The sequence below is a fragment of the Papaver somniferum genome, chromosome 8 (genome assembly GCF_003573695.1).
Source record: "Papaver somniferum cultivar HN1 chromosome 8, ASM357369v1, whole genome shotgun sequence".
NCBI classification, from domain to species: Eukaryota; Viridiplantae; Streptophyta; class Magnoliopsida; order Ranunculales; family Papaveraceae; genus Papaver; species Papaver somniferum.
In genome coordinates this window covers 136,983,501-137,055,589 of record NC_039365.1, presented here as the reverse complement: position 1 = coordinate 137,055,589, position 72,089 = coordinate 136,983,501, and the positions used below count along the sequence as shown (strand labels likewise).

Below are 72,089 nucleotides of genomic sequence, written 5' to 3'. Positions count from 1 at the left end.
GTGTGTGTATGTATGTATGTATGTATGTATGTATGTATAGGTATAGTGATGCATCCCACAAAAGGATATTGTGCATCACTATATTGCTCCCTAAACCGCTTTCTTCGTTGCTTAAAATCAATCTTCTGAAATCATAAAATGAAAGATTACGGGTGACCTTCAATAAGCGAGTTCTGTGATGCTTTTTTCAGGCTTCCTAAATTTCAGTATTAGCAATATGGTTGACTACGTATAAATAACTTAAGATGATCTTCTAAGATAATGACCATTTTTTGGTGTCAACTGCATATAATCATTATTTGACTCTGCATGAAGAATTTAAGATAAACAAATACTCACTTGAAACCATGAAAAGGTTATAAATATGAAGAGATGTAATTTCAAGGTTTATATGATAGAAAGAATTAGAAGAATAACAAATATAATCTAGAAACTTCAATCTATTTGATAGCAACATGTACACGACTCTAATCCAATCAAGAGTATGAACTCTCCAATAACAATAACAATACAGTTAAGAGATGACATTTACCGACCAAGTTAAGGGAATGAAAATGGAACCGTCATGTTCTTCGTCATTTGTGTTCACTCCATGTAAATCCTATGATTTTGGATTGAAAAAGTCAAAGTTTAATTGAACAATTCCCTGTATTTTATACTACATCAAATGAAGCATTAAACGCAGTTTTTCCCTGTTAAAATGTAGTGTCGACGGGCGTAGTATGTCGATATCAAATAATAAATTTAGGTTGTTGGTGATACTTTCTCATAATATTCTTGGTTGTCTGGGCACCTGGGAATGTTGTCGGTGATTACTCTAAATGTCGGAAGGTATTGCTTTTAGCATGTATATCATGGTATTACCTAATATATTAAATTTTTGGTTATTAATCCTTCATATAGTCTAAAAATAAAAAATATTGTGTAAAAAATAGAAATTAAATGGTATGGTATGGTATTAAAAAAAAACTAGCATAAGAATAAAAATGAACAGATAGATATCTGATCAGTATCATTTGACTGCAAACGAGAAACCAAAATCGAGATAACAAAAATAAATATTAATTAAAAGAACCAAAGAGAAATTAAATTGCATAAATTATTAATGAAAAGAACCAAGGAGAAATTAAAGAACGCGCGATTGGGGGATATGGAAACTAATTGGGGGATATAGCTACATGACAAAATAGGGATCCAAATATCAAATCTGGGTCACCCCTTATGTAATTATTTTTTTAATTCCTAATATAGCCCTCACTAATCAGGTTTAGTGGTTAATAATAATTAGTAAAATCTTAAGTATTTGGGGGATAGATTAGTGTGTATTTATTTGAATTTGTGTTTGAGGTGAGAGTAGAAGGAGGGGGGAAAATTGTGAGGGAATTTTTTTTGTGAAAATGGAGGATGATTGTGAAGAGAGAATTGCAGCTGCTGAATCTCTAGCTCAACTACAACAACAATCATATCTTCAATCTTCGGCTAATGACAACAACTCACAATTGGAATTATATGATGAACCAATACCCTTGGATCATGATTTTTGTGAGCATGAAGTGTTTTTTGAAGAACCAACCCAAGAATGTAAACAAGTACAACATACAAGCATCCCCAACACACAGGTAATGCTGCTAAGAGGTCGAAAATTTGATTTTTTTTTGTTGAAGCTTGGTGTCGGCATACTCATAGTATGAATACCACGCCGGAACCCCCATACCCGGCAAGGTATTCATACTATTTGCATGCCGGCACCAAATATCCCCCATTTTGAAACAACTGCCGGCGTGGTCTTCAACCAAAAAATACATGCCGGCACGCAGTAAACTGTTTACCTACCACCGTATATTCCATGGAATATTTTAACCGGCATGGTTCTCTTCTAACTTTTCCATGCCGGTACCACAAGAAAAACATCCAGGAGTTAAAAGAATTTTGGACATATATACCAGCGTGGTATATAAATTATCGAGCACGCCGGTACAACTTGTCGGCTTGGTTTTCAATTTATCGAGCATGTCGGCGGTTTGCTCCGGCTTCAATCCTTGTGTATCGAGCATGCCGGTATACAATGCCGGTACTGTTTAAAATTAGGTTCTTTTTTCAACTTTAGTTCCGGAATGCCGGAACATTATTATAGAATGTCGGCATTGGTTTCCGACTTTGGTTATTTTGGCGGAACTGTCGTCTAGCATGCCGAAAATAGTACCCAGCATAGTAATTTAATTTATTTTTTTTGAACTAATTCAATTTTCTTTTCATTCATTCCTTAGATTGTGCCATACATTGATCCAATAAATTCCAAACCGCTTGGTCCGGATAGTCTGAATACTATAAAATGCCTCCGGTATGTTACCAAACAATACTTTTCACCTAGTTTTTAGAACTTTATGTGGGGATTTATTGTGATGAACCTTATAATCTTCCATTGTTGTCCTCATGTAGGGAATAAAATCCCCAAAGGAAGCAATTGCTTGGGCAAAAGAGACGGCTCTTAAACACATGTGTGTGTTGGTGAGGAATACCCAACGTTCAGATAATCGTTTTGAGATGGTTTGCGAGAGAAGTGGTCAATACAAGAATAAGGATAGCCATAAGAGAAAGGGTTATGTATATCCAAAGAAGACTAATATGGTATACAAGACTCGTACGAGGAAGGATAATTTCCCCTTTAAGCTTGTATTCTATCTAAGAGACAAAGAAAAGAAATGGGATTGTACGGTGTGGTTTGGTCGTCATAACCACCGGGATCCGAAAGATTTTGTTGGTCACTCCCTAGTTGCGAAGCTAAAACCTCATGAATTCGAGGATGTAAAGGTAATGACCAAAGCATGTATCAAACCAAGAGTGATTCTCAGAGGCTTCAAGGAAAAGGATGATCAGAACTTTTCTTCCCTAAGTACAATTTATAACGCACAAGCAACCATTATAAGGGTGGAATGGGAAGGGAGGACCGTTATGCAAGAATTTGAGAAGATAGTTTGGGATCACAACTACACACGTATCATTAAAAGAGGATCGGAACCCCTTCAAATATTCATTGTGCATCCTTTGCTTTCACAATTGGCTCATACATGTTGTGGTGTCCTTATGATGGATTGCACCTATAAGACAAACAAATACAACATGTCGTTGTTCAACATCGTAGGGAAAAAATCTGACAAGGTATCATTCACATTGGCTTAGTGTTTAATGGAAAACGAGAGGGATCACAATTATCATTGGGCATTATGACAATTGAAATTATTGTTCCCGAAAAATCAATTTCCGAGGGTCATCATAACCGATCAAGATGCCGCACTAATGAATATTATATCCGACATATTTCCGGATGCACAAAATTTCCTATGTACATATCATATAGGTCAAAATGTGATAAAACATTGTCGTGCTTTGTTTGAACCCTCTACGGCGGATATTAAGAAGAGAATGGTTGCTCAACTAGAGGAATATGTTTGCAAGAAGAAACTATCACCCGAAGAACAAGAAGATGAAAGAGGAAAGATTAAAGAGCTAGTGGACAAAGAACACGATGAAAATCACAAAAAAGTGGTTGGAATTTCTAAAGGATTAGGAGAAAGTTTATTGGTCTCTTACCGAGGATATATATGAAAAGAGATTGAACATATTTATTTCCAAATATAACGAAGTGTATCCAAGTGTTGTCTCATATTGTCGGGATAAATTGTTGGATAAGTTCAAGGAAAAATTTGTGCGTGCGTGGACAAATCGGTATAGACAATACGGGAATGAAGCAACTAGTATAGAGGAGTCTTCTCATGGGATATTTAAAGATCTCATCCAGTCCGGCCAAGGAAACGTGGTTACGGTCACCGAGGCAATGAAGCAATACTTTAAGGATGATATCGATAGGATCAAGAGGCCTTTGAGAAAAGCTCAATGGAAAGGATGACATCACATTTTTGATATGGTAATTTTCTCCAAGGAATAGAATTCAACGTCTCGCATTGGGCAATAAAACATATGATTAGAGAAATGGAAAAAGATATAAATTACGGCAAACTGGGTGATGTGTGTATTTGTCCCGACATGTCTTCGTTGGGGCTTCCGTGTCGTCATATGCTTGTGAAGTGTGAAGAAGTTATACCTATTGAGTTTATTGATCCGTTTTGGAAGCAACTATCTTTCGATCCTCCCCCTTTGGAAGCTCCCGGACAATCACCATGGGACACAAAGGAAGCCAAGGAATTCTATGAAGCTTACTCACGTGGAAACTCGGCTAGCCGACAAGTATTTTTGAGCAAACTAAGGCTAATTACACGCCCATGGATAGCACAAAGTGAAGATCCAAGAAAGGGAGATCCGCCCGGTAGACCACAAACTAAAATGTCAAGGAGAAAACAAAGAAAAGAATTGAAAGCAATGAGTCAACGCGAATGTGAAGACGAGGCAAGTAAGAAACGAGACCTAACCGGATGTGAGCTTTCGGAAGCAAGGTTCGCGGAAGCGCCGGTTCCAAAGAAAATGGGTAGGCCAAGGAAGGAACCGCCATCAAGTCAACAAAAAACGTGGAATTTCGTATCCACGCCACAAGCCGATAAAGTGATGGTTCCAAAGAAAAGGGGTAGGCCGAAGAAGTTACAGCTATCAAGTGAAGAACAAATGACGGATTCCGTATCAACACCACAAGTCGATGAAGTGCCGGTTCCAAAGAAAAGGGGTAGGCCGACGAAGGTACCCGCATCGATGGAACAAGAACAACAAGCCGAGGAAGCGGATGCCACGCATAGAGTCGAGGTTACAAAGAAAAGGGGTAGGCCTAGGAAGGTACCAACAATGATTGAACAATGGGAGCATTCCGAAGTCTCTTTTAAAAAGAAAAGGGGTAGGCCCAGGAAGTACGGACCCCCATAACATACTGAAGACATTGTAAATGTAGAGATTGCAAAGGATGGATTGGATATACTTGAGATAAAAGTTGGTAATATGAAGATTTTTAAGGATTCCAAAACAGGTAAGACTTATAGACATTATCATACCAAAATAGAGTCTTGTGTACAACAACTTCCCGAGGTTATTCGCGAGTACATCCTATATACGGATGATATCGATTGAGATGGAAATTGTGGCTATCATGCCGTGACCAAACAATTAGGAATCTTTGAGACGGCGGTTAGTAAAGGGATGACACCAATGCCGATACGCTAGAAAAAGGATGATCGAACAACTTATGAAAAAGAAGAGTTGTTATGAACAATTGGTAGATGATGACGAAGGGTTTGATAGTTTGCATGCTCGAGTGTTAGGGACAGAGCACGAGATGAAGTTCCTTCCTACTGAATATTGGATGAAAATGCCGGTTTGTGGGCATCTTGTGGCGGATACATTTAACTGTGTTGTTCATTATTTTTCCCCCACCGAACAAACAACTTATACGCCAAAGTGGCAAAAGTGCGAATGATCTCTTAAGAAGAGAAGAGTTATCTTGGCGTTCGTGAATGGGAATCGTTTCATTATTCTGAAGCTAAAGGATAATTGTCCATTGCCACCGGTTTGTCCGTTGACTAAAAACAAGGATATAGTCCCCAATCACTCGGAGGAATGGATGAAATTGTATGAGGAGAACCACCAACTGTGGGATGCGTTGAAGCTATCAATTAACCCGGAGAAGGGAGAAATTCCTATTCATAAATTAGAAAGTGATGAAGAGTAATTTGAAATGTGTGGTTCACTGCTACGCAATCTTTTGTTTTTTTGGAAGTTTGAATTGTAATCATTAAACCATATGCTATGGACATGCCGGCATAATTTAGTTCAAACTTTACAATGCAGGGACTTGATCCCGGCTTAGAAAGTCTTTTTTATTTTATGCCGGAAAAGCACCATAAGTACACAGAGATATCCGGTTTAGTGTCGGCGTTGAAATTAACTTCCTAATAATGCCGGAATTATACACATACCATTTATGTTTGAGGAAAAGAAAGAGTACCGGCATTGTCTAGAAAAGCGAATCCATGCCGGAATTCTAAATTCCTTTCATCCGGAAAAGAAATCAGTATACCGGCATTGTTGTTACAATTTCGACCATGCCGGTTCTGAAAAAAAACATAAAAATTGCAATGTTTGATGTAGATTAACCAATATAATATGTTCTAAGAAAAAAACAAATGAAATCAACATCTCCAAAGTTTAGCAAGACACACAAAATAATATAAGCAAAGACTAGATTGTTTAACAAACCATATGTAAAGTTAAGATGTTCCAAACCGAAAACAAATGAAACAAAGATGTTTAAAGTTTAGAAAGACACACAAGCAAACATAAACCGACAGTAGATTGTTCAAAGACATAACTAATACTATAAAAGAAACATTAACAAACATCTTAGATCACTCGGTTCTTGGCTTCTTGTGAACCCTCTTCTTCGTTTCCTTCCACAAGTCCTTTGCATCTGGATCTTCAATTTTGTCTATCTTTTCCTCGACTGTCTTCATTTCTGCCGGGATCAGCACCTCTCCTTTCTTGTTCTTGCATTTAAACCAGTTTCCCAATTTTCCTAGCCGCGAACGCTATTGTCATATTTCTCTATTAGTATGTTACCTTTTATAATTTTATAGATATACATTCAAATAATAGGAAGTGAACCAGAATTACGTACCAACAACGTGAGGGTCTTTTGAAGTACGGGTACAGTAAGTTGTTCATGAGTTGTGGAGGGAGGTTCTGCTTGTGGAAGCACTGTTTCGGTGGCCGGGCGTACAATATAAGGATGGGAGTACCTCGAAAGACCTCTGAGGAAGCTTGGTTTCGACTCGTAATCGTTTTCCGCCAATTCCCAACCAACCCTATCCAGCACTAATGGTTGTTCTTCCCTTTCATTCCAATGTTCAAGTAGAGGAGTTGGTTTGTAAACTACCAGTGTATGTTGTTCATTTGATAGGCATTGAAGAAAGTCATGAGAGAATTTTGCATCAGATTTACCCGTAAGTTTTTATGTTAGTACCCAAGTTGGCGCATCATGATAGACACATTTTTGTGTCTAAATTGTCCTCAATTTTCTGTATTGTTGGTACTCGATTTTGTACTTATTATGGTGTTTTCTGTGTTTGTAGGTATTTTTGAGAAATAAATATTTTTGGAAAAATCGGCTCGAAAAGTTGATAAAAGGCCCCCCGGAGGACAATCGCTATTCAGACCCCCATTTTGGATAAGGGGAGTCCAGTTGATAAGGGGCACACTCTTTATTGTTCACAGTTCAGCTGCTAAAGGGACCCCTAGTATGGATAAAGGGGCACCCATTCTCTTCGTTTGAAAAGTGAAAAATTGGCGGGAAACAATTCTTTTCACCTGCATAACTTATGAGATTTTATGGGAACGATTATGCACGAGATTCTCGTGAATCTGTTCGTTGGTATTGGTTGGATATGACATGTTTCGGTCAAACAGGAATGGTAGACTAATTTGAATCGATAAAAATGGAGGAGGAAAGCACGTGGAGAATAAAACAGGGGTGAAGATATCTCGGGTTTACTATATTCTTCTCCGTGCTATTTGGGAGATGGTGTGTGTCTGAAGCTTCTGTAACACCATCTAATACGTGTATTAGTTGATTTTGGAAAATTTTAAACACAACAGACGCGTGAACGATCAACAAAAGGAAATAATCCCGTGAAAATACGTTTTATTCATTATGGAGATATTTGGAGTTATGGTGAGGATTTCTTGTGCCTGAGAAGTACAAAAAGGTTGTTGTGGTTCATAGAAGGGTTACGGAGTGATTGGGGAGAGACCAGAGCAAAGAAACGTGAGTTTGAGAGAATTGCTGCTGCTGCCATTGAAGAACATACGAAGAACATAAGACCACAAGGAGCAGTCGTAATTGCTACAGTGATTGCGACACATATTTGACAGTCGTACAAGCTACAGTGACAACGACAATTTTCCTTTTATCGTTCTCTGTAACAGTGTTTTGCAACAATTAAAAACGTTGCAAACACCCGATTTTCATCATTTTCTCTCCATTTCATCTATGTAAACAATTTTTGAAGCAATGAACAAATATTTTGAGCGTGTTTACACAATGATGAGCTAAACCCATCCTCTGGGGCGAAGGAGGAAGCTATTTCACCAATAAAAAGTGGTAATCTCTAATTTATGCAATTATTATATGATTATTTTCCTAGATAAATAAATTGATAAAATGGTTTTTGTTAAACAATTTTCATTTCAATTGATGGAGCATGCTAGCCTACGGTTTTGATGTCCCATACTTTCGATCTATAATTGTTATTTCATTGCAATATTAAGAATCAATTTGAATGCATGATTATAATTAGAGAATATAAATCACTTTGATATTGGTAAATAGTGGATTCCATAGCCCCAGTCTTCTCCATATTTTTCATATCACTTTTATTTACGTTTGCTATATTTTTAGTCTTAAAATTAAATCTAAAATCTATTGCTTTCACAAGTCTCAACGAACCTATTACTACAACTCAATTGAAAATCACATCAATTTTTGGCGCCGCCGACACGGATGTCTTTAGGCTAGAGTTTTTAGATTTTTTTAGGTTTTTATTTGTTTTTCATTTTTATTTTATTTGTTCTTATTTACGTTTTTGGGATTTTGTCTTTTCCTTTCAGATTTTAGAGTTTGGAGCGAAAGAAAAATTTGCCAAAGTTTTTGGTGAATACTTAAAGATTTGGAGTAAAAGCAAAGCGAAAGGAGCGAAAGAAAAGAAAAATAAAAATTAATTAAAAAAAGAGAGAGAGAGAGACAATTTTTTTTAGAATTTTTTTTTTTTTAGATTATCTTTTTCTTTTGCACTTATTTTTGGACTTTGGACTTTGGGACTTTTTTTTTAAAAAACCCTACGGAAGGGTAGTTTAAATATCAATTGTTTGCAGAGAAGGACGACGATTACGATATCGCCTCGGACCCTCGGGTTTGTACATGACATAGGAGTCGTGGCCCGAGTTGACTTCAGCGGTTCATCCCCCGTCTGGTACGGGAGGTAAGTTTGTTGAAACACTCGTGAATCCCCTGTCAGCGAGTTACTGTATTCCTTCGTTTGCATATATGATGAGGATTTGAAAACGGATGCTTTAATTTCCTAGTAAAGGGAAAGGACTGGTCATACAAGATAAGGGTTCGGATTTCATCACCATTCACTTCTTTCCCGCCTTAGGAAAACGAAACCAAACGCGAAACTAAGCCTAAAATTTGACTAGAACGAGACCTATAGGGTAACGAGCTTAATAGGAAAGTCATTCGAAAAATATTGGTTACTCTTTTAAGCATGCTTCAAAGTTCATGATGGTTCCTGTGAGTTGAATACACCGCCTTGTAACGCCGGTGAGGCCTTGGGTATCAAAGCTCCACTGAGCTTCCCTCGTCTCGATTCAACTTACTTTAACTCGGATTGATTCCAGAGGGGTTTGCTTAAGTTGTAACGAATTCCCTTTCGAAGGATTAGAAGCTGGTCTAGAAACAATCTAAGTGGAGCCATCATGCTTTTTGTTTGCTAGAAATCAGTAGGTTTGTTGTGGTGGAGTCAGCCTTGTTTGTGTTTGCATAGAACTTCCCTTCCTTTTAGGATTTCTTTCTTTTTTTTTTGTTTTTCTAGTGTATGCCCAAGGTTATTAAAGAGCGGGCTTGGAAAAGAAACACTCTAGGTCGATTGATTAGTGAAAAACCTGGTAGTTCTTCTTGTGGAAGCAGGGAGCTCGAAGACTCTACTTTTGAGAGCCCTGTTTTTGGAAACTTCAGTTTTGAGAATCTGTCTCTTCGTGAGGAAAATACCCCTAGTACTTCAGTTGTGCCAGCGATGGCAACTTTGAAAGATTACATGTTCCGAACTAGGTCCACCCGAGCTTCGTGCATTAAATTTCCAGCCACTACGGCTAATTTCTAGATAAAACCTAGTAATCTTCAGATGATCCCTATATTCTTAGGGAAAGATGATGAGAACCCTTATTTTCATATTAGGGACTTTGAGGAAATTTGTGGGACAATTAGAATAAAAGACCTTACTGATGAAGTCTTGAAACTTAAGATGTTTCCCTTTTCCTTGAGAGATAAAGCCAAGACCTGGATGAACAACCTACCATCTGAATCCATTGAAACATGGCAGGAACTTATTGCTGATTTATATGAAATTCTACCCTAAGTATAAAACTGCGTCTGTTAGGCAGAAAATTAGTGCTAGTGTGCAACAATAGGGAGAGTCTCTTTATAGGTTTTTAGAGAGATTCAATGATCTCCTATCCCAGTGTCCTCACCATGGATTTGATAAGATGAAACTAGTAGAGATTATTTATGATAGCTTAGACTATTCAACCAAAGCCATGGTTGAGTCTATGTGCGTTGGTGAGTTCACTAGTAAAAGTGTTGATGATGCTTTTACCTTCTTAGGAGTTGTCGCTGAAAAATCCTAACAGTGGGAGTCTTGTGTTGACCCCCCAAAAGATTCTTGGTCAATAGAAGTAGCACCAATGTGGTAGCTACGAGCTTCGTGTATGATGATAAGTTTGCTGCTTTGCCTAGAAGGTTAGAAGATTTGGAATTGAATCATCCTAAACATAGGGATCTTGTTGAACCTGATGATAGGTTTAGAGCCTCTCAACTGTCTAGTTGTGGAGTAGAACCCAATAACTCGTTTTGGGAAGGTCATGTTAGTGAAGAGCAAGCCCATGCTGTCTATAACAATGCTAGGTTTGAGAACCGTCAGAAGTTTGACCCATACTCAGAGACTTACAACCATGGTTGGAGAAACCATCCTAATTTTTCTTGGTCTAAGGGTCAGAATCAAGGACAGTCTAGTAATTCTCAGCCTCCCCCGATTTTCGGTTATGCTAAGAACTCTTCAGGTCAACCCCAGTTTCAGAATGAGAAAAAGATCTCCACCTTATAAGAAACCGTTACTATGTTAGCAAAGAACCATGAGATGTTATCAAAGAACCACCATGGTTTTCAAGAAGTAACCAGGCAGAATTTTAAGAATAATTCCCAGTCTCTTGCTAACTTAGAACTTCAAGTCGGAAAAATAGCTAAGTTTCTTAGTGAAAGAGAATATGGAAGATTCCCTAGTCAAACTGATCCTAACCCTAAAGGAGAGAAATCGTACAATCATGTGAATTATGTAACAACCCTTAGGAGTGGAAAGACAATAAGGTTGCGATGCCTGATAGTGAACATGTTGTAGTTCACCCTTCTGAGCCAGAAAATGAGGAAACTGATAGAGTCTCCAAAGAGACCAATGAGGGTCCTGCTGAGCCCGACTTTGTTCCCAGATCCCCGTTCCCCCAGCTGCTAGTTCCAACTAAGAGGGAATCCAACTTTAATGATATATTGGAGGTTTTTAAGCAGGTTGCTATCAACCTCCCATTGTTATATGCGATTAAGCAGATTCCCGCTTATGCCAAGTTTCTTAAGGATATGTGTAAGCGAAAGCGAAAACTTAGTGTCAGAAGAAAGCCTTCCTAGCTAGTCACGTGAGTTCTATTATTCAGAATACCACTACTCCTAAGTATAAAGACCCAGGGTCCCCTACTATTTCTTGCACAATAGGTAAATACCGTGTCGAGAAAGCTTTGCTTGACTTAGGAGCCAGTGTGAACTTACTTCCATACCATGTGTACCTTAAGCTAGGACTTGGTGAGATGAAACCTAACCAGATGACACTTCAGTTAGCTGATAGGTCCGTTAAAATTTCTCGTGGTGTGATCGAGGACGTTCTTATTGAGGTCGACAAGTTTATTTATCCAGTGGATTTTGTTATCCTAGATACCCAACCTGTCCCTGACCCAGAGAACCAAATACCAGTGATTTTAGGTCGCCCGTTTTTAGCTACATCCAATGCAATCATTAACTGTCAAAATGGTATTATGAATTTGTCTTTTGGTAATATGACTATTGAGCTGAACATTTTTAATATTAGTAAGCTACCCTCTGAACTAGATAACTCGAGCATAGAAGAGGTGAACATGATAGGAACATTAGTCGAGGAGTCATTACCAAACACTTTGTTAGAAGATCCATTAGAGAAATGCCTAGCCCACTTTGGGATTGATTTTGATGATGACGATGTGATTAATGAGGTGAACGCCTTGTTAGATTCAACCCCTTTGATAGACACTAGTAATGGCTAGAAACCTAAGTTCGAACCTCTACCCATTTCTGAGTCTACCCTAGTTCCTTCGTTAGAAAAGCCTCCTAAGTTGGACCTTAAACCATTACCAGATTCCCTGAAATATGTGTTTTTAGGCCCATCTGAAACTTTACCTGCGATTATAGCATCCGACTTGGATAGTGACCGGGAAAGTAGGCTAGTGACTGTCCTTCAGAATAATAAGGAAGCTTTAGGGTGGACCATAGCATACATTAAGGTATAAGTCCTACTGATTGTATGCATCATATCTATTTAGAGAGTGACACCAAACCTTCTAGGGAGATTCAACGTCGACTGAACCCTAATATGAAAGAAGTAGTTCGAACCGAGGTTCTTAAGCTGTTAGATGCAGGCATTATCTACCCCATTTCAGACAGTAAGTGGGTCATCCCCGTTCAGGTTGTTCCCAAGAAATCCGGTATTACTGTAGTCCAGAATGATAACAATGAGTTAATCCCAACCCGGGTGACCACGGGTCGGCGTGTCTGTATTGACTATAGGAAATTGAACAAGGTCACTAGGAAGGACCACTTTCCCCTTCCCTTCATCGACCAAATGCTAGAGAGATTAGCTGGACGTAGCCATTATTTCTTTTTAGATGGATATTGCGGTTATAATCAGGTTGTTATTTCCCCAGAAGACCAAGAGAAAACCACTTTTACTTGTCCCTTTGGTACCTTTGCGTATAGACGCATGCCTTTCGGGCTATGTGATGCCCCTGCGACCTTTCAGCATTGTATGTTGAGCATATTTTCTGACATGGTAGAACGGTTCTTAGAGGTATTTATGGATGATTTTCAGTGTTTGGTTCGTCTTTCAATGAGTGCTTGCATTATTTGTCATTGGTTTTGACTAGGTGTAAGAAAAAGAATTTAGTGCTTAATTGGGAGAAATGTCACTTCATGGTTCATTCAGGAATTGTTCTAGGGCATATCGTATCTTCAAAGGGTATAGAAGTAGATAGATCCAAGGTTGACCTTATTAAAACTTTACAGATCCAAAAACCGTAAGAGATATTAGGTCATTCTTAGGACATGCAGGTTTTTATCGTCGATTCATTAAGGATTTTAGCTTGATTTCTAGACCTCTTTGCGATTTGCTTGCAAGAGACGTTAAGTTTGTCTTTGATGATGCTTGTTTAGAGGCTTTTAAGAAGCTTAAGAATTTATTGACTACCACCCCCATAGTCCAGGCACCCAACTGGAACCTACCCTTTGAGATCATGTGTGATGCTTCAGATTATGCTATTAGTGTTGTGCTAGGTCAGCGAGAAAATAAGTTACTTCATGTGATTTACTATGCTAGCAAAACTCTGAATGATTCCCAGTTGAACTATACCACTACGGAGAAGGAACTATTTTCTATTGTGTTTGCCTTAGACAAGTTTAGATCCTACCTCTTAGGTTCTAAGGTCATAATCTTTACTGATCATGCTGCTTTGAAGTATCTTCTTTCCAAGAAGGATACTAAACCTAGATTGATTAGATGGATCCTATTGTTACAGGAATTTTCCTTAGACATAAGAAATAAAAAAAGGTGCAGAAAATGTAGTAGCAGACCACTTGTCTAGGCTTGTTGTGGATACCCTTAATGATTCTCCTCATGTTAGGGATAGTTTTCCTGATGAACAACTGTTCTTTGTTACCAAGCACCTTGGTATGCGAATATAGTGAATTATCTTGTTACTGGTCGAATGCCCCAACATTGGGGTAAACAAGATCGTTCTAGGTTTTTAGGCGAGGTGAAGCATTTCTTTTGGGATGATCCTTATTTGTTTAAGTATTGTCCAGACCAGATTATTAGAAGATGTATACCTGAGAGTGACCAGTCCAGTATTATTTCCTTTTGTCATGATCATGCTTGTGAGGGTCACTTTAGTGCTAAGAAGACTGCTGCTAAGATATTGCAGTGTGGATTATATTGGCCGTCGTTGTTTAAAGACTCACATAGTCACTGTGTTACTTGTGAGCGTTGCCATAAATTAGGAACCATTTCACGTAGGAACATGATGCCCTTGAACCCTACTTTAGTAGTTGAGGTCTTTGATGTGTGGGGTATTGAATTTATGGGTCCGTTTCCTAATTCTTTTGGTAACCTTTACATCCTTGTCGCTGTAGACTATGTCTCTAAATGGATTGAGGCGGTTGCGTGTAAAACCAATGACCATAGGGTTGTGATTGAGTTCTTGAAAAATAATATACTTACACGTTTTGGTACACCGCGTGCTATAATTAGTGATGGAGGGTCGCACTTTTGTAATGGACCTTTTAGGATTTTGATGAAGAAATATGGTATTACACATAAGGTAGCTACCCCATATCATCCACATACTAGTGGTCAAGTAGAGGTTTTCAATAGGGAGATAAAACGTATATTAGAGAAAACAGTTAATCCTAATCGGAAAGACTAGTCGTCTAGGCTTACTGATGCCTTATGGGCTTACCGTACTGCGTTTAAGACCCCCATTGGAATGTCGCCTTATCGGCTTGTGTATGGAAAGGCATGTCATTTACCTGTTGAGTTAGAACATAGAGCTTATTGGGCTGTTAAGAAGCTAAATTTTTCACTTGACAAGGCAGGAGCCCATAGGAAACTCCAGCTCAATGAGTTGGAAGAGATTCGTATAGATGCTTACGATAGTGTGAAGGAGTATAAGAACAAAATGAAACTTGTGCATGATAAGAATATTTTAATAAAGTCATTTTCTCCAGGTCAAAAAATTCTTCTGTATGATACCCGCTTGTATCTTTTCCCTGGGAAGTTACGTTCTCAGTGGACGGGTCCTTTTCTTGTTCGCAATGTCTTTCCTCATGGAGATGTTGAGATCGAGACACCAGATGGTAGTAGTTCTTCGAAGTTTAACTGTTAGAGATTGAAACCCTTTTTAGAGCCCTTTCCTACAGGTGATGTTGAGGAGGTCCCTCTGGAGGACCCTGTTTACCCTTGATTGACCATCGAGGCGATTGTATGTTGTATATTAGTTTTTGATTTCTCTCTTCACCTAGGTACTATCTTTCCGACTTCTCTCTTTACTGATTCCTCATGTTACCTTGCTTTTTGGTATTGCTCTTTCATTAGAAACATTGAGGACAATGTTAGATTTAAGTTTGGGGTGGGGAAGAAACTTTTTGTTAGCTTTTAGTTGCAATAAATAAACTCCAGAGCTTAGAAATTTATGCTTATTATGGTTGGCACTAACCAATCTAAGTGGATGGGAACATCTTGGTTATAGGAGTTGAGGAACCAATCTGATTAGATGGAAACATCTAAAGAGTCTATTCATAAAAGCACAGAGCTCATGTGTTAGAATTAAAAAAAAAAACATGGTAGTTTCACCATAACTCGTTGAATCCTAATCCCTTATGTTTTTATTTCCTAAGTGATTTGGTGGGGCACACGACTCAAGTTGTTACCATTGCTAGGGTGAAATAGGGTGATTAAGATACCGAAAAAAAAAGGATGGGAGTACCTCGAAAGACCTCTGAGGAAGCTTGGTTTCGACTCATAATCATTTTCTGCCAATTCCCAACCAACCTTATCCAACACTAGTGGTTGTTCTTCCCTTTCATTCCAATGTCCAAGTAGAGGAGTTGGTTTGTAAACTACCAGCGTATGTTGTTCATTTGATAGGCATTGAGGAAAGTCATGAGAGAATTTTGCATCAGATTTACCCGTAAGTTTTTATGTTTGTACCTAAGTTGGCGCATCATGATAGACACATTTTTGTGTCTAAGTTGTCCTCAATTTTCTGTATTGTTGGTACTCGATTTTGTACTTATTATGGTGTTTTCTGTGTTTGTAGGTATTTTTGAGAAATAAACATTTTTGGAAAAATCGGCTCGAAAAGTTGATAAAAAGCCCCCCGAGGACATTTGCTATTCGGACCCCCATTTTGGGTAAGGGGCGTCCAGTTGATAAGGGGCACACTCTTTATTGTTCACAGTTCAGCTGCTAAAGGGACCCCTAGTATGGATAAAGGGGCACCCATCCTCTTCGTTTGAAAAGTGAAAAATTTGCGGGAAACAATTCTTTTCACCTGCGTAACTTCTGAGATTTTCTGGGAACGATTATGCACGAGATTCTCGTGAATCTGTTCGTTGGTATTGGTTGGATATGACATGTTTCGGTCAAACAGGAATGGTAGACTAATTTGAATCGATAAAAATGGAGGAGGAAAGCACGTGGAGGATAAAACAGGGGTGAAGATATCTCGGGTTTACTATATTCTTCTCCGTGCTATTTGGGAGATGTCGTGTGTCTGAAGCTTCTGTAACACCATCTAATACGTGTATTAGTTGATTTTGGAAAGTTTTAAACACAACAGACGCGTGAAGGATCAACAAAAGGAAATAATCCCGTGAAAATATGTTTTATTCATTACGGAGATATTTGGAGTTATGGTGAGGATTTCTTGTGCCTGAGAAGTATAAAAAGGTTGATGTGGTTCATAGAAGGGTTACGGAGTGATTGGGGAGAGACCGGAGCAAAGAAACGTGAGTTTGAGAGAATTGTTGCTGCTGCAATTGAAGAACTTACTAAGAACATAAGACCACAAGGAGCAGTCGTAATTTCTACAGTGATTGCGACACATATTTGACAGTCGTACAAGCTATAGAGATAACGACAGTTTCCTTTTATCGCTCTATGTAACAGTGTTTTGCAACAATTAAAAACGTTGCAAACACCCGATTTTCATCATTTTCTCTCCATTTCATCTTTGTAAACAATTTTTGAAGCAATGAACAAATATTTTGAGCGTGTTTACACAATGATGAGCTAAACCCATACTCTAGGGCGAAGGATGAAGCTATTTCACCAATGAAAAGTGGTAATCTCTAATTTATGCAATTATTATATGATTATTTGCCTAGATAAATAAATTGATGAAATGGTTTTTGTTAAACAATTGTCATTTCAATTGATGGAGCATGCTAGCCTAGGGTTTTGATGTCCCATACTTTCGATCTACAATTGTTATTTCTAAAAAATCAACTATTGCAATATTAAGAATCAATTTGAATGCATGATTTGCATGATTATAATTAGAGAATATAAATCACTTTGATATTGGTAAATAGTGGATTCCATAGCCCCGGTCTTCTCCATATTTTTCATATCACTTTTATTTAAGTTTGCTATATTTTTAGTCTTAAAAATTAAATCTAAAATCTATTGCTTTCACAAGTCTCAACGAACCTATTACTACAACTCAATTGAAAATCACATCACATCACACAGCGAGGGTTATGCATAACAAATCCCTTTGGATGAAACAATGGTCCATTGTAAAATGCTACATTTTCATGCCTTGCAAAGTGAACTCCTCTTTCGTTCCTATATGAGTCAAACACAACATCTTCGACAGCGATAGAGTCCAGAGCCTCTCTCATGGCGAGTAATCGAGTTATATTATTGGGCTTCGGTTTATTTTCGAAAAAGTATTTCTTAGCTATAGGACGCTGTGGTTCCAAACTATATGTTGACGACTCCAAATATTTGTACTCCTTGAACAATGTCGGTAAGTGTTCATAAGCCCACACCTACGCAAATGAAAGATCGTTCCAATAAAATGTATAAGAAAAGAACTAATTGGAAAACAAAATAACTAGTTCACATTACCTGTAATATAGTGAAATTCCCATTAAATTGACAGGCAGTCGCCTTAGAAGATCTACGCATCTCCACCAAGAAATGTGCCAAGAAAGCAGTGCCCCATGAATACGTATGAACCTCCTCCAAGGGATCCAAGTATTGTAAGTGGTTCATATGCACCTTGTTACCATTAGAGTCAGGGAATATTGCGATGCCCAAGAGGAACAACAGATAAGAAGCGATAGTTTGCTGAATTTGTTCGGCATTCAATTCCTTGCCCATCGTATTCCCGAACAAATATTTGAGATTTACGACTTTAATAGTCTTTGTCATGGTCTTCTTTGATATGTACATATTTGCTTTTGTCGTTGCCTCGTCCTAACCAAACAACTTTTTTGTCAGCTCATAGATCTTGGACCATTCTAGGGTCTTACTGTCATCTTTTTTCTTAACGGCTTTTCCAAGGATCTCTAGACCTAATATTCTTTGGACATCTTCAGGGATAATGGTCATCTCGCCAAAAGGAAAATGCATGGTATAAATTGAAGCAAAAAACCTCTCCAAGAAGCAATTCGCCGTCACTTGATCAGTGGCCACATATTTTTCTACCGTGGGATACAACCCAGATGCTCTTACTGTCGCTGAATAGCCTCACACTCCCCTTCCAAATCCCATGTATCCATTTGTTGATAGCAGCAAACACGGAAGGCTTTCTTGTCATCCTATAAAAACACACCAAACAAACTTCAATTCACCTGATCATATATAAACAATATAATAACAAGATGAAAATGTCTTACATAAGTTTGATAGATCCAACGAGCCCAAGAGTCCTTGTAGTCAAATAAGAGTTTCGGATCTCTCAGCTGACCCCAGTGTTTGCCATCATTGCGTTCTGGAATCATGTCATATGTTTTTGGGAGGTGCTTTGGTGGGTCCTTTTTCTTTTTCTCACCGGATTCAACTCCAGGTTGTCCTAAACCATGTGAGGATGAGCCACCTGCTGGATCAGGAGGTACAAATTTCTCCCACTCAACATCATCATCGCTGCTTGTGTCTCCCTCCGGGGGAATCTCGCGAATCATGACCTTACCATGTTCCGGATCATCTCGACTACGTCGCGGCTAAGAAGACTTAGGTTTTCCCTCATCAACAGCTTTTCCCTTTCCTTTCTTCTTTTTTGCAGCTTGGGACCTACGTACAAAATGAGATTTAACAAAATAAGGAAATCAAAACCGGCATGGCCGATGAAAATAACGATTGTACCGGCACAGGTTCCAGCATTGTTGTCTAAAGGAATTGTACGCCGGTTCAATGGTAACGGCATTATATGTAAATAACATCCTTTGCCGGAAGTATGGAAATTGTCTACAGAGATTTAACAAAATAAGGTAATCAAAACCGGCATGGACGGTGAACATAACGTTACTGCTGGCATATGTCCCGACATTGTAATCTAAAAACATTCCATTTCGGTGTCCCGATAACGGCATAGTAGGTAAATAAAATCCTATGCCGGTATTCTAATAACTTGCATGCAATAAAAGGGGGATATTGGACATATAAACCGGCATTGTATTCAAATTTAATTGTATGCCGAAACTAAATTAGAATTTTAGTTCACTAAATTGCAAATTCAAATTTCTTTTTACCTAGCACAAACAATAATCTTGCAAGTTTCAATATTTTTTTTTTATATTATGAAATAAACCCTAAGAATGCTTTAATAAGCATAGACATCACTTACCTCATCATCTCTGTTATTTCCTCATCATCATCTTGTTCAATAGATGTTTCTGATTTCGATTTACCACCAAGAATAGGTTTTGATTTTTCAGGAGGTTTGCGAGGACCCATTCTTCTTTGGGTTTGAAGAATTGAATGAATGGAATTCAGAGGATGAAACCAAATAATGGAGTTTAGTGGTTTTGTAAGTTCTTTTGGAATTGGTAAGTGAAAACAAAGAAATAGAAAGATGGAATTGTTTCCATTCTAATGGGGGAGTTTGTAACGGTTACAATGGGGGAGTTTGTAACCGTCACATAAATGGGATGGGGGAGTTTGTAACGGTTACAATGAGGGATAATTGGTGCGACAGTTACAATGGAGAAGAATAAGGAGTTAGAATTAGTTGTTATGTTTTTAAACGTTTTCAATTAACGACGGTTGAAAGGTAAAAAACCGTCATAATTCCGGAATTGTAGGACTTTCATAATCTACGCCGGCATACTGAAGAATTTAATTGAATATATGTTTACGGTGCCGGCATTAATTTGTTATTAAAAATTCATGCCAGTAGTGATTCTTGATTCATTATTAATGCACCACCAAAAGGTTTAAGCAAGGAAACTGACCCAAATTGACTTTCATATTAATACTAAGGAAATAAACAAAAAAACGTTAAACACATAAACAACGTTCCATATAAAATGAAAGGTCTTAAGATAATTACAACAACATTTTTTCTTGTAACGAGATTCAACAAACATAGCGGCTTCGAAATGCCTAAAAGACTATTTTCTCCACTTGGTATATGCGTCCTGAGCTTTCCTCCTATTCTCTCTGTATCTTGCGAGGAACTCGTTGTATTTGCGACATAATTTTATGAGGTCAGTTGTCCGATTCGCTACAAACTCATCCCCGTAATCCATTTTGCGTTTCTTGCACTTACCGTCATATAACCTAGACATATAAGGACCATCCGCAAAAAGACCCAAAAAAAGTTTTGAAGGGCGGCGATCTTCCGGCAAATCCGATACTATGAAGAAATTTTTAATCCATTCGATTTCCTCCTCAACATCCGCTTCTATCTTTGCTTGTTTTACACGTTCGATTATCTCTTTAGTTTCTTTGCGATATTTTGCTTCTATTGCTGCCTCTTCTTCTTATCTTTTCCTTCTAAGTATCTCTTCTTCCATCGCGGAAATTGACTTGGTGGTTTGCTCCTTCCTTCTAAATTTTTCTAGTATAATGTGAATTGGTGATTGATTTCCTATCGGAGTGGATAATTTGTTCCTCTTAAGTTTTTCTTTTTCCACGACTACGTAGAACTCGGTAGTTGGTGATGGATTTGCCATTAGAGATATGTGTTTGAGGTAACTAGTCCAATGGATCACACAATTACAATAAATAGTTGAGGATCTAACGGCTCCTTTTTTTTGGAAATTCTGTAGCCGGCGTGGTTGTTTCTATGCTGGAATAGAGAATATGACCATTATACCGTCAGGGAATCTTCGTTTTTCAAATTGTCTGATGCCGGCGTAAAATGATAATTTTGGGCAATGCCAGAGATACAAAGCCGGAATGAAATAGTGTAAGAAATCCATGTCGGTATTATGTTGTTTTTATATAGAAACATAAAGTCATAGAGATATTTCAAAGATATTGTGTTGGAATTGTAATTTTTTTCATATCTATTCCTTGTCGACGGAAAAACGGATGCACTTAGGACGTGCATCAAGCCTTTGAACCCTTAGGTGACCATAGTGGACGAGTTATAGTATCGTGGGGGTTTACATAGAGGTCTACCCACAAAACCTAACCAAAAACTAACAAACCTATGGATCTTGTTACGAAGAATCCATTTCCGATTCACCCAGCTGGTGGTACTCCGTAACTTTGGCTATTATGTGGTGGATGTTTTCATCAAATGTGAATGTTTCCCTTTTTTACATCAAGTATCGCACTTTGACAGCTTCGTGCTTCAAAAACAACATTTTCTTGTTAAGAAAACAGATTGAAGAAAAAAAAATGGAATGTTTTGAATAAACAATGAAGACACTTACCAGTTGTTGAGGGGTTAGGCTATTACGGCTTCCATGCTCGATCTGGTGTTTGATTTTTAAATACTCAACCATCGAATCTAGGATGATGTCGTGTCGTTGCTCGATCTGTTGAGCAGTTCTTCCTTTAGGGTTCCCATAATCGTGAGTAAATTGGTTAAAAAACTTCAACCACATTGAACCCCGCGAACTGTTATCTATAGTTGAAGGACGAGTTGCGGCGTACCATTCTTGGGTGATTGCTAGATCTTCCTCGGAGTCAAACGATGCCATTTCTTGTATGTGGATGAGTAGGTTAGGGTTTAGGGTTTCAAAACTTAGCTACTAAGTTTGTTAAGATATAGACAACACACGGTTTTGGCCCATTTGGGGGTATAATATAAGATTCATATATATATAGAACCACTTCAACGGTCTTAATTTTTGAAATTCTCAATATCGGCACTGTCGACAAGCTGTTTGGAGCGCCGGAAACAGTACCGGCTTTGAGGTTGTAAAAACCATCTATGCCGGTACACTAACAATTTCATACAAAAACATTGGCAATCTGCAGATAATGCGACGTTGTTTATTTATATAAAATACCACGCCGGTATTACTCCCGGCATGGATTTTGTACACTCGTTCATGCCGGCATAAGTGGAATTCAAAATAACGGCTAGTTTTTTTTTGAAAAAATATGACCGTTAGAGTTTCATTCTATATAATTCACCATATTCCATGGTAAAAATATACTTAAAGCACCAACCAAATAACAAAAATCCTTATCTCAAAAACTCAAGAGTGAGAAAATTGATCAAGCAATCAAGGTTGAAGTTTCACAGAGATGGTCGATTCATCAACAAGCTCTTTAAACAAACTACCATCAAGCTCTACCTGCAAAGTAAGTACACTCTCCATTATTAATCTTCTCTTACGGAGTCACCATTACTATCGAGATTTAAAATCTTCTTTACTAGAACGTATCACTAATTAAATTTTCACTTACAGAGTCATCATTGCAGCTTTCAAATTTTCAAGTGTCCTACTCATTTAGCCATGGACTGTCCATTTATTTATTCCCAGTGTAGGAAATGTGATGGGACACGCCGGTTTTGGATTGAAAAACTAATGATGTTGAAAATGGAAGAATGTTTCTAAGGTGTTTGAATCACCCAAAATGCGATGAGTTCCAGTGGTTTGACAAAGCTGTCGAACTATCAGAAGCAAGAAAAAGTCACAAGGGACAATGCAAGCCTATTGATGGTTGTGATGGGTGTTATATGAAGGGAAAGGAATATGTTGAAAGAGAATACGAACCAATGAAGATGGTCCTTGACACCGAGATTCCAGACGATGTCTTCGAAGATATTCGCGAAAGGCTCAAAGGTTCCGCAATTGTTGAGAAGGGATGGGTTACTAAATAGGAGATCATCTTAAACCGAAAGTGCTACATTGCCATGTTTAAGTATGTTTTAATTTAAAGTTTGAAATATAATGTAATAGATTATCTAGTAATGAAATAAATGGAGCAGTCGTAACCTATTTAGAACCAGTACCGGCATAGTATATTTGTAAAATACAATGCCGGAATTCTGCATAACTAGGCAAGCGTAAGAAAATTAGAATTCCGGCATGGATTCAATAAATTGGTTAATGCCAGAAATACTCATAATGTACACAGAAACTTGTTCATTTTATTCCATTGTGCTCGGCATAGTTTTAGAGAAAATATATCGTGCCGGTACAAGTGACGGCATAGAATTACATCAAGTTTTATTGCCGGAACCAATACCGTTGTTGTGGAACTTAAACTTTTTAATGCCGGCACTATCCATAATCTACACAGAAAATTGGTCATTTGCATGCATTGTTCCCGGTGCTGTGGAAATTACAAAGACAACATTTTACTAGAAATCTAAACATGTTCAACATAAACCGAACAACTGAATCGTGCTTAAATGTTCTTCATCAAGGTATCATAAACCAAAAGTAAACCAAAGAACTAAAGAGTTCAACCAAAAACAAGTTAGAAATTGTTCAAAACATAACAACCACCATCCAAATAACGAAACACAACTATAGAATTCATCACTTGGTCTTTTGCTTCGTGGAAACGGGCGCCTTCCTTGTTTCCCCAAACAAAGATCTTTTACTTGGGTCTTCAATTTTATCAAGTTTTTCCACGACTTCCTTCATTTCTTCAAGGGATAGCACCTCTCCTTCCTCGTACTTGCTACCTAACATCTTCTTCAACTTGCCAAGCCGACGCGGCTAGTTTCATACATGCAACACATAATTAGTATATATGCTAATATAAAATTATGTGTACATTAAACGAGTAAGCAATTAACAATACTTACTAGCAATCCAACAGTCTTATTAAGTTGGGTCATCCTAGGTGGTGCCTCTATAGGAGTTGGAACGGGAGGGTTTTTCTGGGATGGAACTTCAACGTCTTCTGGCCGCACGACAAAAGGATGTGACCATTCCAAGTAATCATCAATGTAGGCGGGATCGGCTTCATCACCATTGATCGCAAGCTCCCAATTACTAGTATCTACCAAACGACGCGGTTCTCTATCCCTCCAATGTGTTGGTTCTATAATTGGATCATACTCTACCCTCAACCTTGTGGAACTTGTCATGTACACAGAAAGGTCAAGTTGATACCTTTCAGTAGAGGCTGTCATGGAGCAGGGTAATTGCTTGTATCCAAGTTGCCGCATCACACGTCGAGGATCATCCATAACGTATCCCTTTGGGTGGAACAAAGGCCCATTGTAAAATGCAACGTTATGATACCTCAAATATTGGAGGTTTTCTCTAGCCTCTTTGTAAGGGTCGAACACAACATCTTTGGTAGTCATCGCGTCCAGAGCCAATCTCATTTTTGTCAGTCGATGATTTTTACCGGGCTTCGGATGGCTGTTGAACTCGTATCTCTTGGCTCTATGCTCCTCGGGGTCATCAACGGGAATAAACTTCAAGAAGGGGTTGTCCTTGAACAATGTTGGGAAATGTTCATAAGCCCACACCTATACAAATGTGAAATGATACATATAAAAATTAGTAAATATTGTTTTTAAGTTCATGATAAGGGTACATGTGAACAATATAAATAAGAACATAAGTTTAAAAAAAAAATTGCCTAGAGTAGAGTGAAATTTCCTAAAAATTGGTTTGCAACCGCCTTAGAGGCCCTTCTCATCTCCGTCATCAAATGTGCCATTACCACGGTGCCCCAAGAATAGCTAAAGACCTCTTCCAAAGTATCCAAGTATTGAAGGTAGTTTGCACTCACCCTATTGCCACTAGTGTCAGGGAATACCCTAGTGCCCAAGATGAATAACATGTACGCATCGTCTGTATAACGAATCTGTGCGGGGTCTCATCCATCCTTAAAACTTCTTTCCTTCGTGTTTTCAAAGGTCTTCTTAAGCAGCATCAGCTTGATGGTATTTGTCCTACTAACCTTATATACACAGAAGCTTTCCACAGAAGTTTTGTAGTCCCAACCAAACAACTTGTTAGTAAGCTCGTGAAACTTCGTCCATTCTATCTCAAAAGAATGGTTATCTCGTTCTGTAATTTATTTGATGGTAACACTCAAGCCTAGAATGTTCTGAGCATCATCAGGGATCAAGGTCATCTCTCCAAACGGGAAGTGCATGGTATTAGTTTCACCATGATACCTTTCGATGAAGCAATTGACTGTCACCATATATGGCTTCACATAATTTTCAACCAAAGGATATAGACCAGAATCTTTTATTATTGCTTGGACCTCTTCATGCTCCTTAGACAAGTACCAATGAGCCGCGGTTTGGTTTCGGCAAACACGCACATCCTTCTTATGATCCTACAATTAGGAGATAATACGATTAAGAGATTTTGCGTAAATACAATACATATGCACGAGATAGAAATTCTTACATGGGTATGATATATAATACGATCCCACGATTCCTTGTAGCCAAATAGATTCCCCGGATCATAAGAAGATGTGCCCCAAATTCTACCACGATCAAGGTCAGGTATCATGTCATCAATATGAGGAAGGTGCGAACCTTTAACTTTTACTTTGACTTTCCCCTTGCCTTGTGTGGGTTGTTGACTTGGACCACCTTGTTCCACTACTCCTTGGCTTTGGTTTGCTAATTGAGTTGGATCAATCTCATTATCTTCCTCCTCACTTTCCTCTTCATCTTGCTCATCTTGCTCATCTTCCTCCTCAACAGCTCCGGTAGATTCATGGATTACGATTTAACTAAGGTCACAACCACTCTCCCAAATTGCCCCTTTTGTATCAGCACCCAAACACTTTTTATTTTTCCCTCAAGGAGGCAGAGACTGAGGAGTTTCAAGACCATCATTCCTTTTTTTATTAGTGACAGCATATTTAGCTTTTCCTTTGTTAGTCTCCTTTGCTTTAGCTTCCTTTGTTTTAGATCTATTTCAAAAGAAGCACGAAATAAATATAAGACAACTAACTTTTATTTCTAATACCGGCATAGATACACCACATTACGGCATAGAATCATCACTACCGTCATACTGAAAATAAGTATCGAACATGCCGGGAGATAATACCGGCATGGTAAATTCAAACGATTACATGCCGGGAGTAACTACCGGCATTGACAAATAAATTTCTAGGATGCCGGTACACTATAGGAAATTCCTGGATAAGAAAACACCAGTACCGGCATCTACGTAAAATAAAAACAAATGCCAGAACACAATACCGGCATTGAAAAGAAATTGTTTAGGATTCCGGTAGTAGTTGTAAAGTTTTTGGATACCAAAACTCAAGTACCGGCATGGAATCTAACCTAAAATGCACGCCGGTACAAATAACAAAATCCTAGGGTTTTCTGTTTATTAGAAGCTTACTGCCAGCGTACTCGTAAAAGTTCAAATCAATGTCGGTACTAGGTTCAGATGTGGTGTTCATCCTAAATACAATGCTGAAACTAAGTTCCGGTGCGGTCTTCAACCTAAATTAGATGCGGAACTGAATACCGGTGTAATCTTCATCCTATATTGAACGGCTGTACTGATTTCCGGTGTGGTATTCATACGAAATTGAGTGCCGAAACTACTGAAACTCAGCTGTTTCAGTTAGGGTTTCGCGATTTTGACCTAAAACCATAGCTACAAATCAATTGAAACACTAATTAAACAGTTTTAAATGACTTACTTTCTCACAGAAGCCATATTTCTGAGTAGTTGATCGTCCGATAACGCTTGTTCTTCGTGTTCTTGCTCTTGAGCAATCAAAGCAAGCCTTTTCTCTGATTTCTGTTGAGCAATCGATTTTGATTTCAATTGGGCATCTGATTTCTTTCGTGGAGGCATTCTTATGGGTAGGTTTTAATCGATGAAGAAATTTTTGAATTAACGATTAATCATCGATGAAGAACGGATGAAGAACGATGAAGAAGATGAAAAAAAAATCAAAACCTAACCCTAACCGAGTGTGCCGGAACTAATGTTGAATTGGGGGGTAAATGATTTGGTTTTTAGATTTAAGTTTTAGTAGAAAGGGTATAGCAGTCTTTTCATAATGTTTTTTAATTAATCTAAGGGTGTTTTAGTATTTTCTCTCCAAAAACACCCCTTAGCAGACACCTTTGGTTGGGGGAGGTAATTCATATCCCCCAATTAGTTTCCATATTCCCCAACCGCGCGTTCAAATTGAACCTCATAAATGAGACAAAAATTAGGCAATAAGCACCATGAATCCATTATTATTAAACAAAAAATTAACGAGAAAAGCTAACAACAAATATCTCAATCAAACAAAACAACAGTGAAACATATCTTAAGAATAGACTTGCACAAAGGACGAACCTTGGGAAAGGAATTTGGTTATGAATGGGATTAAGTTAAAATTTAAGTTAATAGAAGTTTAATTAGAAACAAACATAATCTAGAAACTTCAATCTATTTGATAGCAACATGTACACGACGCTAATCCAACTCTCCAACAACAATAACAATACAATTAATAAATGCATTTACCGACCAAAGTTAAGGGCATGAAAATGGAACCGTCATTTTCTTCGTCATTTGTTTTCACTCCATGTCAATCTATGGTTTTGGCTTGAAGAAATCAAAATTTAATTGAAAATTTTCCTGTATTTTATACTACATCGAATGAAGAATTAAATGTAGTTTTTCCCTGTTAAAATGTAATGTCGGTGGGCGTAGTATGTCGATATCAAATAATAAATTTAGATTGTTGGTGATACTTGCTCATAATAATCTTGGTTGTCTGGGCACCTGGGAATGTTGCCGGTGATTACTCTAAATATCGGAAGGTATTACTTTTAGCATGTATATCATGGTCTTGCCTAATATATCAAAATTTTGGTTACTAATCCTCCATTTGGTCGAAAAATAATAAAAATTGTGTCAAAAAAAAGAAAGTAAATGGTATGGTACGGTATTAAAAAAAACCTAACATAAAAATAAAAATGAACAAATAGATATCTGATAAGTATCATTTGACTGCAACTGAAAAACCAAAATCGAGATAAAAAAAAAAGTAAAATATTAATGATAAGAACCAAAGAGAAATTAAATTGCATAAATTATCAAAACTTATGCTTTCATGTACCATGTGCAAGGTGACAAATTTTGAAAGATCTTTACTCAAAATAGGTTGTTTGTTGATCAAAACTTTCACGGAATTGTAGATGATGTTAAGTTCAGGTTGGGTGCATGTACATTAATAATGAGTGACAGAAATGAGAACATGAATATGATTTCAATATGTGGGTGCAATGCCGACACATTCTCCCTGCTTAGAAAGCTATCACGTGGAAAAAAACCTGAGTTAGGAAAGGTGGTTGTCAACATAAAAAAAAATTTTGCCAGAAGATGCTGGCATGAGGATATTCCAAGAGATAAAACTAGAAATCCTTTTGGTGCAGTCATTGGGAAAAAAATCGATGACTAAAAATGAACTTCAAGGATCATGAAGTTGGGTTTAAGATAGTTAAAGGTAAAGGCCTCTCTGGAATATATTTACTTAATGAATCTATGTCAGCCATAAACTCACTTAAGGATGTAGGTTGCAAACCCCTTTGGACATGTCATCATATGTAGGAATCGGTCAATAGATTATACGTTCAATTAAATTCTTGTAATGACATTCATACTTAAAACCGAACTTAACCGCACTGCTGACATGCTTAATAATGAATTTGTTGAGGTCATTCCGAGCCTGTTTGCTGAAAATACGAATAATATTATAATGGAAGTGACCCTTTTATTTCTTAGTTTTTATTGTTTTTTTCATTCTTTTTGGTTCTTGTTGCTGGTGTTCCTTAACCCTTTCTCCTTTCCAGAAGAAAACTAAGAAAAATAAACAAAGTTGTTTTGGATATTGGTTTTGACGTGATAAAGAAAATCGATTTCACGTTACTAATGAAATCAAAATAATTACACTGTTTTTTTTGCTATAACTTTAGAAAACAAATTAAGTTGTTGTTAATTAATTGGTTGTCGAAATATGAGTATACACATTACACCAGTGATTAAACCTTGTTGAAGATTTCGCGATATTGACAAAATTGTTATAGATGGTAATTGTGCTTTCAGTATCGGTGGAATTTGGTAACCCCTTATAACAAAAATTAAATTGTTTTACATAACAATTGGGGTCTTCTCATGCGGCAACTTTATGATTGTCCCAAGACTCCAAACAATAACCTATTTTTAAATACAAATGCAAAGTTATAAATAATAACCTATTTTTAATTTCCTTCGTGTGGTTATGAAAGAAGAAAAATAAAAATAAAAATCAACATTTGAAAATCAAGAATAATTTTGAGAATTTTGAATATCTGGTGAGTTAGGCCACGACTCGGTGAGCCAACTAAGTTTGCTCGCCTTTGGTGAGTTAGCATAGATACCAAATGTTCTCTCCGATTCTCCATATAAAAAAAACGTAAATTGGGGATTTTCAATTACTCCCCCTTGAAAACATTTCAGAGACCCTAACCAAATCCTTGAAATCCTTTTATCCGTCTCCCATCTTCTTAAAACAACTAATTATATCTTTCCATGGGGAATTTCAGTCAACTTCCTACAGAAATCATGTTAGATATATTTTCTAGGTTACCAACTGAGTCGGTATTAGATTGCAAATTTGTTTCCAAATCCTGGAAAAAGGTTGCTCGCCATTCATTCTTCTCTCGAATTCACTCAAGTATCCTACTCGGTAATCTTCATTCTGCTGGAGTCGATTCTGGTAAGCTTAGTTTCATTTTCAGAATGGTAAGCTTTCTGAAGAAGATTATGAACAGTTATACTATGTAGAATATGATGATCAGGTTTCTTCTCTTAGAGTTAAGAAATTGAATCTGAACTCTTCATTTGTCGCATATAGTATACTTGGTTCATGCAACGGCTTGTTTTGTCTAACTGGATTACCTAGTCGTTATAACCTAAGTGAGACTTCTATTGCTTCTTATATTCCTTATATTTGTAATCCCATCACTAGAGAAGTTAAGGATACATGTTAAGGATAATCATTATATTATTTAGTTGCATTGGAGGTTATAATTTAGATTTGGTATTTGAAGTTTCTTGAAAATAAAACTTTCTTGTTTCTAGAAAGAATTATTCCATAAATATCCTTACAAAATCACACATTAATTTGAGTACACGAGTCTAATGCACCATCATACTGTGCTATCTTTAATAATTTATAAAGGCATTTGGACGTCACTGGTAAAGTTTTTTTTTTAATCAAGCATCAAGATTGTCGATTTAATGTTGGTAAATATTTAAGTCTTTCTTTCTCTTAAATTCTTAACAAACATAAATGAGTGAGGTATTATGCATCATACCACCATGAGATAAATACATACTATATAGTGGTAAACGCGGAAGTTGCACTGAGAATATTTCTTTGTAAAGATCGAAGAGAACTAACTTTTGCTTGCTCCCATAAGTGCTTGATCTATATTTGTTTTCCTAGTTAAATTAAGACATCAAACTCACATCATTCTAATAATGGTCCATTTTTTTGAATTTAAAAATGTGTTAACATGGAAAATGTGTTATGTGAAAGGTAGACCTATATGTCTTAGAGATAGTAGTGTTATACTTGGATTTTCTTTTTTGTTAATATCCAAATGACTTATCAGTGATATAGATGGTTTGGTGCTTAGAGAACAAAAATATTAGTATGGGACAAGATGTACTAAAATTAATGTGTGTGACTTCTTATATAACAAAATAAGATTACTTTTACTTCTTAAGGGAAATGTGGAGTACTTGTTTCTAGAAACAACAAAATTACATTTTCAAGAAACTTCAAATACCAAAGGTGAATTACAACCTCCAATATGACTAAATAATATAATAATCATCCTTAATAAGTATCCTGGGATACAAGTTAACAAGGCCTCCCAAATATAAAATATGTGAAAAAGAATAAACATTAAATGAACAAGAATACATAAGGAAAAAAAAACTTGAACATCATTTACTCTAACATTAAACATGTGAAACTTTGATTTTTGTTTTTAAAGAATAAATCTTTGATGTGATTTATGACATTTGGTTTGCATGTTTGGTTTTAATAAGGAATAAAACCACCAATTGACTGCCTTATTTTGTAATGTGAAAACAAAAAAAAGGATTGAATATAAGCATTGGATAAATTTCTTTGGATTATTATTGTTCAAGGATATGAGATCATTGATCTCCATGATTTAAAATAAGCTAGAGTTATTTGAACAAAAAGATGTGAACATGAGCTTCATTAATTACAAGTCCATAAAAAGCTCACTAATAAAAAAAACAGCAGTTAGACAACAACTCATTGTCAAACTAGCAATCAAAAATACACAGTGGAATATCCTGGCTGCAACATGAGCAATAAACCATGAAAACAACAATATTAAAAAAGAAAAAACCTGCAACGAGAATTTAACTTCTGATACAACAAGATGTTTGTTAATCTTCAAAGAGCATTTCGATCTAAAAGGCTTTTAAAATTTTCAAATCAAAAACCCTAATAATACCATAAGAGAGTGTGAGGATTGTACCTTAGCTGGCTGAACTTCAACTTTGTTTATGAACAACCAACAGACTATTAAGCAACTTGAATCAAACCAACTATGTTTGCTTTGTAACCCCAACAACAAACATTGTATGAATTTTTTTAATATGGGGGATGCTTCTTTAGATTTTTTAGCTTTGGTAGACTTTCTTTTGATTATCAGTTGTACACCAAACTCTTTTTTTCAGGTGGGAGAATATGACGTTTGGTTATGTAATAAAAAAATCATGTCGGTGTAGAAAGACATTAATATTTTTTTTCATTCAATAGCCCCTATAATTGTTAATCAATAGTCAATCTCTTTTTGGGCGTATTCATCCCATATCCGTAGCAGGTGAAGCCATTAGTAAAGGGTTATTAAAAAAATGCACATGTCGTATTCAGTCACAATTAGCAAGGACTTAAACAATGTAGCATGGTTTTTAAACTCGTACGAGCCGCTTCAGATTTCATGAAAACGCTCCGAGTCGTATACTGGAAGTGAATCTACCATGAACCGGTAGATTCCTTCAGTGTTGATGCGATTCTGACTTTCCTTCCTAAATTTCAAAAGAAATATAAGAAAGTTAAGGGAGGAAACACCTCTAGCTTACTAGGAGTGGAGTGAACCACTGTGCCGCACTTTTTTTTTGATATTAAATGGACTTGTAGTAAATTTATATTAATTTTATCTTCCTAAATTTTATAATTATTAATAACGACTAGTGTTATTTATAAGTAAACATTTGATTCAAACATCAACCATAAATTGACGCTTCACGCTTCAACATATGCATCGCTTCTTAAAAATGAAAAACGACTCACGCTTTAAATATCTTTCCACATAGATTGAATACGTACTACTTGTGTTATTCATTTCCTATTATAAAGAATAAAACCATATAATGAGGAAAAGGAAAAACAAAAGACGCAAAAGTTTTGTTAACAAGGAAAATTGCACCTGCAAAAAAATCACGAGACCTCGTCCATCTTTGAACACCAAATTATACTAAGCCGCGACAGACACACTAGTATACTATCATACTTCGGAATGGAATGTAGTTAAAATCGAATTAACCATTTTAATTAGTGATTCTCTTGCAGTTGTGCTCCTTACGTCTCTTGAACTTAACAAGGCTTTATGCAACTGATTACCTTAGCCGGCGTCCTTTACATCCTAAGAGTTGCTTCAACCTAAGTTAAGACTTTTGATACCAATATTCCTCTAACATAAAAGTTTATTTTATTCACCTTTAGATCGTTTATATCGAGGCTTGGAAAAGTTTTTGCAATAGACAAAGCTAGCAAACATGAATCTAGAACACTTAGCCTGGATTACTAACCACCTAATCTTAAACCAATCAAAAAAGAAAAAATTTAGATATTTATCTTGATGAATCACAAAGTTTGAGACGAAGAGAACTTTGTGATTTCTATCTATCTCGTTCTTTATTAGAGATTGACGAAACCTCGACAACCAATAAGAACAACATTAGGATACACGAACTATCAAGGTAAATACAATCGTACATGGATTCATGAATCCCTAAAAGAAGTATTTAAGTCATAAACCTGATTATGTTTCTCAGAGGAAACATACGTTAATAGAGGACGACTCTACCAAGCAACTAGGATACAGCAGTTTCAGGGATTAGAATTCCAAGTTGTTTGAGTCTTTCTATTTATAGACTTTCAAGACCAAAGGTTGCTTTTAATCTAACCTAAGATAACTTGAGATTCAATCAAACACTTTCTTAGTATAGATGAAACTTTTGTTAGGAGTTGATGTAAGCATGTGAGAAGTTTGTCTTGAAATTAAATGGAAGAATATACACTATGGTCCAGAGTACTTGAACCGTGTATAATGATAGTTCATGGAAAGTATCCCATATGAACGTATAAGCATAATCGTGTTCATTTAATAGTCAAGAATTAAATCATGATTCATAAACACAGAGTGATTTAGTGATCAAAGATGTTTTGAAGTGTTCATGGGAGTTGTAGCAATGCTAAACGTATTTTTGAAAATTGTTATGAGCATCTGCTTAATTGATACTGGGTAGGTATGTGTAGGGTTACACGTGCCTATGACCAGTTCATGGATTCGCGGAGCTAGGGTACGCGTACCGGGTATACATACCCTTAAGAAATTCACAAAATCGGGCCCTTGGGGTACGTGTACTGGGTATTCATGAAAGCCCCATGACGAATTCAGAACCTCAGGGTACGCGCACTGGGTAAGCGCACCTACATATGCTCCAGAACTTCAGATGTCTAGGGTACGCGTACTGGGTATGCGTACCCACCATGTGTCTAGATTTCAATAATTCTGAAAAGCTCTCTTTCATAATTTGAAGCATTCTCAATCACCATAAATATGAAATACCATTGCTATGGCAGTTTCTAGATGATCAACTTGAAATAAAGATAGTTTTGAACAATATATTGTTCTTAATTAAGATTTCGAAGGATCTATAAACATTTGTTGCTTGAATCATGTTTCAATATGTTTAACAAGACAAGCTTGACTTGAAACTTCTTCTTTTACAAAATTAAATCAGATAGAAGTCATATGACATAGTCTTATATAGATAGAATGGTAATGTCGCGAGTAAATAGGATAGTTCAGTATTCACATACCTCTTTGTCGATGAAGCTCTCCAAATATATTCGTTTGATATCCAGTCTTCAGTTTTTGAGGGTTATTTAGTGCTATCTGATACTCAACTACCATACTCCAACCCTAATCTGAGACTTGACTTTTGTATACTAGAAATCAAGATATAGTATTGTATATCTAGCATTGAAAATAAGATTGATATAGAAAAACTTGCGAGTTCTACCGAGCAATCCTCTAACAAGGTTCTTAGATTTCGTCTTTTCTAATGGAACAACGCTTAAAACTACTTCCCATTGATGTATTCCTTTTGATCATACAACGGTTTATCACCTTGTGATTGTTCGTCTATTTTACTTAATTGTCACATGTCAAGACACCACTCATGCGATCAATTCCCTTAGCCAGTTTCTTCAAATTTTAAGAACTTCACATACGGATGTTGTTTTGCGGGTATTGTGTTTTTTAAAAGGAATTGTTGGGAATGGTATTCTTCTGTCTTCTAGTAGGCCGTTTCAGTCTCGGGGTTTTATGGATTCTGATTGGGATGGTTGTGCTACCACATGAAATTCGACAATTAGTTACTTCATCTTACTTAGGAATAGTCCTTTTCCCTAGAAATATAAAAATTAACCCACCATTTCACAGTCCTCGACGGAAGTTAAATTTCTTTTTCTTGCACACTTGACTACTAAATTAAAATGATTGTGTTATTTATTCAATGATCTAAAGGTATATCCTTCTAATCATATTCCTGTTTTTTTGTGACGATCAAGTTATGGTTTATATTGTCAATAATTTCAAGTATTATGGACGTACTAAACATCTAAGTATAGACTGTCATTTTGTTCGAGAGAATCCAAGTGTACTACTATGTAACACATCACCACTTCCAACTAGCTAGCATACATCTTTACCAAACCCTTGGGTCTCGATCACTTTAATCATTTTCTTAGCACGTTGGGCTTCTGTTATATTGTTCCGCCTACTCAAACTTGAAAGGGAGGTGGGTGTAATGACGCATAAGTCAGGATGACTCCTGATTCAACATATTGTAGAGATTGTGCAAGTCTTCTACAACATCTTCATCTACTTCTACTAGATAACATCAGTTTTACTTATCATTTTTCTTTATAAGTACCTAGTTTTCTTTTATCTTGGTCTTGTTTATATGTGTAAATTATTAGTTTATCTCATAGTTAATCGATGTTTAAATACACAAGATGAATCAATAAAATTAAGAAATTCGCAGTATTCTTCATAAATTCATAAACATAGACATATCAGACCAGCATAAAAGATTTAAAAGTTGAAACTGTATAGAGCTACAAAAAAAAATATGATACAGGGGCTACCAAAATCTATGGAAGATTACCAATCTAGTAAAGCCAAAGTTGCAAATGTTTGTATACTCGAAGCAGAATATGATATGTGCAGAGTTGTTAGAGATTGATAAGTTGATGTATTTTTCATACAGATCATATATGAAAACTAACGCCTTATTCTCTCCTGAACAACAGAAACAAAGACTAACAATCACTAATCATACAAGAATCAAAAAAAAAAATACAACTTAATCAAGACTGAAAAACCCAAAATTAAAAGCCAAGCACACTCAAAATCAGCATCCAACAAAGGAAACTGGTGGGGAAGGTTAACACGAGCTTTGGATGATAATCGGGAGCAAATCTGAGCAGAACGACGTTCATCGTTTGGGGTTTTCGTTTCACTATTTTGGAGACAAAGTAGTGAGAGAAAAATGTGACATGATAATAAGACAACCAATCCTATGGGAGATTACCAATCTAGTAAATCCATAGGTGCAAATTGTTTTGTTTTGTAATGATTTATTAACCCCGTAAACCCTTAAGATCGGGTTATATGGGATAAATTTTTGATGGGGGTGTTTTTTGATAGGGGTGTGAGGGATGAACAGGAAAACGCCATTTGTCTTAGTTGTTGACGGTTTCTAACCCATTAACTTCTTCTTATTTAAAAAAAAGGGCATTTTTCCGTATTCAACTAAATCCACTTCTCTCTCGTTTTTATCTATTTGTTATCAATTTAATCAATTCAAATCTTCATGTTCCAACCCTTCCATTTCACAACAACCAGATAACTTCTACCTCAATATCCCTCACACACTATGTCTCATGTTACTCCATATTCTCTCCTGAGTCCTAACCATTAGGAAAAGAAAGATAGAGAGAATAAAAAATTTGTGTTCTGGTGTACATCGTCATGGCCTAAGTTGATGCTATTAGTATGATTAAGTATGTCATGGGATTCCTTAATGTCTGAAGTTGAGTAATTGATGTCGATTCACCACTTAACAATCTGCTAAAACTATTAGCACCTCCATATTCCACTTTGTTCATTGAATTACTTTGAACAGTTAGGTGAAGATTTGATGTAAGTTAATTAATTTGGTTGAACTTCCAGTTCTTTTGGATTAGAATCTGTAAACCCTTAATGGGTTTGAGTTTATATTATTTTGATCCCTTATTTATTGTACGAAATTTTTTGGGTTTTTTTCTTTTATCGGAGAAAAACTGTCATCTTTATTTACTGAAAAATTATATATGTTTCAAATCTTTTATTTTTGGGGAAAAACTACAAAACCGGTGGCTAAGTAAGACATGGATTTGATTTGTTTTATTGGTACTGTTCAATGGAAGAGAAATCTGAAAAAACCAGTGAGACGTGTGATTTTGAACACCGAAATACCCTTTCTTCAAATAATCAGGTGTTAGAATCAGTTATAAACTATCAACCGTTAAGACAAATGACGTCTCCTAATTTTCCCCTCACACCCCCATCAAAAATTTATCCGGTCTTATGGAGGTTCTCAGCCTCTTCCCGATCCAAAAAACCGTGGTCTCTTCCTCTTCTTCCCACTCACGTTCTCTATTAAGTGGAAATCACAGCGGAAGAGTTTTCAAACGGGCGATGGTTTGACGTTTTGGAAAAGTGAAAACGGTTAATGATTATCCGTTTTTAGATTAAAGACCTTGTAACTTGGCGAGGTATATAGAGAAGAAAAAAAAGGGTTTATCTTAAAAGATGTGCAACTTATTAGAAAGCGGATAATCATTATCCATTTTGACTTAAAATTTGTATCAATGAGGCCATAAACTGAAAAACAGACAACCATTATCTATTTTCTTTCCCAAAGAAACCTGTTTTGAGGCATACTTATTCATTATCCCATCTAGGGTGGGTTTATAAGGAGTGTCTAAAGGTAATGTAATTACCTACATATCCTTGGACGATTTAAATTACTAAAGTGACCTTACCCTTAAAGCCTAAAATAGAAAAACACAATCACCTTTCAATTTGGCCATATTCTCTTCTTCTCTAGCTTTAAAATAAAAAATTGAAATCAACATTTTTCCATTACTGCAATTAATGATCGATTCATGAAAATTTGATCGTCTATTAAACATATATATAAAATGACTCGCACAAAGAAACAATCACTAGGTAGGCATTCAAATTCTTCTTTTAATCCGTTAATTGAAGAATAAGAAGAAATTGAGGAGTTGAAACTGAAATTCAATCAGAAATTCAACCGAGTGAAGAACCCACTCTTGAAATGAGTATAAGAAGATATTTTCTATAAAACCATTTCTTATTTTGTTTTTTTTTATTATTGATGGAATAGGTTTAATCATTAAAAAAAAACTGGTTTTTTCCGATTACAAGGCGAAATTCGGGTTATAATTGAGACGAACTAGCAGCCGAACTTCACTATGTTCGTCACCTTGAAGGTGCTTAAGAACAGTTCATCTTATATGTTTATCCCAATTATCAGCTGAACATAATTTAATATATTTAGCGAACTACAAGTTCAACTGATCCGATAATATGGAAACAAAGCCGAACCATACAATAAGGCAAAAAACTAATTTTCCGAGGTTCGGATGATTCGAAAATTGATTTGTATTATCCGACCCTTATGACTAATTTCTCATGATGTCTATGTATGTCAGGTTCGGCTGATTGTTTAGTTTATAAGCCGAACTTGTTATAAAAATGGTTCGGTTGATTCGTTACTAATTTTTTATGTCGGACCTTTAACTTGATTTTTTTCTCAAAATAGAAGTTCAGCCGATAAGTATTATGTTTCGAATGAGCCGAACTGTTCATCTATGTCCATATCAGTCATCAGTCGAACCTCTTTCTAATTCGCTGAATTTATATGTAAAAATTCAATTTTTTGAAGAATTCAACCTGTAAAAAGGATATTAAACATACATATGTATTATATTTTGTTTATGAGATGAAGATTCTCATTCATCATTTGAATTACCTCTTGAGTTACAATAATCTCAAAAATGTAGTTTTTTTCACTTCTTCTTCCTCTCTAAAAAAACTCAACTCTCTCACAAAAACATGATTTTTCAACTAATGTCATACTAACAACTAACTTAATCAAGCATTAACATATCATTAAATCTAATCATAATCATTAACACTGATTGTGTAAAGGTAGTTATGCCATTATAAAAAAGGAGGATAAGGGGTGGTGATTTTCTTTTAACGTACATGTAAGAATGTTCATGGATTCACCCTCGTCTAACATGATACATAAGAAAAAATAAGATACATAAGGAATTATGTGAAAAGGCTTCACCAAAACAAGCCTCACCAAATTTAATATTTTTATCAAATTGTGTGTTCGTGTGACGTTTCATTTTGCAAAAAAATAAATAAATACTCCCTCCGTCCAAAATTAATTGAGCTATTTGGTTTTAGACTTTGTCCAATAAATAATTGAGCTATTTCACTAATCAAGAGGAAATATGTATAATTTGATAGACATGTTTATACTCGTTACGTAGGTGTTTTAAAATGCTTTCCAACGGTATAAAGTTTACGAAAAAACGTGATATGGTTTAGGAGATAAATCATTTCTAAATTTTACTTTCTTCCTTACCTTAAAATTTGTGCAAACTACCAGGGGGTTAGTCGTGGGAGAGTTCGAGAGATTTTAATGTATTTAGGTTTTCTCCTGTTAGTCCTGAGGGAGTTTGAGGGAGTCTCTCCAAATCTCTGTTAGTCGTGGGGGAGTTTAGAGGAGTCTCCTAAACTCTCTAGAAAACACTTGTTAGTCGCTGGGGAGTTTAAAAAAAGATCTTGAACTCCCTGTTAGTCATAAAACCCTACAATACTAGGGAGTTGGTTTCTTTGGGGAGTTCGAAGGATTTTTTAGTGTATTTTGGTCTCACAGCAAATCTCTCAAAAGAGTAGAGATTTGGGAAGGAGTTTGGTGCGTAGAAAACCATAGGAGAAAGAAGAGGAAACGTTTTTTTCCAGGTATGTTTTTTTTCTTCTTTGATCTCCATGATTGTTTATAATAGTTTGATTTGTGTACTATTTTGATTGTTTTTCATATCTTTTATATCCACGATTGTTTATTTTGATTGTGTGTATAGTTGTTTTTTTTTGTGGGTACTCTCTCTCTCTGTCAAAACCCTAATTTGTGGTTCAAAAGATCTTGGTAAGAAATTGCATGATTTGATTATAATGATATCTTTAAATTAAACCGTTGGAATATGATGAAATTTGAGTATGTCGTAGTTTACCTTGTTATAGAAGTACAGTAAAATTTTCACGCGGATCAGGTCACGTTTGCTACTGCAAAGATTGCACAATATATGACTATGGTCTGCTGAGTTTAAATCCCGAATAGGGGACTGATTCCTATTTATCTCATTCTCCGCTTATCGGACAAATCTGAAATTTTAGTATGATGTTTGTATATATGAAGGTTACCTACTGTAGAAATTTCATGAAGTTATGAAGTTATGAAGTTATGTCTATATATATGAAGGTTACATACTGAATTCTGTATGCACGTATTGAAAGTAGTCGGGTTCTGAGTAATGTATATTTTTAATGAACCGTTGGAATGCTATGATTTTTGAGTGTGTTATGGAATATTGAGTTGTAAGTGTACCGTAAAAATTTCAAGAGGATCAGGTAAGTATTAGTACTGCAAAGATTGGACAATCTGAAACTGTGTTTCGGTGAAACAGAATTCCTTTACAGCTATCTTCATAATTTGTTATGTCATCATGCATTAATTGGCTTGCTACTTTGCATGGGTGTCATTGAGAATCACTATCACTTGTTAAGTCATATTATTTAGACACATACTTCTATTCTATTCTATATGCCAAAGTTCAATACAGTGGCGTACTTCATTCCGTATTGGCGTGTTTTAGCCAATTCATACAGTGCTTTTGTTATAATGATATCTTTAAATTAAACCGTTGGAATATGATGAAATTTGAGTATGTCGTAGTTTACCTTATTATAGAAGTAAGTAAAATTTTCACGCGGATCAGGTCACGTTTGCTACTGCAAAGCTTGCACAATATATGACTATGGTCTGCTGAGTTTAAATCCCGAATAGGGGACTGATTCCTATTTATCTCATTCTCCGCTTATCGGAAAAAGCTGAAATTTTAGTATGATGTTTGTATATATGAAAGTTTCCTACTGTAGAAATTTTATGAAGTTCTGATTACTTTAGGTACACCAAAGTGTGAGAGATCCGGAACTGAATTTTGTATGCACGTATTGAAAGTAGTCGGGTTCTGAGTAATGTATCTTTTTAATGAACCGTTGGAATGCTATGATTTTTGAGTGTGTTGTGGAATATTGAGTTTTAAGTGTACCTTAAAAATTTCAAGAGGATCAGGTAAGTATTAGTACTGCAAAGATTGGACAATCTGAAACTGTGTTTCGGTGAAACAGAATTCCTTTACAGCTATCTTCATAATTTGTTATGTCATCATGCATTAATTGGCTTGATACTTTGCATGGGTGTCATTGAGAATCACTATCACTTGTTAAGTCCTCTTATTTAGACACATACTTCTCTTCTATTCTATATGTCAAAGTTCAATACAGTGGCGTACTTCATTCCGTATTGGCGTGTTTTAGCCAATTCATACGGTGCTTTTGTTGCAAGGAGTTGCTAAGGGATTTTCTTTGATTAACAATTTGGCTAAGTAGCTCTGCGTGTTAGTACTGTGTAATCTAGTATCACATTTTTTTATCATGTTTACATTAGACTGTTTGGTGTTATTACTATCCTTGCTTTGTTAAGTTCTAATATTAGTCTAGTATTAGGAAGAATAAGAATACGGAACCGGAAACGGAAGTGACTACGAATTACAAACAATGGACAACTCGAGAGACTGAGAAATTATTGGAACTTTTGGTAGAAGCTACACTTGAGAAAAAGAAAGACACTAGTGGATGTTTTACTAAGAAAATAGTGGAAGAGGAGATACTTCCAAAACTTAACCAAGCATGTGGTTGTGACAAATATTTTGAGAACTATAAAGGGAAACATAGATGGCTGAAGACTATATTTGGTCAATACCAGGATTTGTTTAAATTTTGTACTTCTGGATTCGGTTGGGATGATGCTAACAAGATGATTACTGGATCCGACGAGATGTGGAACAATTACTTTGAGGTATGTGTGTGTTACTTAGCGAAAACTAAATTTGATATTTTTTTCTTCTATTTTGTGCAGAGTTCTAATTCATGCTTTATCCTTTATTTATTTTTTGTATGTTAACAGAGCCATCCAAACCAAACTAACTTAAGGGAAGATAATGGTAAAGACTATGGTGACTTTCTTATTGTTTTTGGGAATAAATGTGCTTCTGGAAAAGTTACAATTGATCTTACCCATGAGGGTACAAGTGCTAGAACCTGTGATAAGGAAGATGAACAAGATGATTACTTCGATGTTGATTATACTCAACGAGAGCAATATGATAATGCTTTTAACGTATCATACGTGGGATATGGCTTAGAGAAAAGTGATGAACAAGATAAAGATGAAACTCAAGATATGAATACAAAGAAAATTCCTGTCAGAAAAACGGCACCAAAGAAAAGACCAAGGTGTGACATTGGTGACTCTTCTACATCAACTAATCCTACTGGGCAGTCTGATTATCTAGAGAAATTGATTGCCAACAGTTCATCGATTGCTTCTTCTATTGATTCAATGCATGCTCTTATTGCGAAAGAGAAAGAAGACCGCAAAATTGAAAAAGAAATGCGCAGAATTGATAAGGATAAGAAAGATAACCAAGTGTGGGATCTTGTTTATGGCATGAATGAAATTTCTTTGGAAGATAAGCTGAAAGTAATTGAAATGCTGGACAACAATCACAAGAAGAACTTATTCATACGTTTTACTCCTGAAGAGAGAAAGTTGTGGATTGGTTCAAAGTTAAAAGCATAAACCTGTCATCTTTGCAAGTTTCTATTAGGTTTTATGGGCTTTTAGAGTTACAACATTTGATCGTTTTTCTTCATAACTATTAGTATTTAATTTTTCTTTTCTCCTAGTTGAGAACTTATTGTTATGGATTGATTGCTACTAATTTTTATGGGTTGACATCTTTATGGTTATTATGATTGAATTTATGAACTTTATATTCTATATGCTTATTTTCTATATACATATACTTTTATGCTTTTGAAATAATGATGATTCTAATAAAAAAAAGTACTTTTATCATCTTTTTAGGTGAACATGTCTGATTTGGATTTATCTACTGATAGTGAAGATGAAGCCTTTGATACAGAAGAAGAAAGCAGTGACGATGAAGAGGTAAGCAGCAATAATGAATTTGAACTATCCATATTTTTTAATATACTTTCAGCGGTGCATTCATGGTTGATGGATATAATCAAGCAATTGCAATACATACAAAGTCAGCGTATTGAAAGACCAATGAGACGCCCAGTTACTTTGTTTGGATATAACTATATAAGGAGAGTTTTTCATCAAGACCCAGAAGACTTTCGAAGAAGTTATAGGATGTACCCTGATATTTTTCTAAAACTATGTTGTATCATTAGAGAAACTACATCATTATGTGATACAAGATGTGTTTCTATTGAAGAAATGCTTGGTACATTTTTACTCGTTGTTGGCCAAAGTTCATGATATTGCACAATACGTGACACATTTGGTCGCTCTCGGTGGACAGTTAGTAAAAACTTCAACAGGATGTTGCGAGCTTTAAATTCTATAGCTCCGAGGATGATGGCTAAGCCAACAAGTGCAACTCCATTTAAAATTCGTGAGAGTACACGATTTTATCCTTACTTTAAGGATTGCATTGGAGCTATGGACGGTACACATATCCCAGCAATGGTAGAGAAAAGAAATGCATCCGTTTATCGGAATCGACATGGAATTACATCTCAAAATGTGTTAGCGGTTTGCAACTTCGACTTGGAGTTCATATACGTGCTTAGTGGATGGGAAGGGTCTGCTCATGATTCGAAAATACTTAACGACGCAATGACAAAAAGAAATGGACTGAAAATACCGCAAAGTAATTTTACTTTTATCTAATGTGAAGTTTTGAGTTTTTTGGTTAAGTTATATTCGGGTTCTACTTGACGAAGTTTTCTTTTTGTGTTTTATTCAGGTAAATATTACTTGGGGGATGGTGGGTTTGCAAACCGACGATATTTTTTAACATCATTTCGTGGCCAACGTTATCATTTGAAAGAATTTTCTGGTACGGGTAATCATGCGAAAAAGGCTGAAGAATTATTTAACATGCGTCATGCTTCTTTGAGGAATGTAGTTGAAAGATTTTTCGGTGTTGTGAAGTCTCGTTTCTTGATCTTTAAGTCTCAACCTCCATTTTCGTATCAGGTGCAAGCGGAGATAATGACAGCTTGTGCAGGCCTACACAACTTCTTACGAAAAGAATGTCGTTTAGATGAATTTCCGGTCGAGGAAGAGGAAGATAGCCATCCATCAACGCTTGTAAATGACGATGAAATTTTGACACAACAAACTCAAGAACAACAACGTCAAGAAGCTAATGCATGGAGAAAGAGTATAGCGGATGATATGTGGGAAAATGTTCGTGAACAAAGGGAGTTAGAATTGTATGGAGACCGTTAAATTGAAGGGGAAAAAAATTATCTCGTTGCACAAAATAACATACTATTGAAACAGAGATATGATCATTTTCATTTATTTTTTTCTTTTGATTAAAGATCAATGTTATTTGCAAATAAGGGTTTATTGTATCTTAAAAGAGAATGAGTTAGGAGTGAACTCTCTCAAACTCCCCCAAACTCCCTCTAATAAACTCTCTCAAACTCCCTACACTCCCCCAAACTCGCTGAACTCAAAAACACAAAACTCTCTCAAACTCCCTACACTCTCTCAAACTCTCTCAAAATCCCTGAGATTTAAAATACACTCAACTCCCCCGAAATCACTCGAGGGCTAACCCCTGTACAAATAGCTCAATTAATCTTGGACGGTGGAAGTATATGATCATAAAAGGGACTCTCTCCCTTCGGGCACTTCACGACCCTCCGGTTGGCTGGCCCCACAAGTTACTCATAGCCTTGAACTTGAAATGAAACTGGACTTAGATGTCTTGATAATGAACAAGAATAAACAAAACTACTCCAGAGCCGAACTATTATCATTTCCGATCCAGAACCAATGAATATCCAAGCTAGTATGGGAAATGACGATGATGCTATTGCAACACCGATCCAGTCTGCCAGGGACTGGTTTGAAGTCTAGCTAAGGGTCAAATATCTCGGGAGATTGAAACTCAACCTGTTCAAAATCTCTATGCTATTCATGTCCTTAATGGCTTGATTTAGTGCAATTTCAGAGTACCCGAAAGCTTATCTGTAAGTAAACATTTCAATTTCGTAGAGTTAGAGCTCATTTTTGGTTAAATTGAATCTGATTATGGATGTGATTTTGATGATATATAGGATAGAGATGGGAGGTGTGGCGTGTAGGAGCCATTGCAACTCTGATTGACACTGTTGGTGCTTGTGCTGCACATATTACACACACGGAAATATCAATGTTTCTGTTAATTTCAACATTTCTTACTTCTCCACTGCAAAAGTTCAGGTATGAGTCTACCAGTATTCTTGAAACTGGATTTCTCCAATCTTCCTGGAACTGAATTTGGGTTTATAATTTGAATTGAAATAAATGGATAGGATGAAGTAGAGATTTGAGGCTAAAGTGATGGGGAATAAGGGAAATCTTTCTTCAGTGATGGTGCGGAACTGCGGATTTAAAAGAAACAAAATGTTGATTTGGTTGCTATAGGTAAGCATTGGATGTCTGTATATGATCTCAATCATAAAAGGAAGATGTAGTTGTTGTCAATAAGAAATTGTTAATCCTCAGAATTTGATTACAAAATCAGACATATTTTTCCTTTTTTAGTCTTTCTAAATCAATTGAAGTGAATACTTTCTTTCGTTAATCCTCGCAGTGTAAATTATCAGTAGCTATTAATATTATGATCACACGGAACAGATTAATAACGTCCTCATGTAAGATTAGTGTTAGATGCAAGCTACAATGATGAAGCATTAGGTGTAGGAGGGAAATAAAGGTGAACCAACCCCGGACAAGATTTTGTTGAAGACATCCATCACCTCTCTCTTTGTCGTTTTGGTACTTAGAGAGGGTTCTGCCAGCAATCCGTGATAGCCTATTCTACACATTCAGATGTCGTATTTTACTAGTTGAGTTATTCATAATGTTGAGACATTTCTTAGTTAGAGAAACCCAGTAACAAGCAAGATTTCTTCCACAATAGAATCTCCAGAGGGAAATACATAGTTGGAATAATAATCCTATGGAGATAATAGCAAAAGGGTGGAATGCTTACATGAAGCTGAACTTCCATCCTCTACTTAAGAAAAAAAAACTTTCTTTTATACATCAATTTCAGGATATTATTAGTTTTAGTCAGTGTTATACTATTTAGACTCCAAAGAAAATTTTGAATTGACTTTGGAGGTGGATAATTCAAACACCTAAGCAAGGTACTGCTGGCTAGGCTGCATATGAATACTAAGTACCTGGGTCATGTAAAGCCATGTGAGTAAATGTAAGGTTTTTTTTCCCTCAACTGCATATCGTTGTAAAAAATAAATCAAGTGAATGAGATTGAATTTTTTTTCTTTTGTCTTTTTGGATTACTTACTTTCAGCAGTGGAGCTCACTAGCAGAAGTTGCAGACATGGGTGATGCAGATGCACAGTATGAGTTGGGTTGCGGTTTGAGAATTGAGGTTAGGCACCTCTACTGTTGCTTTGATGCAATGGCTATGTTCCAATTTTTTATTTCATTTTCATCGATTGCCATTGCTCTTGTGCTAATTAAGGAAATGGCTATGTAGTTAGTTAGGGAGCATGGGTATAGCAAATTGTAGTCTGAGTTGCACCTTTAAATGTAGGAAAAAAAGAGATGTCATCAGTCATCACGTCCAGAACCGCTAATATTTGCTGCCTTTTGGCTCTTTATAGTGCGGGAGTGCAAATTAACATCCAATGTTAGCATAACTCAAAGTTTTTTTACATTGTTATTATGCAAATTTTTCACCAAGCACACTGTAGTGTCAAGGTAATTTGTACAATTACTCATAATTATAGTTAGTATAACTCATAATTAGCACACTGTGTAATTAGCATAACTCGTACTGTATAAGTTAAAGCACACTGTATAATTCACTCAGGTGAGATTCGTGAGAAACAAAACGACATAACAATTATATGCTGATTAACTTAACTCTCTAGAAAAACCCATTTGACAAAAGGCATTAGTTCTGACATCTCTTTTGTTGGGCGGGATATCAGTTGATTTCTGGCTACTTCGCTAACTAATCTCAATTTCTGATGCATCAATATATCTTGTCTTGGTAATTCATGAGGCATAGTTGCAGTTGCATTGTTTTTCTTGAAAGCTATTTATAGTTTTCAATTTAGTTCAAAATACTGCGACTTGGTTTGTACTTTCTATGAGCAGTGTGCAGTATTATCTCATCTTCTTTATGTCACGGTGTTCGAATTTCAGTGTGCAGTATTATTTTTCTGTAATGTTGCGATTCACAAGGAATTTTGCTTTTTCGTTTTGTTGATAAAAATTATAGTCAAGAAAATCACATAGATATTGGGGTAGATTTAGAGTTAGATTTGTAATATTCTCCAGGTTGTGGCTCCAGATATGCGAGTAAATCACATAGATTGAGTATGTACCAAAGCTGTCAGTCTAACATATGTAGTGTTATAGGCTTTTAGCACACTATGAAGTTTCATGGTATCCTTTACATTAGTTTAATGATCCCTTCCTTTTCTTTTGGTTTTGGTATGATAGAATCCTTATGTCCAATCGTAAAACAGGTTTTTTAGTTTGTGGTGAATGCTGTTGAATAGGTATCCATCTTTACTCAATTCGCAAACCATTCATAATACTTCTTTTGGGATGATGTTGAGCTTTCATATTGTGAAACCCGCATGTCCTAATCACATACTTACTGTAGATGGCTGTGTTCGAAATGCATCCAGGTACTGGGGACTGTGTGAAGCGAGATATGGAATCAACCTTGTGGTGTCTCCATCAAGCTTTTCAGAGAAGGTAATAAGACCTTGTTTTTGCATTGTTATAACATTAATGAGAAGCCTTTCTACTTCATCTCTGATTTTCCATGGGGTTTTCAAACATTTTACGGAATTAGCAGCCCTAGAAAGTACAAATGATAGTTAGAGTGGAATTTGGGGGGGCTGATCAGTGTTTATCTTCCTAATATGTGATTCTTTTTGTTTATATTCGAAGAAACCATGGTCTGTTTGTCAACTAGTTGTACAGGGTTAGCAGAGAAAGCTGCCTCAGCCTTCTTGATCAAAGATACTAAAGAATTGCTTATTTAAGAGGGTTGTGATAGATATTTTTGCCCATTGTCATTCCTTAATTCTTTTAACCGTAAAATGTGTTTGTAGAATATTGTTTATGTTATGGGTGAACCTGACTTGAACAAATGACTTCCATTACATGTTACCATTTATATTTTGCAGGGGCAAGCTGGTGCACCCATAGCATATGGATCACTTATGTTAAAATGTAATATTCCCCTGGTCAAACTTGATCTAGTCATATATTGAGCACTTCTGACTCGAGGGGAGAAAGATTTTTTATTTTGAAATTCTTAGGAGCATCCCAAATGCGTATATGGACACAGACTACTCCAGCATCCCATACTTGAGTCCTTAAAATTAGGATGGTGGGGTTCCATTGGGTAACTTTAAAAGTCAGCATAAAAACAAAAGAATTGGGCTCTCCTAACCTCGGAAAATATATTTCCTATTCATCTCGTTTGAATCATCGAAGCCAAGTCAGATTTCATTTCAAAGGTGTATTACCTACTGTGCATGGACTATCCTAACTCTCCCACTAAGATATTGACTGTACTACATAATTGTTGTGTTGTAAGGTGCTAAAGTTCCAGAAGCTATAACAAAGTTCAATGTAAACTGATGATATAAACTTCCTCGTGGCAGGGGGCTTCTGGAGGAGGATTCACTATGAAAGAGGTCTATCGCAAATACTACCTTCCACAAGTAATTGCTAAAGGGAAGGATGTGAAATTTTGGAAAGACAAATGGAGGGGGGCTGTTCCTTTCTGTTTGACCTAGAAGAAGACCTTTTAAGCAGCTATTTAAAAGGATGGAAAAAATGGCTGATCTTATTTATCAGGGGAAGTGGAATATTCAGTTCAAGAGACAGCCATCTGATGAGGTAATTGGTGAGTTCTCAAATCTCTCAACTCTTCTGGAATCTGGGTGATGCTTCACTTTGCGCAATGAAGCAGACTCCATTTCCTGTAGCTCGAACTCAGATTATACAGTTGAAGATGAATACTCTTGGCTCTTGAATCAGAATGAGGGTGTCTCTCAACCTTTCAAGTATTGAAGTATATGTGGAAGACGCATATTCCCAACAAGGTTCAATTATATGTCTGATAAGTGATTCAAAAACCTTTCAAGTTTTTGCAACAATATGGAGGATAATTGGGATCATATTTTACTCCGCCGCACATTCTCAAGGCAGATTTGGGATTAATTTAGTCCAGCAATGCAACATTCTTGGTCTCAGAAGACTTCGGTAAAGGAGCAATTTGAGTTTTGGTCTGACCTTAATGGGAAAAAGCTAGCTAGAAAGGTGTTGAAGTTGCTTCCCTTTGCAACTGTGTGGCCTCTGTGGTCTGAAAGGAACAAGATAGTGAGGGCCAACAAGAGAAGTAGAGAGGCCAAAACAATCATCAGTGAAGTGAAGTGAAGAGATTGATTTTTCAGTGGGGATCAATTTATGCCTGGTTTCACTTCTTGTCCTTTAGAGACTTCTTAATAAATTGGGAGGCTGTAATGGTTACGGGCACCGTATAGAGTTGGTGAAAGAACAACTTGAAATTGCATCTAAAGCAGGAACCGATCTTGGGCTTAAATGTTTGAAAATACTTGAAGATGCATCTGAATAACAATGTACATTAAAACACAGTATAGACTGATTCACTTGGATTTCTAGATGGCATCATAATTTGGAAAAGCTGAGATGGAATTGAAAGTTATATGCTTCATTTCTTTGTGTGCGTTCTACAGATTTTTATACTACATAAAGATCACATCCTGACATGGGCAAATGTACCCTTCAGAATAAGGATTAGCCACCAGTTTCCATCTTAACAAGGATATACTGAACCCTGAAAGCCGCTGGAAATACACTAGTCCTTGGCAGAAAATGCAACCAATAAAATCTATTAAAATCAAACAATGAAACAGAAATAAAAAGGCAGTATCATGTAATTCATTCATAACCAATTAGATTAACACTTCCAAAATATCAAAATGGATTTCAATTGATTCGTTTTTCCGAAAATTAAAACATCTGATTTCAATAACAAGAAACTGATTACATTCTTCGGAACACTGGAAACACTAATACTTACATATACAAAACCCTAATCCCTAAAATGAAAACCACTAAATCAAAAGAAACCCTAATTTCTCAGATCTAAGGAAACAGAAACACAAATTTAAGAACTAGTAAACTTAGTCACAGCTTTAGTACCCTCAGAGACAGCATGTTTAGCTAATTCACCAGGAAGAACAAGACGAACAGCAGTCTGAATCTCCCTTGAAGTAATGGTTGGCTTCTTGTTGTACCTAGCTAATCTGGACGATTCAGCAGCAAGTTTCTCAAAGATATCATTAATGAAACTGTTCATGATTCCCATTGCTTTGCTTGAGATACCAATATCAGGATGAACTTGCTTTAGAACTTTGAAGATGTAGATCTTGTAAGTCTCAACTGATTTCTTTGATTTCTTCTTCTTCTTATCTGTTGATGAAGCATCTTTGCTTGGTAATTTCTTCTCGGCTCTGGGTTTCTTTGCTGCTGGTGCTTTCTCAGCTTTCTTTTCTTCAGCGGGTTTCTTTTCTGCTGGTTTTTTCTCTGCCGGTTTCTTCTCTGCTACTTTCGGCGCCATTTGATCGGAAAATTGAAGGGAAATGAAATGCTTTTTAGAGGAGAAAGAAAAGAGAACAAAGATATTTGGTGTGAGATTGAAAGAAGAGGGTGGGGTTGTTTATATAGGGGCGCTGATAGAGTATGATTGCTGCGATTTGTTTCATACGGATCGACTGTCTTCACCGTTGATTATAGTGAAGGTACTTTGTTTCATACGGATCGACATTGTACTATATGATTGGTGCGGTTTGTTTCATAAGGATCGACAGCGTCCACCGTCGATTGTTGTGAAGGCAACGAAAGGCTATGATATTTCATCATAACTAAGAAGGGGGAAGGTTTAGTCTGAGGCGATATAAAATCTAGGAATTACTAGGTAGTCATGTTTTCACCACCGGGTTAATGGCTAGTCCACCCAGCCGTAAGAAACTTTTAATGGCTAGTCCAAAAACATGTTGTTGGACTAGATTTTTTATTCTCTCGTCTAAAAAATTACAGTACACGTGCGAGCGAGCTGAAACTCTTCCAAATTTAACCTTCTATAACTGATATAACTAGCCAGAAGATCAGTCGAGCTCTGAACTTTGCTCTCTTTTTTTTCTTCATCTCAGATCTGAGTTTCTCTCTGTCTCTGTTGCTGCTGGTTTTTATCGTCTATGTTGCTCCCGTTGTGAATTGTTAGGTTTATTTCAGATAAGAACAAGGTACCTTTATTATTATCACCTTCTCTGCTCTGAATTGTTAGGTTTGATTTCGTAGTTTTTGAAATCATGATGATCAGATTCTTATCTATCATGTATTTCTATTCAATTTCATTGTTGATTAGTCACTATTCGTTTTTATTACGATGTACATTGTTTAATTCCGTGCTCGTTAGTTTTTTAAGTAATTTTGTTGTTTATTTTGATCATCGTTTTTTTATTTTCTTGAGACACATGATCATATCAAAGATTAGTTATAAGGAAATACTCTTTTTAGGTAAATCTTTTGTTTGATTTCTTTTGAATATGAGTTTTGTAATGGAGTTACGTTTGTTCATTAGATAAATCCTGTAAAATACATTCATTACATATCAATATGTACCGCATGTATTCATTCAAAAATGTAGTTCTTATTTTTGTTTTTGAGATGATCATATATGGCACTTACTCATTCATTATAGACGTGACACATCAATACGTATTATGTATGAACTGCATCAAAAAATATACAATGTATTACTTATCCCACAATACATATTAATATGAACTGTGTATAGCATGCTCTCTTTCTTGATGTGATCTTGTTGTATATATCAATATATGTCAATATGTATAGCACATATCGATTCTTATAGACACTGTACATATCTATATATATCTTATGAACTGCAGAGTAGACGTCTATATCCATTCAATAAAGACGTGACATATCAATATGCATTATACATATCAATGTATATCTTATGTGCTAATGCGTTTTACAGGTGAACTGTCTGTCACTGGTCATGATTCAGACATTTCTTGCTACTCTCATATATACCACAAGGAATATCACTTTGGATATTTGGTTACATCATCTTCAACTTTAGAGGATTTGAAATTTTCCATCTGTAATGCATGGAGCTGGTTAACTCCATATACTATTGTCATTAACTATGTACAAAATGAAGTGATAGTTCTTATTCTTGCTGACATATCACTCCTGAGCCTCGTTGCATTACATTGTGCAAAGAAATCGACTTTCTTTGAATTACAGGTGGATGTTATTTCAGCTGGCGGATCTAATTCTTCTAGTTATAAGGATGTTGCAGACTTAGTTGTGAGTGCTAAGAACAGTTATTTGAAAGATGGTAAAGAGGTTCTAAATGTCCTTTTTCAGATGATTGGGAGGATAATTTTCAGGATACAAATCAGCTCATCCACGGTGGTGTTGATTCTGTACGTATAGCATGCGAAAAATATTGTTTGAGAACTGGATACAAGGCGATAAAACTGAAGAATGACCTTGAGAGATTCACTACATGGAGGCTTCACGCAACTGTCGTTAGTAGTTTTGTTGATGTTTTTAAGATTAAGGAATATGTGGGGAGGCACACTTATGGTGGTGGTTATAAGGTGAGGAGTCCAACTGTTTCGAGGAAGCTTATGAACCATTTAATTCATGAGCGTGTCAGGCACAACCCTCTCATAAAGCCAGCTGAGATTGTAGATTATGTGAAAGTTGGGGGCGGAATCAACATAAAGTATCACCATGCATATCATGGACTTGAGTTGTCACATCAACAGATTTTTGGTGATGCTGTGAAGTCGTACACTGATCTTGTATGGTGGATGAATGCAGTTAGGGAAACCAACCCAGGGTCATATATTGATTTCGACTACAATGATGCCACCAAGAGTTTCAATATACTTTTTATTTGCTTTGGAGCTTGTAAAGAGGGCTGTAGATTGTGTCGTCCGATGATATTCTGTGATGCCACATTTCTTACGGGGACTTTTAAAGGAACTCTCATGGTGGCAACATGTCTGAACGACAATCAAGGTAACTGGTTTTTTTTATCCTACATATTGGTATGTAATTTTTGTTAGAGCACTGCTCGGTCGAACTCGCATGCATTGCTATCTCAAGCATGTTTGTCAATGTTAGTGATCAAAACTATAAGTCTTGATTTCTAGTCTACTATAGCTAAGTCTCAGACTAGGATAGAAAGTGTAGTTGAGCTCAAGAACTCTATGACGATCATCGTACAAGATGAAGAACTACTCAAGGAACTGGTGGAACTTCATCGACTAAAAGGTATGTGGAGACTTGAACTTATCTATCACTCAAAAGTCTATCTACTCTATCTCCTATCTTGAGACAAAATTCGTTTTGCTATATAGACTTTGATTATACACATTTGCTATTTCGAGCCGAGTTTAATTATCTCACGTATCTATTTCTCGAAATATATGTTGGTAAGCTTTTGCTTTGGCCAAGTTCATCTTTACCTATTGACAAAAGTTATGTTATGTTTCAATCACTTTGAAAATGGCTTTGACGCAAAATGGTTTGTGAATAACAACTATATAACGTCCTCTAAGAATGTTTCAATGATTGAAATAAGAGTTTATAACATATAACCAATGTTGGATATAAGCATTGTGTGGCAACACATATATGTATAAGTCCTTATTCCTTGAACCAGAGTATGCGTACTTTGTTGATCAGGAAAACCGGAACAAAAGCTGTGAACTCAATCCGCGAACTGGCGGAAATTCTCATCCCGAGAAAATCTACTGGAGTTTGTGAACTCCTTCCGGGAACTTAAGTCAAGGAACCTAGTCCGTGTACTTAAGTTGGTTATTTCTAAAGACGATTATTTATGAACTTATACTTATATAAACTAAGGTGGTTGATATGAAAGTGCTCATATGGCTAACCATTTGGTTAACTATTGTTGAACCAACAAATGTACATGTTTGGGTACGGTTACACAAACCTAAAATCGTGCATTTTATTTGTGTGTAACAAGCTAAGTTTTCGATCCAACGGTTGAAAGATATTAGCTTGAATCTAATCAGGTTTTCATCTAACCGTGAGTATTGAATGCTTTGTTACTAAGATAACGTTGATTGCAAACCCTGATTTGAAAGACTATATATATAAGGGAGAATTCTAACAACTTGGAAACCTAATCCCCACACCTCCTGTGTGATACTAGTTGTATTAGCTAGAGTCGATTCTCCTTTAATCTTAGGTTTCTTCTTGAAAACCAGGTTAACGACGTAAATACTTTATTGGGATTGTGAATCCAGATCGATACTACTTTCTCGTAGTTGTGTGATCTGATCTTGTTGTTTCTATCGTACGAGTACAGTCGCAAAGATTGACTTGAGATTGATATCTTTGATAGGCAAGATATAAAAGTAATCACAAACATCTCCGTCTCATCGTTTGTGATTCCACAATATCTTCTTTCGCCGCGTCGATTAAGATTATTGTGAGGTGATTGATAATACTGAGCTGTTCTTCAGGAATATAAGCCTGGTTTATCAATTGGTTCCTATTCACATTGATTTATCAAAAGACGGAACAAAACTCGTAGATTTTTTTATAGGAGACAAATTTATCTATTATCGTAGACTTTTCTGTGTGATACAGATTTGTTTATTAAAGTCTTCGACTTTGGATCGTAGCAACTCTTAGTTGTGGGTAAGATCATCTAAGGGAATCAAGTGCGTAGTATCCTGCTGGGATCAAAGACGTAAGGAGCATAATTGTACCTTGGATAAGTGTGACATTTATTGGGGTTCAACTACAGTCCAGACCGAAGTTAGTTTGTAGTAGGCTAGTGTCTGTAGAGGCTTAATACAGTGTGTGTTCAATCTGGACTAGGTCCCGGGGTTTTTCTGTATTTGCGGTTTCCTCATTAACAAAATTCTGGTGTTTGTGTTATTTCTATTCTGCATTATATTTTTTTATATAATTGACATATCACAGGTTGTGCATTTGAATCAATCAATTAGAATATCCAACCTTTGGTTGTTGATTTACATTGATTGATACTTGAACATTGGTCTTTGGTACCGTTCAAGTGATTTCTCTTGTATTCAATTAGACTCGTAGATTTATATTTGCTTAAGTAAGAATTGAATCGAGAAAGAGAGATATAAATCTTTGATATACTTTATTAAGATTGAGTCTAGTTGATTCTCTTGAAATTATATTGGAGATAGTCCATACAGATTGCTAAGCGAAATATTGGGTGTGTTTGTTGTACCCCCGTTTTTTCAATTGGTATCAGAGCAGGCATACACGTTAAAGACCTTACAAGTCTGTGCTTGTGGCGGAACAAAAGCTGTGAACTCAATCCGCGAACTGGCGGAAATTCTCATCCCGAGAAAATCTACTGGAGTTTGTGAACTCCTTCCGGGAACTTAAGTCAAGGAACCTAGTCCGCGTATTTGAGTTGGTTATTTCTAAAGACGATTATTTATGAACTTATACTTATATAAACTAAGGTGGTTGATATGAAACTGCTCATATGGATAACCATTTGGTTAACTATTGTTGAACCAACAAACGTACATGTTTGGGTACGGTTAAACAAACCTAAAATCGTGCATTTCATTTGTGTGTAACAGCTAAGTTTTCGATCCAACGGTTGAAATATATTAGCTTGAATCTAATCAGGTTTTCATCTAACGGTGAATATTGAATGCTTTGTTACTAAGCTAACATTGATTGCAAGCCCTGATTTGAAAGACTATATATATAAGGGAGAAATGTAACAACTGGGAAATCTAATCCCCACACCTCATGTGTGATACTAGTTGTATTAGCTAGATTCGATTCTCCTTTAACCTTAGGTTTCTTCTTGAAAATCAGGTTAACGACCTAAAGACTTCATTGGGATTGTGAATCCAGACCGATAATACTTTCTCGTAGTTGTGTGATCTGATCTTGCTGTTTCTATCGTACTAGTATAATCGCAAAGATTGGCTTGAGATTGATATCTCCGATAGGAAAGATATAAAAGTAATCACAAACATCTTCGTCTCATCATTTGTCATTCCACAATATCTTCTTTCGTTGCGCCGATTAAGACTATTGTGAGGTGATTGATAATACTGAGTTGTTCTTCGGGAATATAAGTCTGGTTTATCAATTGGTTCTTGTTCACCTTGATTTATCAAAAGACGGAACAAAACTCGTAGATTTTTCTGTGGGAGACAGATTTATCTATTATCGTAAACTTTTCTGTGTGATGCATATTTGTTTATTAAAATCTTCGACTTTGGGTCGTAGCAACTCTTAGTTGTGGGTGAGATCAGCTAAGGAAATCAAGTGCGTAGCATCCTGCTGGGATCAGAGACGTAAGGAGCATAACTGTACCTTGGATCAGTGTGAGATTGATTGGGGTTCAACTATAGTCAAGACCGAAGTTAGTTTGTAGTAGGCTAGTGTCTGTAGCGGCCTAGTACAGTGTGTGTTCAATCTGGACTAGGTCCCGAGGTTTTTATGCGTTTGCGGTTTCCTCGTTAACAAAATTCTGGTATCTGTGTTATTTCTATTCCACATTATATTTTGTTATATAATTGAAATATCACAGGTTGTGCGTTTGAATCAATCAATTAGAATATCCAACCTTTGGTTGTTGATTTACATTGATTGATACTTGAACATTGGTCTTTGGTATCGTTCAAGTGATTTCTCTTGTATTCAATTAGACTCGCAGATTTCTATTTGCTTGAGTAAGAATTGAATCGAGAAAGAGAGATATAACTCTTTGATATACTTTATTGAGATTGAGCCTAGTTGATTCTCTTGAAAGTATATTGGAGTTAGTCCATACAGATTGCTAAGTGAAATATTGGGTGTTATTGTTGTACCCCCGTTTTTTTCAGTTTTTTTTCTGTAATAGTACATGTTAGAGCACTGCTTGGTCGAACTCGCAAGCCTTGCTATCTCAATCTTGTTTGTCAAGTTTAGTTGTCAAAACTATAAGTCTTGATTTCTAGTCTACTTATAGCTAAGTCTCGAATTAGGATAGAAAGTGTAGTTGAGCATTAGACTTCACAGCGTTCATCGATTGAAGACGAAGAACTACTAAAGGGAGCTTGTGGAACTTCATCAACAAAAGGTATGTGGAGACTTGAACTTATCTATCACTCAAAAGTCTATCTACTCTATCTCCTATTTGAGACAAAAGTCGTATAGCTATATAGACTTCGATTATACACATTTTATATTTCGAGCTGAGTTTAACTCGCTTACATATTTCTCGAAATATGTGTTGGTAAGCTTTCGCTTTAACCAAGTTCATCTTATATACTTGACGAAAGTCAAAAGATGATCATGTGAAAATCGCCTTGTAACATCTTACGTGATTTGTGTGAGACAGTAATTTGATGTAGACTCAGAATATTTCGTATTGATCATTCGATTACTTGAAAATTGCTTTGAAGATAATAGTTTGTGTGAGACAGCTATTGTCGTCTTCTAAGAATGTTTCAATGATTGAAATAGGAGTTTAGAATAATTAACCATGATTGGATATAGCACAATATGTGTACTTGTATTCTACCTGTTGCAAGTTATTCCAAGTCCGGGAACCATAGTATGCATACCCGTATGCGTAGTGGTTGGTTAATGAAAGTCCGGGAACTTAGTATGCATACCGGTACGCGTACTAGCGTGAGTTTCAAGTTCCGAAATTTAACTGAGTTGGGAAGGTATGCATACCCGTCCACATACTAGCGAACCCAAACTTAGTACTACCACTTAGGTATATGTACCCGTTTGCATACTTGAGTAGGTTATGTTTTAAAATCAGTTTGTTCACGAACTAATACATTTATATATTAAGAAATGCAATCTTTTGAAAACCGTGACTATAATGTTCATGAATAAAATTGACTTTGCTTCAAATATATCTTGTATACTTCTATGAGAATATAAACAATTGAACAACTCTAGAACTAGTTTCATTTGAGACATTTGAACTAGTTATGGTTAAGATGAATATGGTTGATATGAAAGTGTTCATATGGCTAACTTCGGTTAACTATTGTTGAGCCAACAAGGTGTACACGTTTAGGTAAGGTAACACATATCTAAATGAAGTCACTTTTCATTTGTGTGTAACAAGCTAAGTTCGATCTAACAGTTGAAATATATTAGCTTGAGTCGAATCAATTTTTCATCTAACGGTGAATATTAAATGCTTTGTTACCAAGGTAGCATTGATTGCAAACCCTGAATTGAAGACTATATAAGGGAGAACTCTAGCAACTGGGAAACCTAATGCCCACACCTCTTGTGTGATGCTAGTTGCGACTAGAGTCAATTCTCCTTTAACCTTAGGTTTTTTTTTCAAAAATCCTATAAGTTAACGACTTGAAGAATTCATTGGGATTATGAAGCCAGACCCAACTATTTTTTAAGTAGTTGCGTGTTCTGATCTTGTTGTTTTCTATCCTAATTGAGTATTATCTTCTTTAAGATTTGCTCGAGATTTAATCTCCAATAGGCAAGATAAAAAGTAGTCACAAATATCTTCGTCTCATCGTTTGTGATTCTACAATATCTTGTTTCGCTACCATACGATTAAGATTACTGTGAGGTGATTGATATTACTAGGATGTTCTTCGGGAATATAAGTCAGGTGTATTAATTGGTTTATGTTCATCTTGATTTATCAAAAGACGGAACAAAACTCATTGGTATATCTATGAGAGACAGATTTATCTATTCAATAGACTTTTTTGTGTGAGACAGATTGGTATCAAGTCTTCGACTTTGGGTCGTAGCAACTCTTAGTTGTGGGTGAGATCAGTTAAGGGAATCAAGTGCGCAAAATCCGGCGTGGTTCTAGAGGCGTAAGGAACACGACTGTACCTTGATCAGTGTGATATTGGTTAGGGCTCAACTACATTCCAGTCTGAAGTTAACTTGGAGTAGTCTAGTGTCTGTAGTGGCTTAATACAGTATGGTGTTCAAATGTGGACTAGGTCCCGGGGTTTTTCTGCATTTTCGGTTTCCTCGTTAACAAAATTTCTGGTGTCTGTGTTATTTATTTTCTGCATTATATTTGTTTATATAATTGAAATATCACAGGTTGTGCGTAAGTTCAATCAGTTGTGAATCCAACCTTTGGTTGTTGGTTAAATTGATTGACACTTGGATATTGGTTTTTGATACCGTCCAAGTTATTTCTTATATTCAATCGGGCTCGCAAATTCCTATTTGTTTGATTGCAGATTGAATTGTGAAATAGAGATATAACTCTTGGATATACTTTTCTTAAGATTGAGTCTGACTGTCTAGTTGATTCTCTTGAAAGTATATTGGACTTATTCCATAAAGATTGCTAAGAGAAATATTGGGTGTGGTTGTTAGACCCCCGCTTTTTCAATTAGTATCAGAGTTGAAAAGGCAGGGGTCTAACAACACCACCCAATATTTCGCTTAGCAATCTGTATGGACTAACTCCGAAATACTTTATAGAGAATCAACTAGACAGTCAGACTCAATCTAATTAAAAGTATCTCAAGGAGTTAATATCTCTCTCTTGTTTTGATTTACTCAAGCTAATAGAAATCAACGAGTCTCTAATCAAACATAAGTAATAACTTGGATGGTACCAAAGACCAATATCCAAGGATCAATCAATGACAATCAACAACCAAAGGTTGGATTACTCTAATTGATGATCTAACGCACAACCTATATTATTTCAATTGTAAAGATAAAACAATATAATGCGGAAACGAAATAACACAGACACCAGAAATTTTGTTAACGAGGAAACCGCAAATGCAGAAAAACCCCGGGACCTAGTCCAGATTAAACACACACTATATTAAGCCGCTACAGATACTAGCCTACTCCAAGATAACTTCGGACTGGACTGTAGTTGAACCCCAATCAGTCTCCCACCAATCCAAGTTACAGTTATACTCCCTACGCCTCTGATCCCAGTAGGATACTGCGCACTTGATTCCCTTAGCTGATCTCACCCACAACTAAGAGTTTCTACGACCCAAAATCGCATGCTTTGACAATAAACAAATCTGTCTCACACAGACAAGTCTATCAAAGGATCAATCTGTTTCCCATAGATAAACCCTAAAGTTTTTGTTCCGTCTTTTTATAATAATCAAGGTAAACAGGAACCAATTGATAATCCGGTCTTATATTCCCGAAGAACAGCCTAGAGTTATCAATCACCTCACAACAATCTTAATTGTATGGTAGCGAAACAAGATGTTGCGGAATCACAAACAATGAGACGAAGATATTTGTGATTACTTTTTATAACTTGCCTATCGGAGATATCAATCTCAAGACAATCAATCTGATTGTACTCGTACGATAGAAGATGCAAGATCAGATCACACAACTACGATAAAATTAGTATCGGTCTGGCTTCACAATCCCAATGAAGTCTTTAAGTCGTTAACCTGGTTTTAGAAGAAGAAAACAAAAGTTTAAAGGAGAAACGACTCTAGCACGCAAACTAGTATCACATGTAAGGTGTGTGGATTAGTTTTGCACAATACTAGATGTCTCCTTTATATAGTCTTTCAAATCAGGGTTTTGCATTGGTAACAAAGCAATCAATATCCACTGTTAGATGAAAACCTGATTTAGATTCAAGCTAATATTTCTCAACCGTTAGATCGAAAACTTAGCTTGTTACACACACTTGACATGTACGCTTCTAGGTTTGTGTAACTGTACCCAAACGTGTACATTGTTGGTTCAACAATAGTTAACCAAATGGTTAGCCATATGAGCATTTTATATCAACCATGTTCTTCTTCACCATAACTAGTTCAAATGACTTCAAGATGAACTAGTTATAGAGTTGTTCAATTGCAAGGAAATCTTATGTACTACACAAGACACAATTGAAGCAAAGATGATTTGATTCACTTGAATCGGTTCATGAACTTTATAGCCACGGTTTGCATACTGCATTCCTTAGTCTTTATAAGTTTAAGTTCGGAAATCATCTTCTAATATATAACCTTCTTAAGTTCGCATACTAGGTTCGCGGACTTAAGCAACCGGGCAGAGTTTACAAACTCCAATAGAAAATCTCGGGAAAATACCTTTCGCCGGTTCGCGGACTGGGTTCGCGGACTGGCACTCACGCAATTAGTTTGTCAACTCCAGCAGAATTTCTCGGAATGAGAAGTTCGGCAGTTCGTGGACTGAGTTCGCGGACTTAGAAACAAGCCATTCCTCCGGTTTCTCTTGATCAACAAAGTTCGCAAACTTTGGTTCAAGGGATATGACTTATGCACATATGTGTTTCCACAACAATACTTATGTCCATCATTGGTTATGTAATCTAAACTCTTATTCCAACCATTGAAACATTCTTAGAGGACGTTATATAGTTGTTACACTATTTCTCGTCAAAGCAATTTTCAAGATGATTGAAACATACTAGGTAAAGATAAACTTGATCGAAGCGAAAAGCTTACCAACACATATTTCGAGATATAGATAGGCGAGGTATACTCGGCTCGAAATACCAAATGTGTATAATAAAGTCTATATATATAGCATACGACCTTTTGTCTCAAGAAGTAGGAGATAGAGTAGATAGACTTTTGAGTGATAGATAAGTTCAAGTCTTCACATACCTTTTTGTAGAGAAGTTCTACCGGTTCCTTGAGTAGTTCTTCTACTTGTATGATGAATCGCCATGAAGTCCTTGATATCAACTACACTTTCTATCCTAGTCCGAAACTTAGCTATAATAGACTAGAAATCAAGACTTATAGTTTTGATCACTAACATTGACAAACATGCTTGAGATAGCAACGCATGCGAGGTCGACTGAGCAATGCTCTAACAATCTCCCCCTTTGTCAATTTTAGTGACAAAACTATCAATACATATGAAATACAAAAAAGATAAAGAAACTTTAGTATCTCCTATTCCACATGTCTAATCTTCAACATTCCTCGAAATTTTCGTCACTTCCAAGTACTCCAATGATCCCAAAGGTTGTAAGTTTAGCATCACCGTTGTTGAAGATCTGTAGCTATAACAATGAGAAAGCATCGATCTCGATCATTGTTATACAGTGTCATAGTATTATTACACAGTGTCAAAGTCCAATTGCATCACAACTTCAACAACAATACTATGGTGATATGTATCACTCCCCCTTAGTCACAAATCCATCTCACATGGAAACCACTCCCCCTTACACAATGATCCGAAAACCATATATATTTGTAGTGTGAACTACATATTAATTCTCCCCCTTTTTGTCAATAAAATTGGCAAAGGTACAAGAACATGATCATAATGAAATTTACGAAGAGATATTTCATGACTAAAAGAAAAAATACATTCCAACTAATTTAGATGCAATCATAAAGCCGAAGCTAAATGCATTCATCAGGGAGTTTAAAGATACAAGATAAACCCTCTAAAATTCGAGAGCCGCACACCCCTCAATATATGACCATTAAGCACAAGTTCAAAATAACTCTCCCCCATTTGATGTCATTCCCGAAAGAACAACAAGAGCGACCTTAATTTCGAAAGAAAATAAGGATTTTTATTGGATACCAAAAACCATAAGAATGATTTTCTATATCCAAAAACTCAATCAAATTAATCACAAGTAAACCCATGATTAATTTAATCGGAATACACAATCAAATTAAACACAAAAAGCGATCATTCAATTGATTATGCTCGACATAAGAGAACTTACGGAACATACGACTAACATACTCATTAAAAAATAAATAGGATAGTTGTTCATATACTCAACATAAGAGGAGTCTTACGGAGTAAGAAAATACTCAACTAGATTAATTACAAGAGAACTCATAATTAATCTAACTGGAATACACAACCAAACTAATTACAAAAGTAATTAATTTAATTGTCATTTGTTTTGCTCGACACAAGTAAACTTACGGAGCACTAAATAAATAACCAAACAAGCTAATTAATTTAGTTCAAAATGCTCAACATAAAGTACCTTATGGAGCCACCCAGTATCACACAAAATATGGATCAGTGAAGATCAATACTGTGGAATACACAAGGATTCATTCTATATTCCATCATTATTTGCATAACGATTTTTAATAGACATAATCCTTGAACACAAAAGATTTTAACCTATCTTCCATCAAAGAATTGACAATATAGGCTTAACTTTTGTAAATGTCAAAAGTCTATTCATCCTTAAATCAATACATGAATACCGATCATGAACGACTTTACTTTTGACAAAATATGGAACAACATAGTTCACGGACGTAAACACCAATATCCCATAACAAATTGCAATATAACAAATCATAAAGATTAATACTGCAAAACATCATCCTCCAAATATTTTTAGAATTTAAACCAATAAACCTAAAAAAAAAGAAACAAGAAGATGGAAAAAAAAATAGCTATGTGTAGTCACAATCATTGCTATTCAAAGCACTAGTTATTCTTCCAACGAAACCAAAAAGAAGACTAAATAGGCATTGTAGATCTTTCTCAGAGCATCTACAGAAAATTCCTTCTCATTATTGAAAAACCCATTGATTATGGGATCATTCAATTCCTCTAGATCTTCAGAAATATCAGTTAACTCACTAAGTTCTCTTTTTAGATCACACGGGGTATTCTTGGTCAGAGACAACCTTTGTTCATAGTGAGTTATCTCTTCCAAAGAGGAAATGATTCGAGATTTTAAATCATTTCGCTTGTTGATGAAAACTTTCACTATGTCTCTAGCATGACAAGCAGAAAAGAGACAGTTAGAGGAAGAGCCTTCTCCATTGGTTGTTGACTTCTTCTTTATAATTCTCGAGGAAGTAAGTCCTTTGCACAGAAGTACATTGACTGCGTCTACTGCATCTCTTTTGGTAGTACCTCTAGTTACAGGAGCCATGAGAACGTACAAGAATGAGAAATCAAACAATAAAAGAAGATTTAAAAATGTCAAACCCTAGATTATTTTGACACGGTCTTCTAGAAATCTAAAAAAATAAGACTACCTACAAATTGAAATTCACGAACATTGACTTGAGCCACCTCTCAGACACTCCTCATCTTTCCCAAGTTAAAGATGAGAAGGCAAACGTCACCATTCAGTTGGTGACTGGACGGGCCAAATGCCCACTTCCCTTGTTTTTTCGTGGCTTGTCACTGTTGGTTGTGCTAACATATTTCTTAGTTCTTCTGGAATATTTACCTTGCTTATCTTTATCCAGACTCACTCTTTGCATGTTCCTTTGAAGTTTGGTGACTCTTTTGTTACTTTTCTTGAATCTCCAACAGGTATCTTTATCATGCCTTGAGTGTCCACAAAAGGAGTAGATCAATGTGGATTTTTCGTCTCCATGTAATTTTTCCTGTTTGACACAACACCCAACCATTGTTTCTTGATTTGCAGAATCCATCACTTTTGCTGTTTTGCTTTTAAATCCTAAACCATGATTGTTTCCAAAGGATCTCTGACCAAACAACATTGCTGCAATTTTGTCAGAGCTTCCAGATAGCCTTTGCAGGTCATCTCTGAGAGAATTAATCTCTTCCTCCTTTAGAGACATGGTTTTGACAAATTTAATACGAAGATGCTCTATCTCAATATTCTTCGTCTGAAGTGATGTTTCAACATTCCTCAAGGAGGCTTTGAGACGAAGGTTCTCTTGAAGAATCTCTTTATTCAGGAGATCAACCAACTCAAAATTACGTTCAAGTTACGAATCAGAATTTGAAGTTGAAAGAGAATCTGAATTATGGGCAGTAAATCCATTGCACCAGTTAGACTCATCTGAGTTATATTGAGAAGTATTGTCTTCTGTTGAATTATTTTCAGCAACCAGAGAAGATGGAAAAACTGCAAATCTATTCTTAGTTTTTATTAGATTCTTGACCTCCTTGACTATTAGTGAATGATCACATTCATCAGCCAGTACAGGTGAGAGGAATACATCTCAGATTTGTTCACAACGTTGAGTGCGAACGTTTTTCCTGTCTCTAGATCAAGAATTCTTAACTTTCCAATTAGTGAAGTCTTGGAAAGTGTATCAGGGTTATTTCCCTCAATGATGGCATGCTTCTTAGAATCGTATCTTGATGGTAGCGATCTAAGGATTTTCATCACAATGTCCTTTTCAGGAATGGTCTTACCCAATGCAAATGATGCATTAACAATTCAGACACTTTGTGGTAAAAAATCATCAATCGATTCATTCTCTGCCATATGAAGATTTTCCCATTTGGAATTCAGATTTTGAAGTTTGGCTTCCTTTTCACTGGTATTTACTTCGACTACATTTTCTAAGATATCCAAGCATCTTTAGACATAGTGCAGTTAGACACATGGTGCTGAAGATTTGGGGTAATGGCATGTATGATGGCATTCAAACCGTCAGAGTTTTCCTTTGCAGCAAGTATCTCGGCAGGACTGTACATACCAATATTCTTGGGAAAGTTTACATCTCCAACTTCCACAACGGGAGCATCATAGCCATTAACAACATATACCCATGATTGAAAATCACGTGCTTGAAGAAAAGCTCGCATAGAAATTTTCCACCATAAGTAATTAGAGCCATCGAAGACTGGTGGTATGTTAATAGAGATAACACCTCTGTCCATAGAGTCAGATCGCTACAAACACAGACTTGTAAGGTCTTAAACGTGTTTGCCTGCTCTTATACCAATTGAAAAGCGGGGGGAGGGGGGGTGTCTAACAAAACCACCCAATATTTCTCTTAGAAATCTGTATGGACTAACTCCGAAAAACTTTATGGAGAATCAACTAGACAGTCAGACTCAATCTAATTAAAAGTATCTCAAGGAGTTAATATCTCTCTCTTGTTTTGATTTACTCAAGCTAATAGAAATCAGCGAGTCTCTAATCAAACACAAGTAATAACTTGGATGGTACCAAAGACCAATATCCAAGGATCAATCAATGACAATCAACAACCAAAGGTTGGATTACTCTAATTGATGATCCAACGCACAACCTGTATTATTTCAATTATAAAGATAAAACAATATAATGCGGAAACTGAAATAACACATACACCAGAAATTTTGTTAACGAGGAAACCGCAAATGCAGAAAAACCCCGGGACCTAGTCCAGATTGAACACACACTATATGAAGCCGCTACAGACACTAGCCTACTCCAAGCTAACTTCGGATTGGACTGTAGTTGAACCCCAATCAGTCTCCCACCGATCCAAGGTACAGTTGTACTCCCTACGCCTCTGATCCCAGTAGGATACTGCGCACTTGATTCCCTTAGCTGATCTCACCCACAACTAAGAGTTGCTACGACCTAAAATCGCAAGCTTTGACAATAAACAAATCTGTCTCACACAGACAAGTCTATCAAAGGATCAATCTGTCTCCCACAGATAAACCCTAAAGTTTTTGTTCCGTCTTTTCATAATAATCAAGGTGAACAGGAACCAATTGATAATCCGGTCTTATATTCCCGAAGAACAGCCTAGAGTTATCAATCACCTCACAACAATCTTAATCGTATGGTAGCGAAACAAGATGTTGCGGAATCACAAACAATGAGACGAAGATGTTTGTGATTACTTTTTATAACTTGCCTATCGGAGATATCAATCTCAAGCCAATCAATCTGATTGTACTCGTACGATAGAAGATGCAAGATCAGATCACACAACTACGATAAAAGTAGTATCGGTCTGGCTTCACAATCCCAATGAAGTCTTTAAGTCGTTAACCTGGTTTTAGAAGAAGAAAACCAAAGGTTAAAGGAGAAATGACTCTAGCACGCAAACTAGTATCACAAGTAAAGTGTGGGGATTAGTTTTTCACAATACTAGATGTCTCCTTTATATAGTCTTTCAAATCAGGGTTTTGCCTTGGTAACAAAGCAATCAACATCCACCTGTTGATTGTGGTTTTTAGCTTAGGGATAAAATCGTAAAACCGCACATCCGACATGACGTCACTATGACCATTATCGCATTTATTGAATCAATCAGCATGCCTACATAAGAATTACCAGGGTACCTTTTTATATATATATGTGTGTGTCATGTTACACGGCAGAACCCTTAGCATTGAACGACATCATCTATGCCAAACCCTAATTCTCATGCTACCGTGCCAATGGCAAACCATGCCAGCCACATCTCCGCGCCAAGGCATGCCAACCATGCCAGTCGCACCAGATGTGCCAATGGCATACCGTTCCAGCCACATCTCCGCGCTAAGGCATGCCAACCATGCCAGCCACGTCTCCGCGCCAAGGCATGCCAACCATGCCAGCCGCACCGCCGTACCAATGGAAAACCATGCCAGCCACGTCTCCGCGCCAAGGCATGCCAACCACGCCAGCCGCACCAGCGTGCCAATGGCAAACCATGCCAGCCACGTCTCCGCGCCAAGGCATGCCAACCATGCCATCCACGTCTCCGCGCCAAGGCATGCCAACATGCCAGTCGCACCACCGTGCCATTGGAAAACCATTTCAGCCACGTCTGCGCGCCAAGGCATGCCAACCATGCCAGCCACGTCTCCACGCCAAAGCATGCGAACCATGCCAGCCACGTCTCCACGCCAAGGCATGCGAACCATGCCATCCACGTCTCCACGCCAAGGCATGCGAACCATTCCAGCCGCACCACCGTGCCAATGGCAAACCATGCCAGCCATGTCTCTGCGCCAAGGCATGCCAACCATGCCATCCGCACTGCCGTGCCAATGGGAAACCATGCCATGCCGGCCTTTCCTTCACGGCTTCCAAAATGAAAGGTTGCGATAATCAACGACCACCCTTCCATCTGAGAAGCAGATCTTAGCCTTCCAAGGTCGCCAGCCGATGCATGGTAACCTTTGGCCCAACGCCAAAACCCTAATTTTGGCCGCGCCCAAACTATGCCAAAACCCTAGTTTTGGCCGCGCCTAAACCAAGCCTAGCCTGGCCGCGCCTAACACATGCCAAATCCATGCACGACGCTGGATGCCAAAATGAGGGGTTGCGATAATCAACGGTAACCCTTCCATCTGAGATGCAGATATTAGCCATCCAAGGTCACCAACCAACGCATGGTAACCTTTGGCCCAACGCCAAAACCCTAGTTTTGGTCGCGCCTTAACCACGCCAAGGCATGCCAACCATGCCGCATGTGCCAATGGCATGTTGTTCCAGCCACCTTTCCGCTCCAAGGCATGCCAACCATGCCAGCCGCACCACCGTACCAATGGCAAACCATGCCATGTCGGCCTTTCCTTCACGGCTGCCAAAACGAAGGGTTGCGATAATCAATGACCACCCTTCCATCTGAGATGTAGATCTTAGCCGTCAAAGGTCGCCAGCCGACGCATGGTAACCTTTGGCCCAACGCCAAAACCCTAATTTTGGCCGCGCCCAAACTATGCCAAAACTCTAGTTTTGGCCGCGCCTAACATATGCCAAATCCATGCACGACGCTGGCTGCCAAAACGAGGGGTTGCGATAATCAACGGCCACCCTTCCATCTGAGATGCAGATCTTAGCCATCCAAGGTCACCAACCAACGCATGGTAACCTTTGGCCGCGCCTAAACCACACCAAGGCATGCCAACCATGCCGCATGTGCCAATGGCATGCCGTGCCAGCCACCTTTCTGCGCCAAGGCATGCCAACCATGCCACATGTTCCAATGGCATGCCGTGCCAGCCACCTTTCCGCGCCAAGGCATGCCTACCATGTTGATGTAGTTTTGAAAGTGGTAAGTAAAGTATCGTTCGCTCGGACTTGTAAAGACTCGATTCTAGACTTAAATTCTAACTCTAAAAAGAAAGATAATATATACAAAGGATTGTCACGAATATCGAGAGGTACTAGGACTTTGGATTTCATCACTAATTACATTTAATTGGTTCATATAATGATTCATAACAATTCTAGCTCTTTTGTTGACTCTTTTCTTTGCCAAAAGTAGATTTTATAAAGCGTTAGATGTAAATCACAAGCATGACGCATCAAAAGTACTTAGACCCAGCATACATCATCAAACAAAATCACAACTAATCTAGAAAAATCATGAATCAATTAAAACATGTGCAAAAGTCATAAAGAATCAATTATAGTTACCAAACGATTGTGAAATAGGGTTTCCTCCGTCGTCCCAGCGATGGGGTTTAACTCATGATGGTGAAAACAAACTCAAAATAATAACTCATGCCTTAATAGGTGTTTTATTGGAGAAAATATAATGGACAGAAATTCGTAACGCTATATTACTGTTATAGACGTCACTGTTACAGGTAAGTTGCTGTTACAAAGAAAAGATGATTGTTTTATTATGAAGTGTGATCTATTCTTCGTGTTCTTCTTCTCCTTCGGCAGTCTCGCCTGCATCTTCCCTGCAACTCCACCTGCAGAAACCCTAACACCTCTGCTCGGCACCCAAACTCTCGACTCCCTCTGTTATGACTTCCTCCACCTTTTATATCCACCACAAGCCGATTAAAACTCGGAGAAAACTTCTTTTCTTCTCCCGCCGGTCACGGTACTTTCCTTTTATGGCTTCTAGCTCTTTCCAAACTCTCCAAAAACTCTATGAAGATCAAAACGAATCTAACGGAATATATGGCTCCATTACTGCACGAAATTTCCAAGAATAGAACCAACATAATCCGAGTGAGTATTCTTCCCTGTTTTAACAAATCAACATGTAATAATCATGTTTCTTCCGCGTCCAAGTCCATTAGCTAGCGTCCATAATCCTAACAGGCCCATACCCACATACTTCCACTGAAAATCCATGAGAGAATATCGTTCAAATCCAAACTGGGAAGTTCACGGCTCTGTAAATTTTTTCCCGCCAAAATATGTTTAAATGGGGAAGAATAAGGGGCGCCCCCTATCCTCTGATGGGGTATGAATAACAGGTGGATGGCCCTTAACAATTCGGGTGCCCCTTATCCAAAATGGGAGTCCTTTTAGTAGATGTCCTCCGGAGGTGCCTTTAGTAACTTTTCGAGCCGAATTTTCCAAAAATGTTTATTTCCCAAAAGTTTTTACAAATACACAAAACACCATAATAAGTAGGAAAATGGGTACTAACAATATAGAAAATCGAGATGAAAATAGACACATAAATGCGTCTATCAAATACCCCCAAACTTATTATTTGCTAGTCCCGAGCAAATCAAATTAACGAACTAAAATCCTAACTTACTGTCGCAGGCATTTTCGGTTGCATTTAGCGTATGCAACAAGCCTTTAAACCCCTAGGTGGCCCTAGTGGTCGAGTTATAGTCTCGGGAGGGCTTACAAGAGATATACCCATAAAACCTTTATACTCCAGACCCTAGCTATCTACACAGAACCTTGGAAGGCACTAAAGAATCTCCTTGGGTGGCATACTTATTGACTACAGGAGGAAGTACCCTGATGCGAAATTCCAATTGTTGTACACGAGTTTGCACTCAAGCATACTAAAATTCATATAGAAGTGACAGAGCTCTACTCAGATAGTTTCTGGACATCATAACCGGAGTCAACCAATCACATGGATAGATTAAGAAGATGGATGTAGATGGTTTTGATGTTGACTAAAGTGAACGGTGTTTCCCATATCTGTCTGAAGGCCACTGCCAAAATAAACTTATCCTGATGGACTGAGATACTGGTCTGACTAATATCAGCGCAACTGACATATACAAGGGAACCAATGGTCAATAATCGTAACTCTAGGTCGATTCATCTGGCATATACAAGGGTACCAGTGGTCGACTTTATTGAATTTATTCCGTTTGGTCTGGTGGTCTGGTCTCAATTTTTTTTTTTTTTATAATATCTTTTTTTTTGGTATCTCAATCACTCTATCACCCTAGCAGTGGTAACAATTTGATTCATGTGCCCCACCTAATCACCTATAAAAACATATTTTAAAAAGAAAACAAAATAAAAATAGAAGTGAAAAGGATTCAACGAGATATGGCGAAACTACCGTGTTTTTTTTCTTCTAACACCTGAGCTCTGTGCTTTTATGAATAGACTCTTTAGATGTTTCCATCTAATCAGATTGGTTCCTCAACTCCTACAATCAAGATGCTTCCATCCACTTAGATTAGTTGGTGTCATCCTTAATAGGCATAAATTTCTAGGCTATAGAGTTTAATAATGCAACTAAAAAGTTTTCTCCCATACCCCCAAACTTAAATCTAACATTGTCCTCAATGTTCTAAAGATGAAATTAAAAACATGAACAAGGAGAAACTGTTACCATTTGAAGCAAAAGAGTTAAGGAAAGATATTACCGTGTCGCATGAATATTGGGTTACCCCCCAAGAAGTGCTAAGTTTAATGTCTTCAGCCAGACTAAGAAAGGATTAGTCACCTCATAGAATCATAAAGTAATAGCCGAAACAATTGTGGATCGTCTGCATCAAAAAGTGTTATCACAGACAAAAGGAAACTACAACAAACCAAGAAAGCGAATAAACATAGCACACCCTTGCCTAGTTTCATGTTTAAGACAACTACATCTAGTTGTGGTTCAGGTTCAGGTTCAATAAAGGGGTCTAAATAAAATATTTTCATGGGCTGCACTTCCACATATGTACGATCCGGAATATCAGTAACTAAGGTCTGGAAAAATTTATAAGCACGCAATAAGAACCTGAATAATTGAGGATCCTCTAAGTCAATCATAATTGACTCACACAGTTGACCATAATGAGAGTGGTGGTCATTCTTATGCAAATGTGTTAATTTTAATCTCCTAAAGTACTTAGGCTTAGTCTCAAAACTTAATAATTGACACATTTGAAAATCATACATTCCCACATTTGGAAGAAAAGTATTTGGTGGGAAAACAAAATCAATTTGGGTATTATCGCCTAGATAAACCACATCAACCAGAGGATGGGCTTCTAACAACTGACTTCTTTATGGACATAACTAGGTTCAGGAAAACGTGTATGAAGATAATCTTTTAAAATGGTTGAGGCACATATGTCAAGTCCCAAGTGACGGACCTTTCTAAGAGTTAAAACACATGGAGAATGATAATCACCCCTAAACTTAGAGTTTTCAATGTCTCTTGAGAGACTAGTCACAACTCCCCTA

At 36.7% G+C, this 72,089-nt stretch overlaps 2 protein-coding genes and 1 long non-coding RNA gene across 5 annotated transcripts; 2 read left to right on the top strand and 1 right to left on the bottom strand.

The window, feature by feature from the left end:
* Nucleotides 1-43,249: 43,249 nt before the first annotated feature.
* LOC113304741 lies at nucleotides 43,250-44,074 on the top strand (the record flags this gene model as incomplete). Its single annotated transcript, XM_026553884.1, has 2 exons — nucleotides 43,250-43,544; nucleotides 43,929-44,074. Coding segments are annotated over exons 1-2 (441 nt in total), but the record flags the coding sequence as incomplete, so codon positions are not given.
* A 587-nt stretch (nucleotides 44,075-44,661) lies between these two features.
* On the top strand, nucleotides 44,662-49,611 carry LOC113303536. 3 transcript variants are annotated; one of them, XR_003337573.1, is made up of 7 exons: nucleotides 44,662-44,880; nucleotides 44,968-45,112; nucleotides 45,205-45,316; nucleotides 46,212-46,292; nucleotides 47,566-47,635; nucleotides 48,073-48,118; nucleotides 48,556-49,611. It is a non-coding gene; the product is annotated as an uncharacterized LOC113303536 (long non-coding RNA). The 3 variants fall into 3 exon arrangements; XR_003337572.1 differs by lacking the exon at nucleotides 48,073-48,118; XR_003337574.1 differs by lacking the exon at nucleotides 48,073-48,118 and having other exon boundaries at nucleotides 47,541-47,635.
* Nucleotides 49,612-49,892: 281 nt separating this feature from the next.
* Nucleotides 49,893-50,606, bottom strand: LOC113304391 (histone H2B.3-like). The gene has a single exon (XM_026553495.1). The coding sequence runs from the start codon at nucleotides 50,538-50,540 to the stop codon at nucleotides 50,088-50,090; it is 453 nt and encodes a 150-aa protein (XP_026409280.1). The 5' UTR covers nucleotides 50,541-50,606; the 3' UTR covers nucleotides 49,893-50,087.
* Between the last annotated feature and the right edge of the window lie 21,483 nt (nucleotides 50,607-72,089).

Excerpts from the sequence above, each read along its gene's own strand:
- LOC113304391 (XM_026553495.1), bottom strand. The coding sequence starts at position 50,540 with ATGGCGCCGAAAGTAGCAGAGAAGAAACCGGCAGAGAAAAAACCAGCA.